Raw genomic sequence first — 71144 nt, 5'->3', positions numbered from 1 at the left:
ATGATAGGTGGGGTTTGTTCATTCCGGGGTGGCGGATTCCTACATTTGTCCAATAACTAGAAACTCTAGTTTTGCTTCCGTTTGGTTATTAAACGGTAAACGTTTTCTGTGGGTGCATTCATTACGCCTATTCTGCAACAGAAACAAGTTTACTCCAAACTATTTAACGTTTTGCAAAAAAACAAAAAAAACTGAGTTTCTATTGAAGAAATTCAGGTAGGACCCTCCCTGTTTTTTGTTCCGTTGTGGTCGATTTGCTTCTATTTGGTTGTTTAAACGGTTTCCGTTTCAAGATGTAATGAATACACTCCTGTTTTCTTTTGTCCTGCTCAGAGAGACGCAGACGAGAGGCTATTGCAGCTGCCACCTGTCTAACAGAAGCCTTGGTGGATCACCTGAATGTTGGGTATGTGAATAAATGGCTAGAAGCTAGCTTGTGGTGTTTACCCTGTAGAGACCTATAAAAAATATCTATTTATGTTTTGTTTTTCCCAAATTCGTTTTTCACCATTTTAGTTTTTCAAGATTTAAGTTTTTGCTCTCATTCACTTAAAAAAAAAGTATTTATATAAAAAATACAATTGGATTTTGTTGTAAGACCACAATAATGTTTAAACTGCATCAGAAGACACACATTTAGGTCTGGGATTTTTTTTTCTTCAAATATGATTTTTGTGTAGTTACCCTTTAATGGAAGTGTGCACCAGGAAGAAACAGTTTGGTTAAGCGGTGTTTCTGCAGCGCTCATGTGATTGCAGAGTTTGCAAAACAAATGGCCACTGGATTGATGCAAATAATCACAATATTATTCTGCCAGGTAGACATATAGGCTACTTTGTAGTTAACATTTTTAATTGATAAGGTTTTTTGGGAAAGCCTTTCTATCTCTACCAGAATAATGTTATCATTAGCATCATAGCTAACGGCTACACAAAGTGTAGACATATGCACCGCACACACCCACTCAGAGGCATTCCTGTGAAACTCAGAGGCATTCCTGTGAAACTCAGAGGCATTCCTGTGAAACTCAGAGGCATTCCTGTGCTGTTTCAGAAAGTCGCATGAAAATACGAATCACTGATGCATTTTCTTTGTCTTATGATTCACTTTGGCAAATTTTAATGACTTTTCTAATAACTTCTAATAACTTTTGTTCAATAGATTTGAGTTCATTTCCAAACAAGTTCAATATATTGTTGAATTACGTTTTTAATGTCTTGATTCCGTCCATAACACAGATTTTTTTATAGGGACCTACCCCTGTTTTTATGTACCCATCTTGTCATTTTGGTTCAAGTCATTCAGCTGTTCAACTCGGCCAAATTCAGATCAAAGTTGTTGACACGTGACAAATTATGCCTGTTTTGTAACCTGCATTGAAAATGTTTAGCTACCATCTTGTATATGAGCTGTAGGTTTATATCATTTTGTCAAATGCACTTGATCTTAGCTAGCTAACGTCTCCATGACAACACCTACAGGTGTGATCTGGGATTTCTATTGGAGAAGCAGTTTCTGCCCATCTTCATACAAAGCAATCTTTGATTTTATAACTGAATAATGCCCCATAGATATTTTTTATTATTATCCTGGACTAAAAAAAGAAAAACCTAACGTTTTCAATGGAGATTCTCAATTGAGTTGTTAGTTCAGGACTAGGCATCATCTGTGCCCAGGAAACCGCACCCTGTCAGTGTGCTTATTAGCCTTCCATCACTGTGTTAACCAATGATAACATGTGACTCCACAGCACAGTGTACATACACACCGGTAATATTTCAATAGTACAAAAGTTAATTAAAATCAAATTGTATTCATCACATGAGCCGAATACAACTGGTGTAGACCTTACCGTGAAATGCTTACTTACAAGCCCTTATTAACCAACAATATCGGTTTTAAGAAAATATCTACTAAATACATATTTTTTTTTAAAGTATAACAATAAAAATAACGAGGCTATATACAGGTGGTGTAGGTAATTTGTACATGTAGGTAGGGGTAAAGTGACTATGCATAGATATAAACAGTGAGTAGCAGCAAAAAAAAGAACAAAAAGTCAATGTAAATAGTCCAGTGGTCATTTGGTTACTTGTTCAGCAGTCTTATGGCTTGGGGATATAAGCTGTTTAAGGAGCCGTTTGGACCTAGAGTCGGCGCTCCGGTACCGCTTGCCGTGCACTAGCAGAGAGAACAGTCTGACCTTCCTCTGACACCGCCTGGGCCTTCCTCAGACACCGCCTGGTATAGAGTTCCTGGATGGCAGGAAGTTTTATCTAGTGGCGACACCAAAGAAAAGCACCATGTGAAAACAGTTGGACTTGACTACCAACAAACAAAGAGTATAAAGTCAAGTGTAGAAACCTACTTTTCATAAGGATTTATTATTATTTTTTTACACTTTCATAATCACTACTTCCTGTCTAATTTCTCTTCAGTATCCAATAGAATGTCTTTGCACATAAGATGTCATCAATTCAACCTTCTATTGATTTGTTAGACGTTGCTTAGGCCTACATCCTTATGTCAAATCTTCTGATCGCCAACATAAAATGTTGTTATTCTCATCTTCCAGTTGCTGTGTGTTTAATTCCAGGGTGGCCCAGGCGTACGTGAACCAGAGGAAGCTGGACCATGAGGTGAAGACGTTACAGGTGCAGGCCAGCCAGTTCTCCAAGCAGACCGCTCAGTGGATCAGTATGGTGGAAGGCTTTAACCAAGCCCTGAAGGTATACAGACTACTGTAGCGTATGGTGGAAGGCTTTAACCAAGCCCTGAAGGTATACAGACTGTACAGTATGGTGGAAGGCTTTAACCAAGCCCTGAAGGTATACAGACTGTACAGTATGGTCTTAGATTAGTAGCTATTTCCCCCCTAAATCCTTTTGTTTGTTGAATGATAGCAGGCCCCAAAATGACCCCCCCTGTAATGAGTGTTTCAAACCTGAAGAGGAGTACAATATAAGTTTCCTTTGGGATCAGAACAAACTGGTGTCTTTTCATCGCCAGAGGCCTAGCTGTTAGTTTACTTTTCACCCCTGTTTTAATGTAAGGTTAACCCTGCCACATTCCCAGCCAGGCAAACATGTTAAATAGGTTCAAGAGCATTTTAGTTAAACACGCGTGATACTTAACATTTAGTAGGCCTCAAGCTCATCAAAGCAATATATATCACTGACTCATCACAGATGGTGAGCTACTGTTTTTCACGTACCAAGGCTCACACTCAGCTTTAAGCCAATCTCTGCCTGTGTTAACATTGACACCAGTAGATGCCTAAGGTATGGAGGGAAATCCAAACCCTTGTTGTTGAACATCAAACACCATATTCCATCTCTCGGTCTGTAATCTTCCAGGAAGCTGTATTAGAGGTGCATAAGGAATGTGTCCTGTACAGTCACATACCTTGGCTTGGTCAGGAAGAACAGAGAGCGAGCGAGAGAGTAAGGTTGATATGTTTTGGTATTAATCCTTAAGTCTTTTGACACTCCCGTGCGTCAATCTAAGTAACATAATAAAAAAATAAATCCCCATCAGAAAATACGTCAGTTTAAGGTAGAGATATCATGGCATCCGCCTATTTCGCCTTCCGGATCTGCGGTGGAAGGTGGCCGAGCTACAGCGGTGTATGTCCGAACATGAGACATCCTGAAAATCCGTCTTCTCACGAAAAGGTAGTTTTGTGGCAGTTTTGTGGTATTGTTCCAAAAAAATATATTTCCTAAACTTTGTTACATCTCCTAGATATAGGACAGACACTTCAAAAACATATTCCTTATGATCTATTTAGATATTTTTTGTTTGTGTTATTCAATGTGTTTGTATGGGCTATAGTAGCAAAAGCCAAATGTCATATTTTATCATTTAAAAAAACTAACTAATTTATACCTAAAGTTCAAAATCAAATAGCTAAATGACTAATGGTCTGACCATCTTAAAACAATTCCATATGTTAGCTTAGTAGAGGTTAAATAGCTCTGAGTCATCTCTGTCACAGCTCACTCATGCTTTGTCAATAATTTACTGTTGGCTTTGTCATTAAGAGGATAACTTTCAGGACTGCCTGACGATTAAATGTCAGGTGCTCACTCATAAAGTTAATAATGCCCCCCTTGTCATAAAGTTGATCATGCCCCCCCTTGTCATAAAGTTGATCATGCCCCCCCTTGTCATAAAGTTGATCATGTCCCCCCTTGTCGTAAAGTTGATCATGCCCCCTCCCGTTGTAAAGTTGATCATGTCCCCGCCTTGTCATAAAGTTGATCATGTCCCCGCCTTGTCATAAAGTTGATCATATCCCCCCTTGTCGTAAAGTTGATCATGTCCCCCCCTTGTCGTAAAGTTAATAATGCCCCCCCCGTCATAAAGTTGATCATGTCCCCCCTTGTCGTAAAGTTAATAATGCCCCCCCCTGTCATAAAGTTGATCATGTCCCCCCTTGTCGTAAAGTTGATCATGTCCCCGCCTTGTCATAAAGTTGATCATGTCCCCGCCTTGTCATAAAGTTGATCATGTTCCCGCCTTGTCAGAAAGTTGATCATGTTCCCGCCTTGTCATAAAGTTGATCATGTCCCCGCCTTGTCATAAAGTTGATCATGTCCCCCCTTGTCGTAAAGTTAATAATGCCCCCCCCTTGTCGTAAACTTAATAATGCCCCCCCTGTCATAAAGTTGATCATGTCCCCCCTTGTCGTAAAGTTAATAATGCCCCCCCTTGTCGTAAAGTCGATCATGTCCCCCCCTCCTTCTCGTAAAGTTGATCATGCCCCCCTTGTCGTAAAGTTGATCATGTCCCCCCCTTGTCATAAAGTTAATAATGCCCCCCCGTCATAAAGTTGATCATGTCCCCCCTTGTCGTAAAGTTAATAATGCCCCCCCTGTCATAAAGTTGATCATGTCCCCTCTTGTCGTAAAGTTAATAATGCCCCCCCCCGTTGTAAAGTTGATCATGTCCCCGCCTTGTCATAAAGTTGATCATGTCCCCGCCTTGTCATAAAGTTGATCATGTCCCCCCTTGTCGTAAAGTTGATCATGTCCCCCCCTTGTCGTAAAGTTAATAATGCCCCCCCCGTCATAAAGTTGATCATATCCCCCCTTGTCGTAAAGTTAATAATGCCCCCCCCTTGTCGTAAACTTAATAATGCCCCCCCTTGTCGTAAACTTAATCATGTCCCCCCCTTTGTCGTAAAGTTGATCATGTCCCCCCCTTGTCGTAAAGTTGATCATGTCCCCCCCTTGTCGTAAACTTAATAATGCCCCCCCTTGTCGTAAAGTTGATCATGTCCCCCCCCTTGTCGTAAAGTTGATCATGTTCCCGCCTTGTCATAAAGTTGATCATGCCCCCCTTTTCGTAAAGTTGATCATGTCCCCCCTTGTCATAAAGTTGATTATGTTCCCCCTTCTCGTAAAGTTGATCATGTCCCCCCCTTGTCGTAAAGTTGATCATGTCCCCCCCCCTTGTCGTAAAGTTGATCATGTCCCCGCCTTGTCATAAAGTTGATAATGTCCCCCCTTGTCATAAAGTTGATAATGCCCCCCTTGTGGTAGGAAATAGCTGCAACACTTGTGTAGTCTTTAACATGAAGGCTACTTATTCATGAACTTCTGACATGTTTAGTTGTACCTCTTCCCATTGTATCCTTAGTATTGACCCCTTAATAAGGCAGCCCTAGCCTTTTAACCTTTTTTATGTTTTTGTTTTGAACAGGAAATAGGTGATGTTGAGAACTGGGCTCGCAGTATTGAGATGGACATGAGAACCATCGCCACAGCTCTGGAGTACGTACACAAGGGTCCGCTCACATCAGCCTCTTCATAGATACGCTGAACCTTAACCTGGAACTGATAACCTGCTGCTACCTTCAGTAGCTGAACGCTTTCACTGTGAAAGAGTGGTGGACTTACCACGGATATCAGGATTCTGGTTTAAAAAAAAAAAAAAAAAAAAAAAAAAGCTGATGAACCATCTGAAAAGTTGATTGGAGGCTTCAGTAATGACTAAGGCTTTAAGGCTTGCTCAGTGTTCATGAGTGACACATTGTGTTGCAGTAGGAACAGTATGCCTGTGGACAAATAAACCTAATTTAACAGAGCGCCTATGGCCCATCTGCAATGTCGTTTTGACCACAACCCTTTAACTGTTAAAGGTCTGTACCGAAATATACTAGCGGTCGTGGAAATATCGGGAACTAATTGTCCACAGACCAGGTATAATGGGCAACAACTTCAGATGGGTCCATGTGAATTTAGCAACACTCATAATAATAATAATGATTTAGCTGTTTGTCCAAACATTGTTTCCTTTTGTGAGTCAATCTGTATGGGAGAGCAAGACAAAGCATATGTATCTAATCCGTTGTATGGGCAATGCAATGTTTTAACAAATCTTCTTCGGAAAAGATCAATAGTTCAGATTGGTTTAGTCTCTCTCTAGGGTACCAGTCAGTCATTCTCTAAAGTTATTCCATTTTCCTATTCCCATGAGGATGAATAGGACTTTGAAAATGTGGATTAGCTAGCGAGGCGTTGGAACAAAGGAGGCCTGTTTGTGAAATAGTACCATGGAGAAATAGGATTTATTGGCTTGTAATTGGTGGCCTGTTTAGAATGAGAGACTTATCTGGTAACTGCCATCTCTCCTGGATGACTAAAACAACCTAGTCTGGTTAAAGCAGACTGAATGATGTGTTCACCAGTGACGTCCGTCTGGGTGAAGCAGGTGGTATCTGTACCCTGTTTTAATAAAAGCCACGTTAAGTCTCTTGCTTCTTGGAAAAACCTTTTGGATCATGTATGTTCAATTAATCGTTCTCTCTCGCGGTGTATTGTAGCCTGAGTGCCTGTCAGTTTCTGCTTTCGTACCTACTCATTGTCACGTCAAACACATTAACCGCAATGGAGTTGACGAGAGCGCAAACGGATCTGGGGGGACCAGGTTATACGTGTCAAGTTCTCGTCTTTTAACTCTGATGTGACGGTTCTCTACTCTTGAATAAAGAAATGAAGTCATGGTGGTCGTTGTTTTATTTTTGGACTGTGGAATCCAGCTGAAAGAACAAAGTAAAACGAGGAAAGTTGTTTCATCACTAGGCCACGGAGCACTAGAGCTCAATCACACTGCTGTTTAGTAACCACTCTCTTTCATAAGTTCTGACAACCTCATGACGTTTGGGTTATTGCATGCACAAATTAATCTAAAATACAACAACAAAAGAATCAAACCCTGTAGGTGATGAACACAGATATAACAGAGATGGTCCACTCGCTGAATAAGTGGGTAAATATTCCATTAAAATCTACTGTTTCCAGCTACAACAGTAATTTACAACATTAACAATGTCTACACTGTATTTCTGATCAATTTGATGTTATTTTAATGGACAAAAAAAATAGCTTTTCTTTCAAAAACAAGGACATTTTTAAGTGACCCCAAACTTTTGAACTGTAGTGTACATGTAACTTTTTCTTATTTGTATTTTTTAAACTGCGTGTTTGGTTAAGGGCTTGTAAGTAAGCATTTTACTGTAAAGTATTGTATTCTGCACATGTGACGAATACGATTTGATTTGAGGGCTCCATAGACCTAAATAGGATTAGTGTGCATTTAGTTAACCCTCTTTTACAGAACGGTATGGCGATGTACAGTAAATGTAACAATATTACATTGCAAGCTGAAACATAAAGTTCCACAAGGTAACATTGAGCAGTTTTAGTATATTTGATTTTTAGACTAAAGACACCAAGACTGACAACTATCTGTATTATTAGAACACTAGATACTGACAGATACAGTTGAAGTCTGAAGTTTACATACACTTAGGTTGGAGTCATTAAAACACGTTTTTCAACCACTCCACAAATTTCTTGTTAACAAACTATAGTTTTGGCAAGTCGGTTAGGACATCTACTTTGTGCATGACACAAGTAATTGTTCCAACAATTGTTTACAGACAGATTATTTCACTTATAATTCACTGTATCACAATTCCAGTGGGTCAGAAGTTTACATACACTAAGTTGACTGTGCATTTAAACAGCTTGGAAAATTCTAGAATATGATGTCATGGCTTTAGAAGCTTCTGATTGACTCATGATGTCAATTAGCCTATTACCTGTGGATGTATTTCAAGGCCTACCTTCAAACTCACTGCCTCTTTGCTTGACATGGGAAAATCAAAAGAAATCAGCCAAGACCTCAGAAAAAATATTGCAGACCTCCAGAAGTCTTGTTCATCCTTGGGAGCAATTTCCAAATGCCTGAAGGTACCACGTTTATCTGTACAAACAATAGTAAGCAAGTATAAACACCATGGGACCACGCAGCCGTCATACCACTCAGGAAGGAGACGAGCTCTGTCTCCTAGAGATGAACGTACTTTAGTGCGAAAAGTGCAAATCAATCCCAGAATAACAGCAAAGTACCTTGAAGATGCTGGAGGAAACAGGTACAAAAGTATCTATTTCCACAGTAAAATGAGTCCTATATCGACATAACCTGAAAGGCCGCTCAGCAAGGAAGAAGCCACTGCTCCAAAACCGCTATAAAAATGCCAGTTTACGGTTTGCAACTGCACATGGGGACAAAGATCATACTTTTTGGAGAAATGTCCTCTTGTCTGATGAAACAAAAATAGTACTGTTTGGCCATAATGACCATCGTTATGTTTGGAGGAAAAAGGGGGACGCTTGCAAGCCGAAGAACACCATCCCAACCGTGAAGCACGTGGGTGGCAGCATCATGTTGTGGGGGTGCATTGCTGCAGGAGGGACTGGTGCACTTCACAAAATAGATGGCATCATGAGGAAGTAAAAGAAGGTGGATATATTAAAGCAACATCTCAAGACATCAGTCAGGAAGTTAAAGCTTGGTCGCAAATGGGACTTACAAATGGACAATGACCCCAAGCATACTTCCAAAGTTGTGGCAAAATGGCTTAAGGACAACAAAGTCAAGGTATTGGAGTGGCCATCACAAAGCCCTGACCTCAATTCTACAGAAAATTTGTGCTTGTGGAAGGCTGCCTGAAAAGTTTGACCCAAGTTAAACAATTTAAAGGCAATGCTACCAAATACTAATTGAGTGTATGTAAACTTCTGACCCACTGGGAATGTGATGAAAGAAAATAAAAGCTGAAATAAATCATTCTTTCTACTATTATTCTGACATTTCACATTCTTAAAATAAAGTGGTGATCCTAACTGACCTAAAACAGGGATTTTTTACTAGGATTAAATGTCAGGAATTGTGATAAAGTGACTTTAAATGTATTTGGCTAAGGTGTATGTAAACTTCCGACTTCAACTGTACAAACTGACATTTTTTAAATAAACTGATATCTATTTCTTTAAGAATCTGAAAGAATTCACTGGTAAGTAAGTTGCTGGTCCGTCCACATAATCCCTCTTATTTACCTGTATTTTACTCGGCAAGTCAATTAAGAACAAATTCTTATGTTCAATGACGGCCTAGGAACAGTGGGTTAACTGCCTTGTTCAGGGGCAGAAAAACAGGTTTTTACCTTGTCAGCTCGGGGATTCGATCTTGCAACCTTTCAGTTACTAGTCCAACGCTCTAACCACTAGGCTGCCCGCCGCTCTAACCACTAGGCTACCCGCCGCTCTAACCACTAGGCTACCCGCCTCTCTAACCACTAGGCTACCCGCCTCTCTAACCACTAGGCTACCCGCCTCTCTAACCACTAGGCTACCCGCCTCTCTAACCACTAGGCTACCCGCCTCTCTAACCACTAGGCTACCCGCCTCTCTAACCACAAGGCTACCCGCCTCTCTAACCAGTAGGCTACCCGCCGCTCTAACCAGTAGGCTACCCGCCTCTCTAACCACTAGGCTACCTGCCTCTCTACCCACTAGGCTACCTGCCTCTCTAACCACTAGACTACCTGCCTCTCTAACCACTAGTCTACCTGCCTCTCTAACCACTAGGCTACCTGCCTCTCTAACCACTAGGCTACCTGCCTCTCTAACCACTAGGCTACCTGCCTCTCTAACCACTAGGCTACCCGCCTCTCTAACCACTAGACTACCCGCCTCTAACCACTAGACTACCTGCCTCTAACCACTAGGCTACCTGCCTCTCTAACCACTAGGCTACCTGCCTCTCTAACCACTAGACTACCTGCCTCTCTAACCACTAGGCTACCCGCCTCTCTAACCACTAGACTACCCACCTCTAACCACTAGACTACCTGCCTCTAACCACTAGACTACCTGCCTCTAACCACTAGGCTACCCGCCTCTCTAACCGCTAGGCTACCCGCCTCTCTAACCACTAGACTACCCGCCTCTCTAACCACTAGACTACCTGCCTCTCTAACCACTAGGCTACCTGCCTCTCTAACCACTAGGCTACCTGCCTCTCTAACCACTAGGCTACCTGCCTCTCTAACCACTAGGCTACCCGCCTCCCCCCTCTAACCACTAGGCTACCTGCCTCTCTAACCACTAGACTACCTGCCTCTCTAACCACTAGGCTACCTGCCTCTCTAACCACTAGGCTACCTGCCGCTCTAACCACTAGGCTACCTGCCGCTCTAACCACTAGGCTACCTGCCGCTCTAACCACTAGGCTACCTGCCTCTCTAACCACTAGGCTACCTGCCTCTCTAACCACTAGGCTACCTGCCTCTCTAACCACTAGGCTACCTGCCTCTCTAACCACTAGACTACCTGCCTCTCTAACCACTAGGCTACCTGCCTCTCTAACCACTAGACTACCTGCCTCTCTAACCACTAGACTACCCACCTCTAACCACTAGACTACCTGCCTCTCTAACCACTAGGCTACCTGCCGCTCTAACCACTAGGCTACCTGCCTCTCTAACCACTAGGCTACCTGCCTCTCTAACCACTAGGCTACCTGCCTCTCTAACCACTAGGCTACCTGCCTCTCTAACCACTAGGCTACCTGCCTCTCTAACCACTAGACTACCTGCCTCTCTAACCACTAGGCTACCTGCCTCTCTAACCACTAGACTACCTGCCTCTCTAACCACTAGACTACCCACCTCTAACCACTAGACTACCTGCCTCTCTAACCACTAGACTACCTGCCTCTCTAACCACTAGACTACCCACCTCTAACCACTAGACTACCTGCCTCTCTAACCACTAGACTACCTGCCTCTCTAACCACTAGACTACCTGCCTCTCTAACCACTAGGCTACCTATCGCTCTAACCACTAGGCTACCTGCCTCTCTAACCACTAGGCTACCCACCTCTCTAACCACTAGACTACCTGCCTCTCTAACCACTAGGCTACCTGCCTCTCTAACCACTAGGCTACCTGCCTCTCTAACCACTAGGCTACCTGCCTCTCTAACCACTAGACTACCTGCCTCTCTAACCACTAGTCTACCTGCCTCTCTAACCACTAGGCTACCTGCCTCTCTAACCACTAGGCTACCTGCCTCTCTAACCACTAGGCTACCTGCCTCTCTAACCACTAGGCTACCTGCCTCTCTAACCACTAGACTACCTGCCTCTCTAACCACTAGTCTACCTGCCTCTCTAACCACTAGGCTACCTGCCTCTCTAACCACTAGGCTACCTGCCGCTCTAACCACTAGGCTACCTGCCGCTCTAACCACTAGGCTACCTGCCTCTCTAACCACTAGGCTACCTGCCGCTCTAACCACTAGTCTACCTGCCGCTCTAACCACTAGGCTACCTGCCTCTCTAACCACTAGACTACCTGCCTCTCTAACCACTAGGCTACCTGCCGCTCTAACCACCAGGCTACCTGCCTCTCTAACCACTAGGCCACCTGCCGCTCTAACCACTAGGCCACCTGCCGCTCTAACCACTAGGCTACCTGCCTCTCTAACCACTAGGCTACCTGCCTCTCTAACCACTAGGCTACCTGCCTCTCTAACCACTAGGCTACCTGCCTCTCTAACCACTAGGCTACCTTCCTCTCTAACCACTAGGCTACCTGCCTCTCTAACCACTAGGCTACCTGCCTCTCTAACCACTAGGCTACCCGCCTCTCTAACCACTAGGCTACCCACTGCCCTTCTTGTCCACCTCCCTTTACTCCCAACCCACACACTCCATGTATACACACTCACAAATAAACCCCCCCACACACACACTCCATGTATACACACTCACAAATAAACCCCCCCCACACACTCCATGTATACACACTCACAAATAAACCCCCACACACACACTCCATGTATACACACTCACAAATAAACCCCCCCACACACACACTCCATGTATACACACTCACAAATAAACCCCCACACACACACACTCCATGTATACACACTCACAAATAAACCCCCACACACACACACTCCATGTATACACACTCACAAATAAACCCCCACACACACACACTCCATGTATACACACTCACAAATAAACCCCCCCACACACACACTCCATGTATACACACTCACAAATAAACCCCCCCACACACACACTCCATGTATACACACTCACAAATAAACCCCCCCCCACACACACTCCATGTATACACACTCACAAATAAACCCCCACACACACACACTCCATATATACACACTCACAAATAACCCCCCCCCCACACACACTCCATGTATACACACTCACAAATAAACCCCCCCACACACACACTCCATGTATACACACTCACAAATACCCCCCCCCCCCCACACACACACACACACTCCCTCGTACACACAGCTTTCAGATTACAAATTGCAGATTGTCTTAAAGGATCAACTAGAGGGATAAAGCCCTTTCTCTGCCAGTCACTCACAGTGACACAATACATGCTACTGGCTGCGGGGACCAAATTGTTACTGTCAGAGAGTGAAGAGGCAGACCGGTGGACCAGTGAACCACCGATACCAGGTAAGTTGGCATTTTAATTACAGGGAAAAGGTAGGTTGGCTTTTTAAGTTGAACAATCATCAGATAATTAAAACTGAATAGTTAAACATAAATATTGTATTGAGTACATTTTTTTTAAGTGATTAATGTAAAGTGGTACCCAGTAATTTAAACTTAAAAATATAATTCGATATTTACTGGGTGGCATAGCTGGTTCTGGTGCATGACATGAAGTCAATTGTGTTTTATTTTTAAATTATTTTTTATAAATGTATTACGTCATATTATACAAAATGCTCCGAGTTTACTAAGCCTTTGTACAGATTTGTATGTTATTATCCCGAGGGGAAAGGATCATGTAGATGAAGGACAAGAGTGAATGAGGACAGTTTCATGTGCTCAGCTTTATGTCCTTTATTTCCCCTTCTAACAAAGAGATGCACATGAGTTACTGTCCTCTAACCACCACACTAGTTACTGTCCTCTCACTAGTTACTGTCCTCTAACTAGTTACTGTCCTCTAACTAGTTACTGTCCTCTAACTAGTTACTGTCCTCTAACTAGTTACTGTCCTCTAACTAGTTACTGTCCTCTAACCACCACACTAGTTACTGTCCTCTAACTAGTTACTGTCCTCTAACTAGTTACTGTCCTCTAACTAGTTACTGTCCTCTAACTAGTTACTGTCCTCTAACTAGTTACTGTCCTCTAACTAGTTACTGTCCTCTAACCACCACACTAGTTACTGTCCTCTCACTAGTTACTGTCCTCTAACCACCACACTAGTTACTGTCCTCTCACTAGTTACTGTCCTCTAACTAGTTACTGTCCTCTAACTAGTTACTGTCCTCTAACCACCACACTAGTTACTGTCCTCTAACTAGTTACTGTCCTCTAACTAGTTACTGTCCTCTAACCACCACACTAGTTACTGTCCTCTCACTAGTTACTGTCCTCTCACTAGTTACTGTCCTCTAACTAGTTACTGTCCTCTAACTAGTTACTGTCCTCTAACCACCACACTAGTTACTGTCCTCTCACTAGTTACTGTCCTCTAACTAGTTACTGTCCTCTAACCACCACACTAGTTACTGTCCTCTAACTAGTTACTGTCCTCTAACTAGTTACTGTCCTCTAACCACCACACTAGTTACTGTCCTCTAACTAGTTACTGTCCTCTAACTAGTTACTGTCCTCTAACTAGTTACTGTCCTCTAACCATCACACTAGTTACTGTCCTCTAACCAGTTACTGTCCTCTAACTAGTTACTGTCCTCTAACCACCACACTAGTTACTGTCCTCTAACTAGTTACTGTCCTCTAACTAGTTACTGTCCTCTAACCATCACACTAGTTACTGTCCTCTAACCAGTTACTGTCCTCTAACCACCACACTAGTTACTGTCCTCTAACTAGTTACTGTCCTCTAACCACCACACTAGTTACTGTCCTCTAACTAGTTACTGTCCTCTAACTAGTTACTGTCCTCTAACCACCACACTAGTTACTGTCCTCTAACCACCACACTAGTTACTGTCCTCTAACTAGTTACTGTCCTCTAACCACCACACTAGTTAATGTCCTCTAACTAGTTACTGTCCTCTAACCACCACACTAGTTACTGTCCTCTAACTAGTTACTGTCCTCTAACCACCACACTAGTTACTGTCCTCTAACTAGTTACTGTCCTCTAACCACCACACTAGTTAATGTCCTCTAACTAGTTACTGTCCTCTAACCACCACACTAGTTACTGTCCTCTAACTAGTTACTGTCCTCTAACCACCACACTAGTTACTGTCCTCTAACCATCACACTAGTTACTGTCCTCTAACTAGTTACTGTCCTCTAACCACCACACTGGTTACTGTCCTCTAACTAGTTACTGTCCTCTAACTAGTTACTGTCCTCTAACCACCACACTAGTTACTGTCCTCTAACTAGTTACTGTCCTCTAACTAGTTACTGTCCTCTAACTAGTTACTGTCCTCTAACTAGTTACTGTCCTCTAACTAGTTACTGTCCTCTAACTAGTTACTGTCCTCTAACCACCACACTAGTTACTGTCCTCTCACTAGTTACTGTCCTCTCACTAGTTACTGTCCTCTAACTAGTTACTGTCCTCTAACTAGTTACTGTCCTCTAACCACCACACTAGTTACTGTCCTCTAACCACCACACTAGTTACTGTCCTCTAACTAGTTACTGTCCTCTAACTAGTTACTGTCCTCTAACCACCACACTAGTTACTGTCCTCTAACTAGTTACTGTCCTCTAACCACCACACTAGTTACTGTCCTCTAACTAGTTACTGTCCTCTAACCATCACACTAGTTACTGTCCTCTAACTAGTTACTGTCCTCTAACTAGTTACTGTCCTCTAACTAGTTACTGTCCTCTAACCACCACACTAGTTACTGTCCTCTAACTAGTTACTGTCCTCTAACTAGTTACTGTCCTCTAACCACCACACTAGTTACTGTCCTCTCACTAGTTACTGTCCTCTAACTAGTTACTGTCCTCTAACCACCACACTAGTTACTGTCCTCTAACTAGTTACTGTCCTCTAACTAGTTACTGTCCTCTAACCACCACACTAGTTACTGTCCTCTAACTAGTTACTGTCCTCTAACTAGTTACTGTCCTCTAACCATCACACTAGTTACTGTCCTCTAACCACCACACTAGTTACTGTCCTCTAACTAGTTACTGTCCTCTAACTAGTTACTGTCCTCTAACCACCACACTAGTTAATGTCCTCTAACTAGTTACTGTCCTCTAACCACCACACTAGTTACTGTCCTCTAACCACCACACTAGTTACTGTCCTCTAACCATCACACTAGTTACTGTCCTCTAACCACCACACTAGTTACTGTCCTCTAACCATCACACTAGTTACTGTCCTCTCACTAGTTACTGTCCTCTAACTAGTTACTGTCCTCTAACCACCACACTAGTTACTGTCCTCTAACCACCACACTAGTTACTGTCCTCTCACTAGTTACTGTCCTCTAACTAGTTACTGTCCTCTAACCACCACACTAGTTACTGTCCTCTAACTAGTTACTGTCCTCTAACTAGTTACTGTCCTCTAACCACCACACTAGTTACTGTCCTCTAACTAGTTACTGTCCTCTAACTAGTTACTGTCCTCTAACCACCACACTAGTTACTGTCCTCTAACTAGTTACTGTCCTCTAACTAGTTACTGTCCTCTAACCACCACACTAGTTACTGTCCTCTAACTAGTTACTGTCCTCTAACTAGTTACTGTCCTCTAACTAGTTACTGTCCTCTAACCATCACACTAGTTACTGTCCTCTAACCATCACACTAGTTACTGTCCTCTAACTAGTTACTGTCCTCTAACCACCACACTAGTTACTGTCCTCTAACTAGTTACTGTCCTCTAACCATCACACTAGTTACTGTCCTCTAACTAGTTACTGTCCTCTAACCACCACACTAGTTAATGTCCTCTAACTAGTTACTGTCCTCTCACTAGTTACTGTCCTCTAACCACCACACTAGTTACTGTCCTCTCACTAGTTACTGTCCTCTAACTAGTTACTGTCCTCTAACTAGTTACTGTCCTCTAACCACCACACTAGTTAATGTCCTCTAACTAGTTACTGTCCTCTCACTAGTTACTGTCCTCTAACCACCACACTAGTTACTGTCCTCTAACCACCACACTAGTTACTGTCCTCTAACTAGTTACTGTCCTCTAACCATCACACTAGTTACTGTCCTCTAACTAGTTACTGTCCTCTAACTAGTTACTGTCCTCTAACCATCACACTAGTTACTGTCCTCTAACTAGTTACTGTCCTCTAACTAGTTACTGTCCTCTAACCACCACACTAGTTACTGTCCTCTAACTAGTTACTGTCCTCTAACCACCACACTAGTTACTGTCCTCTAACCATCACACTAGTTACTGTCCTCTAACTAGTTACTGTCCTCTAACCATCACACTAGTTACTGTCCTCTAACCATCACACTAGTTACTGTCCTCTAACTAGTTACTGTCCTCTAACCACCACACTAGTTACTGTCCTCTAACTAGTTACTGTCCTCTAACCATCACACTAGTTACTGTCCTCTAACCATCACACTAGTTACTGTCCTCTAACTAGTTACTGTCCTCTAACCACCACACTAGTTACTGTCCTCTAACTAGTTACTGTCCTCTAACTAGTTACTGTCCTCTAACCACCACACTAGTTACTGTCCTCTAACTAGTTACTGTCCTCTAACTAGTTACTGTCCTCTAACCACCACACTAGTTACTGTCCTCTCACTAGTTACTGTCCTCTAACTAGTTACTGTCCTCTAACCACCACACTAGTTACTGTCCTCTAACTAGTTACTGTCCTCTAACTAGTTACTGTCCTCTAACCACCACACTAGTTACTGTCCTCTAACTAGTTACTGTCCTCTAACTAGTTACTGTCCTCTAACCATCACACTAGTTACTGTCCTCTAACCACCACACTAGTTACTGTCCTCTAACTAGTTACTGTCCTCTAACTAGTTACTGTCCTCTAACCATCACACTAGTTACTGTCCTCTAACTAGTTACTGTCCTCTAACCACCACACTAGTTAATGTCCTCTAACTAGTTACTGTCCTCTAACTAGTTACTGTCCTCTAACTACCACACTAGTTACTGTCCTCTAACTAGTTACTGTCCTCTAACTAGTTACTGTCCTCTAACTAGTTACTGTCCTCTAACCACCACACTAGTTACTGTCCTCTAACTAGTTACTGTCCTCTAACTAGTTACTGTCCTCTAACCATCACACTAGTTACTGTCCTCTAACTAGTTACTGTCCTCTAACCATCACACTAGTTACTGTCCTCTAACTAGTTACTGTCCTCTAACCACCACACTAGTTACTGTCCTCTAACTAGTTACTGTCCTCTAACCACCACACTAGTTACTGTCCTCTAACCATCACACTAGTTACTGTCCTCTAACTAGTTACTGTCCTCTCACTAGTTACTGTCCTCTAACTAGTTACTGTCCTCTAACCACCACACTAGTTACTGTCCTCTAACCACCACACTAGTTACTGTCCTCTAACCACCACACTAGTTACTGTCCTCTAACTAGTTACTGTCCTCTAACCATCACACTAGTTACTGTCCTCTAACCATCACACTAGTTACTGTCCTCTAACTAGTTACTGTCCTCTAACCACCACACTAGTTACTGTCCTCTAACTAGTTACTGTCCTCTAACCACCACACTAGTTACTGTCCTCTAACCACCACACTAGTTACTGTCCTCTAACTAGTTACTGTCCTCTAACCACCACACTAGTTACTGTCCTCTAACTAGTTACTGTCCTCTAACTAGTTACTGTCCTCTAACCATCACACTAGTTACTGTCCTCTAACCATCACACTAGTTACTGTCCTCTAACTAGTTACTGTCCTCTAACTAGTTACTGTCCTCTAACCACCACACTAGTTACTGTCCTCTAACTAGTTACTGTCCTCTAACTAGTTACTGTCCTCTAACCACCACACTAGTTACTGTCCTCTAACTAGTTACTGTCCTCTAACCACCACACTAGTTACTGTCCTCTAACTAGTTACTGTCCTCTAACCATCACACTAGTTACTGTCCTCTAACCATCACACTAGTTACTGTCCTCTAACTAGTTACTGTCCTCTAACCATCACACTAGTTACTGTCCTCTAACTAGTTACTGTCCTCTAACCACCACACTAGTTACTGTCCTCTAACCATCACACTAGTTACTGTCCTCTAACCACCACACTAGTTACTGTCCTCTAACTAGTTACTGTCCTCTAACTAGTTACTGTCCTTTAACTAGTTACTGTCCTCTAACCACCACACTAGTTACTGTCCTCTAACTAGTTACTGTCCTCTAACTAGTTACTGTCCTCTAACCACCACACTAGTTACTGTCCTCTAACTAGTTACTGTCCTCTAACCATCACACTAGTTACTGTCCTCTAACTAGTTACTGTCCTTTAACTAGTTACTGTCCTCTAACCATCACACTAGTTACTGTCCTCTAACTAGTTACTGTCCTCTAACTAGTTACTGTCCTTTAACTAGTTACTGTCCTCTAACCACCACACTAGTTACTGTCCTCTAACTAGTTACTGTCCTCTAACTAGTTACTGTCCTCTAACCACCACACTAGTTACTGTCCTCTAACTAGTTACTGTCCTCTAACCACCACACTAGTTACTGTCCTCTAACCACCACACTAGTTACTGTCCTCTAACTAGTTACTGTCCTCTAACTAGTTACTGTCCTCTAACCATCACATATAGAGAAGTGAAAAGGAAAGTGATGATTGAAATAGGTTAGTCTATATGATGTACTTTTAATTTGTGATTTTATGGCTAACATAGTTACCGTTGTGCCAGGCAATATCTAGTCCTACAAGTGTTATTCCTACTGGTGTATTAATTTGTTCCTGTTTCCCAACACCATCGTTGGTCCGTGCACCTTGCTTACATACAGTATGTGTCCCTTTCTCCAGTGTGATTTCCAGGATGTCCTAATCTATTCCACCCCAAGCCTAATAAGCCTGCAGGGAAGCTAATACGTTTGGAGCGATGAGAGTCTTACTGAGAGTCTTGAACAGAGACATTGTTTTTTGTTGTTGCTACATACCAAATCAAGGCCCTGCCCTAAACCCCTATCCTCGTCCCAATGCCTCTGTGTTTCATAAGATCTTTAAGAGCTTTATCCCAAGATTCCTCATGTGCTCTGACGAAACCAGCTGCCCACGTTATGCATGTCATTCTCTAAATACCTCACTGGAAATCCCCAAAACACGTGTTTTAAGACTTCAGATTCATTTCATCCTTGTCACAATAGAATACCCTATAAAGTAGACCCCACAGAATTGAGAATTGTTATTTTTGGACTTTCACTGCATGGTGTTTTGAGGTTGAGTCATTTCACTGCGTGGTGTTTTGGGGTTGAGTCCTTTCACTGGATGGTGTTTTGAGGTTGAGTCCTTTCACTGGATGGTGTTTTGAGGTTGAATCTTTTCACTGGGTGGTGTTTTGGGGTTGAGTCATTTCACTGGATGGTGTTTTGAGGTTGAATCTTTTCACTGGATGGTGTTTTGGGGTTGAGTCATTTCACTGGGTGGTGTTTTGGGGTTGAGTCATTTCACTGGGTGGTGTTTTGGGGTTGAGTCATTTCACTGGGTGGTGTTTTGGGGTTGAGTCATTTCACTGGATGGTGTTTTGGGGTTGAGTCATTTCACTGGGTGGTGTTTTGGGGTTGAGTCATTTCACTGGATGGTGTTTTGAGGTTGAATCTTTTCACTGAATGGTGTTTTGAGGTTGAGTCATTTCACTGGGTGGTGTTTTGGGGTTGAGTCCTTTCATTGGGTGGTGTTTTGGGGTTGAGTCTTTTCACTGAGGCCTGTATCTTGCTGTATCTTACAATGAACACTCTACCAACTTTACTTACTTAAAATTCCTTTTTGTCTCATTTACTTTGTCCCGGTGAACTACTTACAAAAATATATACAGAGGTAGCAGCTGATCAGCAGATAAAGTTACAGCAGGACACATACTGCAACATGTTTGCACCGAATAGGTCTTGCTCAGGTAGTGTTGATAACATTTGTAATTTGTGTTTTGTCCAGGCATCACAGGGATACATTTTTCTACACCTCCATAAAATCCCTTCTCGGAACTCATCGTGGATATGGATTCTGTGTACCAGTATTTAGGGTGAGATCTAGTGTGTCCATTTAACTCTTATAATGTTCTTTAGAAATAATCCTATGTGAATCTGCACGAAAACACCCTTTCACTTTTCTATCAATGTCATAATAATGACAAAATATTGGCATGACATTCTGTCAATGTCATATTTCAACATACCTGACATTGAACATCAATGGATTTGTTTTGTTGAATTTGCAACAACAAAAAAAACGTCCGTCGACATGCACAATTTTCTGTCTCGTTCTAACCTAGATATCCAGCACAAGCCAACGACGATTCAGGGACTTCAAGGTTTGGTTTGTTTCAAGTTTGTTGAAAACTCAATTGATGTTAATGTCAGGTCTTTGTCTGGTGGGATAAAAAAATAAATAATCCCATCTGGCAAAAAAACAACAACATTGAACTAAAATTCTATCAGCGTCATATTTCACCCTACCTACCACCCTCACTGTGCTCTCCTTTCCCCCCAGCAGGGATAATCTATGGCTGTACGGCGTGGGTACCTTCGTGGTTCTGTGGACGCTAGGCTGGCTGTACAGAGACAGTCTGGAGATCGAGGATATCAAGGAGAAGTATGTGTTTGTAACGGGGTGTGACTCTGGCTTTGGGAACTTGCTCTGTAAGAGGCTGGACCGGCGGGGGTTCAGGGTGATAGCTGGGTGTCTGACAGAGAAAGGGGCTGATGATCTGAAGAGGGCGACTGGGCCGTACCTGAAGACGGTTCTCCTAGACGTGACGAGCACCGGAAGTATACAGAAAGCCATGGAGTACACCAAGCAGGAAGTTGAAGATAACGGTGAGAGACCATTTGGAGTGGGTTTTTTCCTGACTATGTTCCTGGTTAATAAAAACTCTGGTAACCTATCCTGGCCTGGTCAGAGTCAAGAAAAGCACATGATGGGCCTAGTCTTTACTCAAACAGCGGTTGTGGCAAACAAATCAGAAGCACTTTACTTGAAATACACATTGGAATCAAAGGTACAGAATATCTCTGACTTAATTGCTTGTCCTCTTTCTCTCTCTCTCTCTCTCTCTCTCTCTCTCTCCCTCCACCTCTCTCTCTCTCACTCTGTCTCTGTCTCTCTCTCTCTCCCTCCACATCTCTCTCTCTCTCTCCCTCCACCTCTCTCTCTCTCTTTCTCTCTCCCTCCACCTCTCTCTCTCTCTCTCTCTCCCTCCACCTCTCTCTCTCTCTCCCTCCACATCTCTCTCTCTCCCTCCACCTCTCTCTGTCTCTCTCTCTCTCTCTCTCTCCCTCCACCTCTCTCTTTCTCTCTCTCCCTCCACCTCTCTCTCTCTCCCTCCACCTCTCTCTCTCTCCACCCCTCTCTCTCTCCTCCATCTCTCTCTCTCTCTCTCCCTCCACCTCTCTCTCTCTCCCTCCACCCTCTCTCTCTCTCTCTCTCTCTCTCTGTCTCTCTCTCCCACCAGGACTGTGGGGCATCGTGAACAATGCGGGGCGCTCCCTGCCCATGGGTCCCTCAGAGTGGATGAGGTTGGAGGACTATACCAGTACCCTGAAGGTCAACATGACGGGGGTGATAGAGATGACCCTCACCTTCCTGCCCCTCATCAAAGAGGCCCGGGGGAGGATTGTCAACGTAGCATCAGTACTGGGTAGAGTGGCAGCTAACGGTGGTGGATACTGCATCTCTAAGTTTGCTGTGGAGTCTTTCTCAGACTGCCTCAGGTAGGTTACTGCTGTTAGTCTGTTGTTTTGTATTGCATCCCTTTTAGCCCACATTTAGGGGGCTTATTTTCCAAGAGTCCAATAGTCTTGGGGTGTATTCATTACTGCAATGAAAACATTTTCTTATTGGTCAAGTTCAGGTAGTCCCTCCCTGTTGCGGGCTGTTTGCTTATGTTTGGTTCCTAGTGTAAATACACCAGGTACTGTGACTACAACACATCTACAGTAGGCAAGTCACAAAGTTCAATACAATAAACCCTCATTGTGGTAATGACCTGCCTCTGACTGCATAGAAGTTCCCCAGTATATTTTCATCTACAGTCTTTCACTTTACTGTCATCAAGTCCTTATACTTTAAACTATAGATAGTGTTTCTATTGAGATACATGAACTGAGTGTGTTTTTAGAGAATGCATGTCAGAACTTGCTGTCTACCTTTTTTCATCGACCTTACCCCCATTTGTCAATTGACCTTTTCTTTTAAGGAGGGATATCCACTACTTTGGGATCAAGGTGTGCATCATTGAACCCGGGTTCTTTAAGACAGCTGTAACCAGTCTGGACCCCATCGAGAGTGAGCTGCATCGCCTGTGGAACCAGCTCACACCTGAAGTAAAGGCCAGCTATGGAGACAAATACCTGGATAAGTGTAAGTAATAGCAGTAGTAGTAGTAGTAGCAGCAGTAGTAGTAGTAGTAGCAGTAGAAGTAGTTGTAGCAGTAGTAGTAGTAGTAGCAGTAGAAGTAGTAGTAGCAGTAGTAGTAGTAGTAGCAGTAGCAGTAGTAGTAGTAGTAGCAGTAGTAGTAGTAGTAGTAGCAGTAGTAGTAGTAGCAGTAGCAATAGTAGTAGCAGTAGCAGTAGCAGTAGTAGTAGTAGTAGTAGTAGTAGCAGTAGTAGTAGTAGTAGCAGTAGCAGTAGCAGTAGTAGTAGTAGCAGTAGCAGTAGCAGTAGCAGTAGTAGTAGTAGTAGTAGCAGTAGTAGTAGTAGCAGTAGTAGTAGTAGTAGTAGCAGTAGCAATAGTAGTAGCAGTAGCAGTAGCAGTAGTAGTAGTAGTAGTAGCAGTAGTAGTAGTAGTAGCAGTAGCAGTAGTAGTAGTAGTAGCAGTAGTAGTAGTAGCAGTAGCAGTAGTAGTAGTAGTAGTAGCAGTAGTAGTAGTAGTAGTAGCAGTAGAAGTAGTAGCAGTAGCAGTAGCAGTAGTAGTAGTAGCAATAGTAGTAGCAGTAGCAGTAGCAGTAGAAGTAGTAGTAGTAGTAGTAGCAGTATTAGTAGTAATAGTAGTAGCAGTAGTAGTAGCAGTAGCAGTATTAGTAGTAGTAGTAGTAGTAGTACTAGTAGCAGCAGCATCAGTAGTAGTAGCAGTAGAAGTAGCAGTAGAAGTAGTAGTAGCAGTAGTAGAAGTAGCAGTAGTAGTAGTAGTAGTAGTAGTAGCAGTAGTAGTAGTAGCAGTAGTAGAAGTAGCAGTAGAAGTAGCAGTAGAAGTAGTAGTAGTAGTAGTAGCAGTAGTAGTAGCAGTAGTAGTAGCAGTAGTAGTAGTAGCAGCATCAGTAGTAGTAGTAGTAGCAGTAGTAGTAGCAGTAGAAGTAGTTGTAGTAGTAGCAGTAGAAGTAGTAGTAGTAGTAGCAGTAGAAGTAGTTGTAGTAGTAGCAGTAGTAGAAGTAGCAGTAGTAGAAGTAGCAGTAGCAGTAGTAGTAGCAGTAGTAGTAGTAGTAGCAGTAGTAGTAGTAGTAGAGGCAGTAGTAGTAGCAGTAGAAGTAGTTGTAGCAGTAGCAGTAGTAGTAGTAGTAGCAGTAGTAGTAGCAGTAGAAGTAGTTGTAGTAGTAGCAGTAGTAGAAGTAGCAGTAGTAGAAGTAGCAGTAGCAGTAGTAGTAGCAGTAGTAGTAGTAGTAGAGGCAGTAGTAGTAGCAGTAGAAGTAGTTGTAGCAGTAGCAGTAGTAGTAGTAGTAGCAGTAGTAGTAGCAGTAGAAGTAGTTGCAGTAGTAGTAGTAGTAGCAGTAGTAGTAGTAGCAGTATTAGTAGTAGTAGCAGTATTAGTAGTAGTAGTAGTAGCAGTAGTAGTAGTAGTAGTAGTAGTAGCAGCATCCGTATGTAGTAGTGGTAGTAGTAGTAGTAGTAGCAGCAGTAGCAAGAAGTTATCCATCGGATGAGAATTTAGGTTAAACCAGTGTCCTGTCACACACAGGGTTAAAATCTCTAATCTTGTTTGAGGGGCCAATGAGATGATCTGGTAACTTTCCTAGAAAACCCCTTTCTGTTATCCTGTAGCCTTGTCTGAGCCAGAACAGTCCATTGGGCTGGAGCCTATTGGCTCTTTCTGTAGCATGACACAGCTTGATGTACAAATCCAATTTTATTTGTCACATGCACCAAATACAACAGGTGTAGACTTTACTGTGAAATGCTTATGTATGAAGCCTTTAAAAAGTAGCGAAATTAGCTAAGAACATTTTTTGAATGAAAAAAAAATGAAATAAATAGTAACACAATAAAATAACAATAACGAGGCTTTATACAAGTTCTGGGACAGAACCCTGTGTGTCCATGTTCAACTCCTCTCCTCTCCTGTCCTCTCCTCTACCCTCCTCTTCTCTCCTCTCCTCTCCTCACCTCTCCTTTCCTCACCTCACCTCTCCTTTCCTCACCTCTCCTTTCCTCACCTCTCCTCTCCTGTCCTCTCCTCTACCCTCCTCTTCTCTCCTTTCCTCACCTCACCTCTCCTTTCCTCATCTCTCCTTTCCTCACCTCTCCTCTCCTCCTCTCCTCTCCTCTCCTCTCCTCACCTCTCCTCTCCTCTCCCCTCTCCTCTCCTCTCCTCTCCTCCCCTCTCCTCTCCTCCCCTCTCCTCTCCTCTCCTCCCCTCTCCTCTCCTTTCCTCACCTCTCCTTTCCTCACCTCTCCTCTCCTCCTTTCCTCACCTCTCCTTTCCTCACCTCTCCTTTCCTCTCCTCTCCTCTCCTCTCCTCTCCTCTCCTCTCCTCACCTCACCTCTCCTTTCCTCACCTCTTCTTTCCTCACCTCTCCTCTCCTCTCCTCTCCTCTCCTTTCCTCACCTCACCTCTCCTTTCCTCACCTCACCTCTCCTCATTTCCTCACCTCACCTCTCCTCTCCTCTCCTCCTCTCCTCTCCTCTCCTCTCCTCTCCTCCTTTCCTCACCTCTCCTCTCCCCTCTCCTCTCCTCTCCCCTCTCCTCTCCTCTCCTCTCCTCCTTTCCTCCTTTCCTCACCTCTCCTTTCCTTTCCTCTCCTCTCCTCTCCTCTCCTCTCCTGTCCTCTCCTCTCCTCTCCTCTCCTCTCTTTTCTTCTTTTCTCTTCTTTTCCCCTCCCCTCCCATCACCTTTCCTTTCCTCCCTCCTCCCTCCTCTCTCATCCCCTCTCCTTCAGTCCTATATAATTTCCTGTACAACATCTTAACAGTTTTAACAATATCACATGTTCCCCCCCAACCTATCCAGACATCCAGATCCAACGGTTGATCATGAACGCAGTGTGTGACTCGGACCTGAGTAAAGTGACTAACTGCATGGAGCATGCCTTGACGTCTGCCTACCCCCGTACCCGCTACAGTGCAGGCTGGGATGCTAAATTCGGATGGATCCCCCTCTCTTACATGCCGTCCTGCGTCATCGATATTGGGCTGAAACTGGTGATGCCACGTCCTGCTAAGAGTGTCTAGAGTTAATTAACGTACAATACATTGCAATATAATACAATATAAACCAATACTATACAATACAATACTAAAGAATACAAAATAATATATTGTTTTGAGTTCAAATGTACAGAATGTAGAGTAGCCTACACATCATAACTCTATTTAGAGAAGTGAATTCAATGCATTTCTTTATACTGTCTGTGTTTTAAAGTTAGATGATGTCCTGTATGTTTTGAGAGAGAGAACATGGAATATTTGAATCATTTTGCTGTTTGCCAACCTACTGTGCCTTTTCGTCACCATTATCTATGTTGCTTCATTTTGAGCAATATTCTTAACTTTTTTGGGCAAAATCTTTATTAAACGTACCTACAACAAGCAGTTTTTTTTTATTTATTAAACTGCATTGTTGGTTAAGGGCTCGTCAGTAAGCATTTCACTGAAAGGTCTACTACACCTGTTGTATTCAGCGTATGTGACTAATAAAATTTGATTTGATTCGAATAAACCTCTTAAATTCAATAATGCTGTTCTTATTGAAATAACTGATGTCCATTATAGGAACACAAATAATAAAATGCAACCAATTAATGATTTTGAAAGCATTTTTGTTATATTCATCATTTAATAATTGCACAGAACATGTCTCTGTCTGCTCCTCACCAGCCTATGTAATGACTTCTCCCTACGTACCTCACTTGAGTTGCTCGAAGTGTTTCAAAAACATAGTCTACAGGTTGCAGCCAGCCCATGAGTCGTCTACAGGTTGCAGCCAGCCCATGAGTCGTCTACAGGTTGCAGCCAGCCCATGAGTCGTCTACAGGTTGCAGCCAGCCCATGAGTCGTCTACAGGTTGCAGCCAGCCCATGAGTCGTCTACAGGTTGCAGCCAGCCCCATGAGTCGTCTACAGGTTGCAGCCAGCCCATGAGTCGTCTACAGGTTGCAGCCAGCCCATGAGTCTACAGGTTGCAGCCAGCCCATGAGTCTACAGGTTGCAGCCAGCCCCATGAGTCGTCTACAGGTTGCAGCCAGCCCATGAGTCGTCTACAGGTTGCAGCCAGCCCATGAGTCGTCTACAGGTTGCAGCCAGCCCATGAGTCGTCTACAGGTTGCAGCCAGCCCTTGAGTCTACAGGTTGCAGCCAGCCCATGAGTCGTCTACAGGTTGCAGCCAGCCCATGAGTCGTCTACAGGTTGCAGCCAGCCCATGAGTCTACAGGTTGCAGCCAGCCCATGAGTCGTCTACAGGTTGCAGCCAGCCCATTAGTTGTCTACAGGTTGCAGCCAGCCCATGAGTCGTCTACAGGTTGCAGCCAGCCCATGAGTCGTCTACAGGTTGCAGCCAGCCCATGAGTCGTCTACAGGTTGCAGCCAGCCCATGAGTCTACAGGTTGCAGCCAGCCCATGAGTCGTCTACAGGTTGCAGCCAGCCCTTGAGTTGTCTACAGGTTGCAGCCAGCCCATGAGTCTACAGGTTGCAGCCAGCCCATGAGTCGTCTACAGGTTGCAGCCAGCCCATTAGTTGTCTACAGGTTGCAGCCAGCCCATGAGTCGTCTACAGGTTGCAGCCAGCCCATGAGTCGTCTACAGGTTGCAGCCAGCCCATGAGTCTACAGGTTGCAGCCAGCCCTTGAGTCGTCTACAGGTTGCAGCCAGCCCATGAGTCGTCTACAGGTTGCAGCCAGCCCATGAGTCGTCTACAGGTTGCAGCCAGCCCTTGAGTCATCTACAGGTTGCAGCCAGCCCTTGAGTTGTCTACAGGTTGCAGCCAGCCCTTGAGTCTACAGGTTGCAGCCAGCCTTTGAGTCTACAGGTTGCAGCCAGCCCATGAGTCGTCTACAGGTTGCAGCCAGCCCATTAGTTGTCTACAGGTTGCAGCCAGCCCATGAGTCGTCTACAGGTTGCAGCCAGCCCTTGAGTCGTCTACAGGTTGCAGCCAGCCCATTAGTCGTCTACAGGTTGCAGCCAGCCCATTAGTCGTCTACAGGTTGCAGCCAGCCCTTGAGTGGTCTACAGGTTGCAGCCAGCCCATGAGTCGTCTACAGGTTGCAGCCAGCCCCATGAGTCGTCTACAGGTTGCAGCCAGCCCCATGAGTCTACAGGTTGCAGCCAGCCCATGAGTCGTCTACAGGTTGCAACCAGCCCCTTGAGTCTACAGGTTGCAGCCAGCCCATGAGTCTACAGGTTGCAGCCAGCCCTTGAGTCGTCTACAGGTTGCAGCCAGCCCATGAGTCGTCTACAGGTTGCAGCCAGCCCCATGAGTCGTCTACAGGTTGCAGCCAGCCCATGAGTCGTCTACAGGTTGCAGCCAGCCCCATGATGCGTCTACAGGTTGCAGCCAGCCCCATGAGTCGTCTACAGGTTGCAGCCAGCCCATGAGTCTACAGGTTGCAGCCAGCCCATGAGTCGTCTACAGGTTGCAGCCAGCCCATTAGTTGTCTACAGGTTGCAGCCAGCCCATGAGTCGTCTACAGGTTGCAGCCAGCCCTTGAGTCTACAGGTTGCAGCCAGCCCATGAGTCTACAGGTTGCAGCCAGCCCATGAGTCGTCTACAGGTTGCAGCCAGCCCATGAGTCGTCTACAGGTTGCAGCCAGCCCATGAGTCGTCTACAGGTTGCAGCCAGCCCCATGAGTCGTCTACAGGTTGCAGCCAGCCCATGAGTCTACAGGTTGCAGCCAGCCCTTGAGTTGTCTACAGGTTGCAGCCAGCCCATGAGTCGTCTACAGGTTGCAGCCAGCCCCATGAGTCGTCTACAGGTTGCAGCCAGCCCATGAGTCGTCTACAGGTTGCAGCCAGCCCCATGATGCGTCTACAGGTTGCAGCCAGCCCCATGAGTCGTCTACAGGTTGCAGCCAGCCCATGAGTCTACAGGTTGCAGCCAGCCCATGAGTCGTCTACAGGTTGCAGCCAGCCCATTAGTTGTCTACAGGTTGCAGCCAGCCCATGAGTCGTCTACAGGTTGCAGCCAGCCCTTGAGTCTACAGGTTGCAGCCAGCCCATGAGTCTACAGGTTGCAGCCAGCCCATGAGTCGTCTACAGGTTGCAGCCAGCCCATGAGTCGTCTACAGGTTGCAGCCAGCCCATGAGTCGTCTACAGGTTGCAGCCAGCCCCATGAGTCGTCTACAGGTTGCAGCCAGCCCATGAGTCTACAGGTTGCAGCCAGCCCTTGAGTTGTCTACAGGTTGCAGCCAGCCCATGAGTCGTCTACAGGTTGCAGCCAGCCCCATGAGTCGTCTACAGGTTGCAGCCAGCCCATGAGTCTACAGGTTGCAGCCAGCCCTTGAGTTGTCTACAGGTTGCAGCCAGCCCATGAGTCGTCTACAGGTTGCAGCCAGCCCATGAGTCTACAGGTTGCAGCCAGCCCATGAGTCGTCTACAGGTTGCAGCCAGCCCATTAGTTGTCTACAGGTTGCAGCCAGCCCATGAGTCGTCTACAGGTTGCAGCCAGCCCTTGAGTCATCTACAGGTTGCAGCCAGCCCTTGAGTCTACAGGTTGCAGCCAGCCCATTAGTCGTCTACAGGTTGCAGCCAGCCCATTAGTCGTCTACAGGTTGCAGCCAGCCCATGAGTCGTCTACAGGTTGCAGCCAGCCCTTGAGTCGTCTACAGGTTGCAGCCAGCCCCATGAGTCTACAGGTTGCAGCCAGCCCATGAATCGTCTACAGGTTGCAGCCAGCCCATGAGTCGTCTACAGGTTGCAACCAGCCCTTGAGTCTACAGGTTGCAGCCAGCCCATGAGTCGTCTACAGGTTGCAGCCAGCCCATGAGTCGTCTACAGGTTGCAACCAGCCCTTGAGTCTACAGGTTGCAGCCAGCCCATGAGTCGTCTACAGGTTGCAGCCAGCCCATGAGTCTTCTACAGGTTGCAGCCAGCCCCATGAGTCTACAGGTTGCAGCCAGCCCATGAGTCGTCTACAGGTTGCAACCAGCCCCTTGAGTCTACAGGTTGCAGCCAGCCCCATGAGTCGTCTACAGGTTGCAGCCAGCCCCATGAGTCGTCTACAGGTTGCAGCCAGCCCCATGAGTCGTCTACAGGTTGCAGCCAGCCCCTTGAGTATTTGAATACATTGTATCTTTGGCGCCAGACCTTGTGTTAATCATCTCCTAGAATGTGCTTGATTGTAATTTCTCATTGGTCACTGTGCTGACCAATGCCCGACCTGACAATACTCAGACGTCGTCACCAGAGCTGGCTGCTTTCTGCTCTCACCATGACGAGTTTAGAACGTGACAGCAGGATTGTATCTGTCGCTGCTGTTGCCTACAGTGCACCTGTTGTGGCTTGGCCAAAGCGGAACTATCGGACTGCGGAGAAATAGTGGAAAGTAACGAAAATAACGAAACGGTATCCGAAGGCAGTTATTCTCCTAGTTTGCTCTTATTTGTCTATAAAGTTGTAAAACATGCACTGTTTGAAAATATTACGGGTGACCAACGCAGCGGCTGTGAAAACGTTTGTGACAGACGCCACTAGAAAAGTGATCAAAAAGGGTTGTTATAACTGTTTATTGCCGGGTTGTCATCGTACCGTTAAAGTTGAACCGACACAATGTTTCAACACAAGTTCAGCAGATCAGCACCGCATTGGAACAACCTCAAATATGGATCCTGTGCTTCCCAAACTGTGAGTTTGTGTTTCTCTATTGGTGTGTGTGTGTGTGTGTGTGTGTGTGTGTGTGTGTGACATTACATGCAATTATATCTCTAAAACAACGCTTCTCTCCATTTTCATCAATCATCCATTAGTCTATAAATATGATTTTAATACCATTACCAATAACAATACCAACCATGTGTCTGTGTTGTGTAAAATGTCCTCTTATGTTGCTGTAGGAGCAGTGATGGAAAGGGTCTGTTCTCAGGAGTTGAAGATATGCTCTTCTACACCATCACAGATGGTCAGGAACAAGTCCCTGTCTCACACTTTATCTCTGTGAGTACACGCATCAGTTAACCATCTACAAGAATGGAGATTCAATTATAAACTAAATAGATTACTCTGTAGCCTAATATATCATTTCTCACACAACCCTCCTTGACAACAAACTCTCTCTCCGTTTTAGCACAAATACATTTCAAGACAGGCCAATTAGTTGAGTCATTTTACTTTTTAAAATTAATAATATGTATGTTATCGCATTTTCTAAAATACTGTTAGTAACTCAAACAAAGGATACATTCAACTATTGCAGTTCATTTTCACTTGATTGCAAGACAGTGGGCAACAACAGGGTGAATACACAGAGAGGTGTATCATGGAACAGTATTACATTATGTTATTGTAATGAAATAGTCTCCATACCTCCAGGCCTGATGGAGGACTGGAAGGAATGTGTCTGGGGAAGATCACAACACAACAGTCAAAAGATTACCCTATATAGATACTAAAGACTATATTACCCTGTATAGTTACTACAGACTATATTACCCTGCATAGTTACTACAGAGACTAGATTACCCTGTATAGTTACTAAAGACTATATTACCCTGTATAGTTACTAAAGACTATATTACCCTGTATAGTTACTACAGAGACTAGATTACCCTGCATAGTTACTACAGAGACTATATTACCCTGTATAGTTACTAAAGACTATATTACCCTGTATAGTTACTAAAGAGACTAGATTACCCTGCATAGTTACTACAGAGACTAGATTACCCTGCATAGTTACTAAAGACTATATTACCCTGTATAGTTACTAAAGAGACTAGATTACCCTGCATAGTTACTAAAGAGACTAGATTACCCTGCATAGTTACTACAGAGACTATATTACCCTGCATAGTTACTACAGAGACTATATTACCCTGTATAGTTACTAAAGACTATATTACCCTGTATAGTTACTAAAGAGACTAGATTACCCTGCATAGTTACTACAGAGACTAGATTACCCTGCATAGTTACTACAGAGACTAGATTACCCTGCATAGTTACTACAGAGACTAGATTACCCTGCATAGTTACTAAAGACTATATTACCCTGTATAGTTACTACAGAGACTAGATTACCCTGTATAGTTACTACAGTGATTACCCTGCATAGTTACTAGAGAGACTAGATTACCCTGTATAGCTACTACAGAGACTATATTACCCTGCATAGTTACTACAGAGACTAGATTACTCTGTATAGTTACTACAGAGACTAGATTACCCTGCATAGTTACTACAGAGACTAGATTACCCTGCATAGTTACTACAGAGACTAGATTACCCTGCATAGTTACTAAAGACTATATTACCCTGTATAGTTACTACAGAGACTAGATTACCCTGCATAGTTACTACAGAGCCTAGATTACCCTGCATAGTTACTAAAGACTATATTACCCTGTATAGTTACTACAGAGACTAGATTACCCTGCATAGTTACTAAAGACTATATTACCCTGTATAGTTACTACAGAGACTAGATTACCCTGCATAGTTACTACAGAGCCTAGATTACCCTGCATAGTTACTAAAGACTATATTACCCTGTATAGTTACTACAGAGACTAGATTACCCTGTATAGTTACTACAGTGATTACCCTGCATAGTTACTACAGAGACTAGATTACCCTGCATAGTTACTACAGTGATTACCCTGCATAGTTACTACAGAGACTAGATTACCCTGCATAGTTACTACAGAGATTAGATTACCCTGCATAGTTACTACAGAGACTAGATTACCCTGCATAGTTACTACAGAGACTAGATTACCCTGCATAGTTACTACAGAGACTATATTACCCTGTATAGTTACTACAGAGACTAGATTACCCTGCATAGTTACTACAGAGACTATATTACCCTGCATAGTTACTACAGAGACTAGATTACCCTGTATAGTTACTACAGAGACTAGATTACCCTGTATAGTTACTACAGAGACTAGATTACCCTGCATAGTTACTACAGAGACTAGATTACCCTGCATAGTTACTACAGTGTTTACCCTGCATAGTTACTACAGAGACTAGATTACCCTGTATAGTTACTACAGAGACTAGATTACCCTGTATAGTTACTACAGAGACTAGATTACCCTGCATAGTTACTACAGAGACTAGATTACCCTGCATAGTTACTACAGTGATTACCCTGCATAGATACTATAGAGACTATATTACCCTGCATAGTTACTACAGAGACTAGATTACCCTGCATAGTTACTACAGAGACTAGATTACCCTACATAGTTACTACAGAGACTAGATTACCCTGCATAGTTACTACAGAGACTATATTACCCTGCATAGTTACTACAGAGACTAGATTACCCTGCATAGTTACTACAGAGACTAGATTACCCTGCATAGTTACTACAGAGACTAGATTACCCTGCATAGTTACTACAGAGACTAGATTACCCTGCATAGTTACTAGAGACTAGATTACCCTGCATAGTTACTACAGTGATTACCCTGCATAGTTACTACAGAGACTAGATTACCCTGCGTAGTTACTACAGAGACTAGATTACCCTGTATTGTTACTACAGAGACTAGATTACCCTGCATAGTTACTACAGAGATTAGATTACCCTGCATAGTTACTAGAGACTAGATTACCCTGGATAGTTACTACAGAGACTAGATTACCCTGCATAGTTACTACAGAGACTAGATTACCCTGCATAGTTACTACAGAGACTAGATTACCCTGCATAGTTACTACAGTGATTACCCTGTATAGTTACTACAGAGACTAGATTACCCTGTATAGTTACTACAGAGACTTGATTACCCTGCATAGTTACTACTGAGACTATATTACCCTGCATAGTTACTACAGAGACTAGATTACCCTGTATAGTTACTACAGAGACTATATTACCCTATATAGTTACTACAGAGACTATATTACCCTGTATAGTTACTAGAGACTAGATTACCCTGGATAGTTAGTACTGAGATTTGGTTGTATTATCATTGTCACGTCCTGACCAGTAATAGGGGTTATTTGTTATTGTAGTTTGGTCAGGACGTGGCAGAGGGTATTTGTTTTATGTGGTTCGGGGTGGTGGTTTTTTAGTAGGATATTTTATTTATGTATTCCGGGGGTTTTTGGGCACTGTTCTTTGTTAGTGTATTTCTATGTTCTGTCTAGTCTTTTGTATTTCTATGTTTTGTTAATTGGGGTTGGACTCAGGAGGCAGGTGTTTTCTAGTTGCCTCTGATTGAGAGTCCTATATATAGGTATGTGTTTGTTGAGTACTTTGTGGGAGATTGTTCTGTGTATAGCCTTGTGCCTTACCAGCCTGTGATTAGTCGTTGTGTTTTCTTTGTGTTTATTTTGGTTCTCCTTCTTGTCCGTTTATAAAAAAGAAGATGAGTGCACATTTCCCCGCTGCGTTTTGGTCTAAATCCGACGACAACGTTACAATCATGCAACAATAACATGGATGTTTTTATCTTCCAACGTAATGAAATCGCCACAAATGAACTGTAACTTGTTAAATGAAAGATTCAGTTGTAATAGATAGTGAAGGCTCTGATTTTTCATATTGCACCAACAGTACTGTACTGTTTGAATGAAAACGCTCGCAACAAGTGACTGAAAGCGTACCCAAACGTGCTTCACCAAGCTTAAATAAAAAATGGAATCAGGTGCTCCTCTTGGAACAAGGCTCATCTCTGTCAGTGGATTACAAGATGAGTTAAAGTTAGTTCCTGTGACGTTAGTTCACATCTAAGTGCCTCTCATAACAGTATTAATAACTTGGTGAGGCTGTTTTATTTCCAGTACATTTTTTTGTTTTGCTGATGCCATAATTTCCCATAATGCCTTTCTCCCTAACCGAACCCTATTTATGTTATTTACCATTGGATTGATTTTACTGTATAGTGTCTTGCGATTTTTAAATGCGCTTTAAATAACGTTTGATTTGATTTGATCAGGCCCTGAAGAAAACTGGTCTTAATGCATCAGACCCCAGACTGAAGGACTGTATGGACAAGCTGCAACGCTCCGTAACGGAATCCTTTCATGACGTCATGATGGACCGGGAACTCTTCCACAAGTGAGTCTTCTATCTTGTCGGCTAGCTGGGGATCTAGCCACTCCCAAATCTCTCCATACCCCTACCCCTTAACCCAAGGTATATTGCGGAGCATTGTTGAAGCTCTCATATTGCTTACATCTACAGGTCTGCTAAATCAAAAGGTTAGGGCCAAAGGGGAGGGAGCGATTTGGGACCTGCTTCTAGAGCTACCCCTCGCCATCTCTCTCTTCCTCTCTCCACGTCTCGCAACCTCTCTCTACCCCTTTCTACTAAGGCTGGGAATTGCCAGGGACCTCACAATAAGATATTATCATGATACTTAAAGGTATATCTTTGGGATTTAGGCTTTTACATTTTTTTATTTAACCTTTGTTAGTTAAATAATGCGGCCCTTTATCTGCTTCGCCAGAGTCTGATGATCTCATGGATACCATTTTTATGTCTCTGCGTGCAGTTTGAAGGAAGTTGCTAACTAGCGCTAGCGCAATTGCTAACTAGAGTTAGCATAATGACTGTAAGTCTATGGTATCTGCTATGCTAGCAAATACCCATAGACTTCCAGTCATTGCGCTAACACTGGTTAGCATTGGCTCGCAAATCTACATCTAACTTCCTTCATACTTGACACAGAGACATAAAAATGATATCCATGAGTTCATCTGACTGAGGGAGTAGATAAAAGTCCTCATTGCCAAAATCCTGAAGTATCCCATAAATTCTTGCGATTCAAAATCAAAATTTATTTGTCACTTGTACCAAATACAACAGGTGTAGACTTTACTGTGAAATGCTTACTTGCAAGCCCTTTCCCAACAATGCAGAGTTAAAAAGTAAGTAAATTAGCAAACAAAATTAGAAAATACTAAAAAAATAAATAAGGATTAGATACTGTAATTTTATTGCAATTTGATGTTCCAAACATATTGCTCACTGTTCTTGGTGCATTCGTAAAGTATTCAGACCCCTTGACTTTTTCCACATCTTGTTACGTTACAGCCTTATTCTAAAATGGATTAAATAAAAACATGCCCTCTTCAACCTACACACAATACCCCATAATGACAAAGTGAAAACAGGTTTTTTGAATTTATTGCAAATGTAAAAACAGAAATACCTTATTTGCATAAATATTCAGACCCTTTGCTATGAGACTCGAAATTGAGCTCAGGTGCATCCTGTTTCCATTGATCATACTTGAAGTGTTTATACAACTTGATTGAAGTCCACCTGTGGTAAATTCAATTGATTGGACATGATTTGGAAAGGCACACACCTGTCTATATAAGGTCCCACAGTTGACAGTGCATGTCAGAGCAAAAACCAAGCCATGAGATCGAAGGAATTGTCTGTATAGCGCCGAGACAGGATTGTGTCGAGGCACAGATCTGGGAAAGGGTAGCCCAAAATTTCTGCAGCATTGAAGGTCCCCAAGAACACAGTGGCCTCCATCATTCTTAAATGGAAGATGTTTGGAAACACCAAGACTCTTCCTAGAGCTGGCCGCCCGGCCAAACTGAGCAATCGGGGAGAAGGGCCTTGGTCATAGAGGTGACCCAGAACCCGATGGTCACTCTGACAGAGCTCCAGAGTTCCTCTGTGGAGATGGGAGAACCTTCCAGAAGGACAACCATTTCTGCAGCACTTCACCAATCAGGCCTTTATGGTAGAGTGGCCAGACGGAAGCCACTCCTCAGTAAAAGGCACATGACAGCCCGCTTGGAGTTTGACAAAAGGCACCTAAAGGACAGACCATGAGAAACAAAATTCTCCAAGATTGAACTCTTTGGCCTGAATGCCAAGCAGGAGGAAACTTATCACCATCCCTACAGTGAAGCATGGTGGTGGTAGCATCCTGTTGTGGGGATGTTTTTCAGCGGCAGGGACTGGGAGACTAGTCAGGATCGAGGGAAAGATGAATGGAGCAAAGTACAGAGAGATCCTTGATGAAAACTTTCTCCAGAACGCACAGCCAAAACAACGTAGGAGTGGCCTCGGGACAAGTCTCTGAATGTCCTTGAGTGGTCCAGCCAGAGCCCGGACTTGAACCCGATCGAACATCTCTGGAGAGACCTGAAAATAGCTGTGCAGCAACGCTCCCATCCAACCTGACAGAGCTTGAGAGGATCTACAGAGAAGAATGGGAGAAACTCCCCAAATACAGGTGTGCCAAGCTTCTAGCGTCACACCGAAGAAGACTTAAGGCTGTAATAGCTGCCAAAGTTGCTTCAACAAAGTACTGAGTAAAGGGTCTGAATACTTATGTAAATGTGATATTTCAGGGTTTTTTGTGTTTATAAATTTGCAACAAAAAAAATATATTTTTGCTTTGTAATTATGGGGGAGTGTGTAGATTGATGAGGAAAAAACTATTTAATCAATTTTAGAATAAGGCTGTAAAGTAACAAAATGTGGGAAAAGTGAAGGGGTCTGAATACTTTCTGAATGCACTGTATGTCTGCTGCAGAGAAACAAGACAGGATGAGAACATTTGTTTTGATCAGTCATGGAAATAAAGGTGCTGAAAACATACATTTCATACATTTTTTTTTTTTGCGTACTGGTCCCCTGTGGGAATCGAACCGACAACCCTGGCGTTGCAAACACCGTTGCAAACACCCCTCTCCACCTCTTTCAACCTCTCTCCAACTCTCTCTACCCCTCTCCATCTCTCTCTCCACCTCTCTCTACCCCTCTCTAGCTACCTCCACCTCTCTCTACCCCTCTCTACCTCTCTCTACATCTCTCTACCGCTCTCTACCTCTCTCTACCCCTCTCCACCTCTCTCTACCCCTCTCCATCTCTCTCTCCAACTCTCTCTACCCCTCTCCATCTCTCTCTCCACCTCTCTCTACCCCTCTCTAGCTCTCTCCACCTCTCTCTACCCCTCTACCTCTCTCTACCTCTCTCTACCTCTCTCTACCTCTCTCCACCTCTCTCTACCCCTCTCTAGCTCTCTCCACCTCTCTCTACCCCTCTCTACCCCCCTTTCTCCACCTCTCTCTACCCCTCTCTGCCTCTCTAACACACTGTCATCACATTTCCGTCTCCTCTTACTGCAAAGTACCATGGTAGAGACAGGCTATAAATACCCTGACCCCTTCAGCATTCCACATGATTAATCCAGGGTTTGTTTTAGGCCTACATTATACTGTATTTCTTTCTGTCTCTCTGTCACACACACACACACACACACACACACACACACACACACACACACACACACACACACACACACACACACACACACACACAGACAGACAGACAGACAGACAGACAGACAGACAGACAGACAGACAGACAGACAGACAGACAGACAGACAGACAGACAGACAGACAGACAGACAGACAGACAGACAGACAGACAGACAGACAGACAGACAGACAGACAGACAGACAGACAGACAGACAGACAGACAGACAGACAGACAGATCCTCTCTCTCTGTCATTTAATCCTCAATACAGAGTCATGTTTAAGAGTTAGCTAGAGACAACAGCATGTGCGCTCTCACTCGGTGCACTCGCCTACGTATTATCTGCATGTGTTTGTGGGTGGGTAGTCTTGTCGTGGGCTACAGGGCAGGGAACGACTCGGATTGATAGATGCCAGCTGGCTTGGACCTTGGGGGCACGTATACACACATGCATGCACACACATACACACAGTCAAAATGAGAGACGTTTAATCTTTATCATGCCACACCGTGACTCTGATTTATAACAATGGAGTCAGGAGTCAGTGTATGTTCACTTATTATCTTACTTATTTGATTATAATTAGATTTGTGTACTGTCGCTTTAAGAAAGTGCTATCGGTTGTTTGAAAAGATATGTTCACTTTCCCGATGATTCCTTTGAGGCAGTACTGACTGACACTTCCTGAGGTGCAGTTGGATGGACTGTTATCTGTTGAATGACCGTTATTCTACTTCTTCCCCGTTGTTGTTTCTGTTTCCTAATCTTGGTGCTGATAAGTGGTTTGAATTGCTGTGGAAAATAGGGTTCAGCTGAGCTATGTGAGAATGTGAACGTTATTCTCTGTGACACACACACACACACACAGCTAATTATACTCCCTGATCAATGCCTTATTATTTCCTACCCCAACCCGCCTCTCTGCTCACAACAAAGACATATGATAGGCCTTTTAACTTTTCGCAACCTTTATTTATGAGTAACCTACTGTGTAGAATACTCAGCTAGCATATTTGGTTCATTGGAAGTGGAGGGAAAGTATGTTTTTGGTTTCCTATTGGTTCTGGGAACGAAACCATACGTTTCCGGTAAAACTGAAAGTTTTGTAAACGTTCTGAGAATGGAAGTGAACATTTTGTCTGGTCTGGGAACGTACATTTTTAGGTTACCAGGGAGGTTCTGAGAACGTTTTACTATGCTTCCCTCAAAAGAGTTTTGTTGACGCTGAGAACAGAATGCATGTTCTTAAATAACATTCTTAGAACGTTCTTTGAACATTTCCTTGTTTCCTTGTGGTTTTTATGGAAAGTTTTCTTAATGTTATGAGAACATTAATGTACTAGAACCAAGAGGAAACCTGTAGGAAACGTTATGCTGAAGTACTGAAATTCCCACCTAAGAAACATATGTTTCTCATAACCTTATGTACTTGCTGTGTATCCTGCACGTTTCCCAGAATGCTGTGGGAAAGTTGTATGCAAAATAACCATAGGACAACCACACTCTCACCAAGCTCTAATAAACATATGGTTCTCAGAACGTTATGTGCTAGCTGGGTGTAGACCCTTTCAAATGTACACTATGAGAAGCACTGGTTTCTGTACCGACAATAATTTACTCTGAATGAGAATCCTTTCATAGTTATTAACTCTAATTCATTGCCATAGATGAAACACTCTGCTTAATTTTGAAAAGACAGTTGAGTCTAACAGTGTAATTCAGAATTAATGTTCTAGGGCTCTGGTTCACGGACAAAGGATATTAATTTCCTTATTTCAGTTCTAATAAAACGTTGTTGTACCGATCCTCAGGTGTGTTGGTGGGAACATAGTGCTTCTGATCCAGGCCTTCAGAAAGAAGTTCATCATCCCTGAGTTTGATTCCTTTGTAACAAAGATAGATCAAATCTACGACACCGTCCAGAAAAACCATGATGGACATGTAAGTATATTTGTTTACCGTGTACAGTAGTTTAACGTGTACAGTAGTATCTGTTTAATGTGTACAGTAGTATCTGTTTAACGTGTACAGTAGTATTTGTTTAACGTGTACAGTAGTATCTGTTTAACGTATACAGTAGTATCTGTTTAACATATACAGTAGTATCTGTTTAACGTGTGCAGTATTGGCTTCATGACCTGCTTCCAGACTCTGACATTGTTAATTCTGATCTTTCTTAATATTTTTTTTTTTTTTGGGGGGGGGAATTGCATTTCTAGATATTACTGCACTGTGTTAGAACTGGAAACATGCACCTGTTCTAATGGCCGGTCTGTACTTCCTGGATCCAGGTAGCAGTCTACATTCCCCACCTGGCCAAGTTCAGTCCTGATCTCTGGGGTGTGTCTCTGTGTACTGTGGATGGACAGAGGTAGGTACAACAGTCCTGACCTCTGGGGGTGTGTCTCTGTGTACTGTGGATGGACAGAGGTAGGTACAACAGTCCTGACCTCTGGGGGTGTGTGTCTCTGTGTACTGTGGATGGACAGAGGTAGGTACAACAGTCCTGACCTCTGGGGGTGTGTGTCTCTGTGTACTGTGGATGGACAGAGGTAGGTACAACAGTCCTGATCTCTGGGGGTGTGTCTCTGTGTACTGTGGATGGACAGAGGTAGGTACAACAGTCCTGATCTCTGGGGGTGTGTCTCTGTGTACTGTGGATGGACAGAGGTAGGTACAACAGTCCTGGTCTCTGGGGGTGTGTCTCTGTGTACTGTGGATGGACAGAGGTAGGTACAACAGTTCTGGTCTCTGGGGGTGTGTCTGTGGATGGACAGAGGTAGGTACAACAGTCCTGACCTCTGGGGGTGTGTCTCTGTGTACTGTGGATGGACAGAGGTAGGTACAACAGTCCTGACCTCTGGGGGTGTGTCTCTGTGTACTGTGGATGGACAGAGGTAGGTACAACAGTTCTGGTCTCTGGGGGTGTGTCTCTGTGTACTGTGGATGGACAGAGGTAGGTACAACAGTCCTGATCTCTGGGGGTGTGTCTCTGTGTACTGTGGATGGACAGAGGTAGGTACAACAGTCCTGATCTCTGGGGGTGTGTCTCTGTGTACTGTGGATGGACAGAGGTAGGTACAACAGTCCTGGTCTCTGGGGGTGTGTCTCTGTGTACTGTGGATGGACAGAGGTAGGTACAACAGTCCTGACCTCTGGGGGTTTGTCTCTGTGTACTGTGGATGGACAGAGGTAGGTACAACAGTCCTGACCTCTGGGGGTGTGTCTCTGTGTACTGTGGATGGACAGAGGTAGGTACAACAGTTCTGGTCTCTGGGGGTGTGTCTCTGTGTACTGTGGATGGACAGAGGTAGGTACAACAGTCCTGGTCTCTGGGGGTGTGTCTGTGTACTGTGGATGGACAGAGGATGTCTGGCAGATTAAAAGTTATTTAAAAACATAACTGAATGTGAAATAGTTACTTATGCTGACAACTAGGCCTTCTCTCCCTCTCTTCTTTCTTCCCTGGTTTTTTCCTCTCTTCCTGGCCTCTCTCACTTCCTATCTCTTCCCCTGTTTTCCTCTCTCCTCCTGTCCTATCTTTTTTCCCCTATCTTCTCCTTTCCCTTTCTTCCCCTGTGTTTCCCCGTTCTCCTCCCTCCTCTCCCTCCAGACACTCAGTAGGAGAAAGCAAGCAGCCTTTCTGTCTCCAGTCGTGTGTGAAGCCTCTGGAGTATGCTGTGGCTATTCACGAGGCTGGGACAGAGAAGGTACACCGCTATGTGGGGATGGAGCCCAGCGGACTCAAGTTCAACAAGCTCTACCTGGATGAGGAAGGTGGGTAAGGGAACCCTTGCAATATTGTAGGGGTTTTGTTAGTTTGGTGGAAGAATATGATATGATTTCAGTTGAAGTTAAGGCCACGTGAGTTTAAAGTGACAAGATAGTTCTTCTACTTTCTACCAAGTGGACATGATATCGTCTGTCTTAAGACTTATCGCTCAAAATTCTACTTCTATGAATGTACTGTGTTAACTCTGTATTAACCCTGATACTTGTGTACCTAGACAAACCCCACAACCCCATGGTGAATGCTGGAGCCATTGTCATCAGCTCTCTTATCAAGGTAAGTAGGAAGACAGTCCACAGACCACACGTATACATGGTATGACTATATGATGCCTGACTGAATCTTCCACTGGAACATCCCACCCGCAATGATGTGTCAATAATATACATCACTGTCAGTGGTTTCTGAATCCACGGGGCTGAAACCCACTGAGGGTTCAGTGGTTTATGAATCCACGGGGCTGAAACCCACTGAGGGTTCAGTGGTTTATGAATCCACGGGGCTGAAACCCACTGAGGGTTCAGTGGTTTCTGAATCCACGGGGCTGAAACCCACTGAGGGTTCAGTGGTTTATGAATCCACGGGGCTGAAACACATTGACGGTTCAGTGGTTTCTGAATCCACGGGGCTGAAACACAATGACGGTTCAGTGGTTTCTGAATCCACGTGGTTGAAACCAGTTCAATGTTTGACATGTAAAACAAATACAAACACAGAACTTATGATCCAGGTCGCCTGCCAGCCTTGGACCCAACACTGACCTAATTTGGCTTTGTCCCTGACACATGCATCTATTTGGCACCAGACTTGGGTTAAAATGCTATTGGAAATCTTTAAAACATAAACATTTGCTTTAGGCTGCCTGGAGTGCCAGGTGGGCGGGCTATGCTCGTTGTCTTTTCTATTGGTCCCATTGTAAAGCTCAAGCTCAGTCAAACACAGCAGAAGTATCTGTAATTATTTTCAAACACTATTTGAATCCAGGTATATCTGGCATGGCTGTAGATAGTAGTCACATAGTAGAATAGTGTAGTCAGTAGTGTCGTCAGTAGGGTAGTCAGTAGTGAAGTCAGTAGGGTAGTCAGTAGGGTAGTCAGTAGTGAAGTCAGTAGTGTAGTCAGTAGTGTAGTCAGTAGGGTAGTCAGTAGGGTAGTCAGTAGTGAAGTCAGTAGGGTAGTCAGTAGTGTCATCAGTAGTGTAGTCAGTAGTGTAGTCAGTAGTGTCATCAGTAGTGTAGTCAGTAGGGTAGTCAGTAGTGTCATCAGTAGTGTAGTCAGTAGTTTAGTCAGTAGTGTCGTCAGTAGTGTCGTCAGTAGTGTCGTCAGTAGGGTAGTCAGTAGGGTAGTCAGTAGTGTAGTCAGTAGTGTCGTCAGTAGTGTAGTCAGTAGTGTCGTCAGTAGTGTCGTCAGTAGGGTAGTCAGTAGTGTAGTCAGTAGTGTAGTCAGTAGGGTAGTCAGTAATGTCGTCAGTAGTGTAGTCAGTAGTGTCATCAGTAGGGTAGTCAGTAGGGTAGTCAGTAGGGTAGTCAGTCGTGTCATCAGTAGTGTAGTCAGTAGTGTAGTCAGTAGTGTCGTCAGTAGGGTAGTCAGTAGTGTAGTCAGTAGTGTCGTCAGTAGTGTAGTCAGTAGTGAAGTCAGTAGGGTAGTCAGTAGGGAAGTCAGTAGTGTAGTCAGTAGTGAAGTCAGTAGTGTAGTCAGTAGTGAAGTCAGTAGGGTAGTCAGTACTGTAGTCAGTAGGGTAGTCAGTAGGGTAGTCAGTAGTGAAGTCAGTAGTGTAGTCAGTAGTGTAGTCAGTAGTGTCGTCAGTAGTGTAGTCAGTAGTGTAGTCCGTAGTGAAGTCAGTAGGGTAGTCAGTAGTGAAGTCAGTAGTGTAGTCAGTAGTGAAGTCAGTAGTGTAGTCAGTAGTGAAGTCAGTAGGGTAGTCAGTACTGTAGTCAGTAGGGTAGTCAGTAGGGTAGTCAGTAGTGAAGTCAGTAGTGTAGTCAGTAGTGAAGTCAGTAGGGTGGTCAGTAGTGTGGTCAGTAGTGTAGTCAGTAGTGAAGTCAGTAGTGTAGTCAGTAGGGTAGTCAGTAGGGTAGTCAGTAGTGTAGTCAGTAGTGAAGTCAGTAGGGTAGTCAGCAGTGTAGTCAGTAGTGTAGTCAGTAGTGTAGTCAGTAGTGTAGTTAGTAGGGTAGTCAGTAGTGTCATCAGTAGTGTAGTCAGTAGTTTAGTCAGTAGTGTCGTCAGTAGTGTCGTCAGTAGTGTCGTCAGTAGGGTAGTCAGTAGGGTAGTCAGTAGTGTAGTCAGTAGTGTCGTCAGTAGTGTAGTCAGTAGTGTCGTCAGTAGGGTATTCAGTAGTGTAGTCAGTAGTGTAGTCAGTAGGGTAGTCAGTAATGTCGTCAGTAGTGTAGTCAGTAGTGTCGTCAGTAGGGTAGTCAGTAGGGTAGTCAGTCGTGTCATCAGTAGTGTAGTCAGTAGTGTAGTCAGTAGTGTCGTCAGTAGGGTAGTCAGTAGTGTCGTCAGTAGGGTAGTCAGTAGGGTAGTCAGTAGTGTAGTCAGTAGTGTCGTCAGTAGTGTAGTCAGTAGTGAAGTCAGTAGTGAAGTCAGTAGTGTAGTCAGTAGTGTCGTCAGTAGTGTAGTCAGTAGTCAGTAGTGTCGTCAGTAGTGTAGTCAGTAGGGTCGTCAGTAGTGTCGTCAGTAGTGTCGTCAGTAGTGTAGTCAGTAGTGTCGTCAGTAGTGTAGTCAGTAATGTCGTCAGTAGTGTAGTCAGTAGTGTCGGCAGTAGTGTCGGCAGTAGTGTCGGAAGTAGGGTAGTCAGTAGGGTCGTCAGTAGTGTAGTCAGTAGGGTAGTCAGTAGGGTAGTCAGTAGGGTAGTCAGTAGTGTCGTCAATAGTGTCATCAGTAGTGTAGTCAGTAGTGTAGGCAGTAGTGTCATCAGTAGTGTAGTCAGTAGTGTAGTCAGTAGCGTCGTCAGTAGTGTAGTCAGTAGTGTAGTCAGCAGGGTAGTCAGCAGTGTAGTCAGCAGTGTCGTCAGTAGTGTAGTCAGTAGTGTCGTCAGTGGTGAAGTCAGTAGTGTAGTCAGTAGTGTAGTCAGTAGTGTCATCAGTAGTGTAGTCAGTAGTGTAGTCAGTAGGGTAGTCAGTAGTGTCATCAGTAGTGTAGTCAGTAGTTTAGTCAGTAGTGTCGTCAGTAGTGTCGTCAGTAGTGTCGTCAGTAGGGTAGTCAGTAGTGTAGTCAGTAGTGTCGTCAGTAGTGTAGTCAGTAGTGTCATCAGTAGTGTCGTCAGTAGGGTAGTCAGTAGTGTAGTCAGTAGTGTAGTCAGTAATGTAGTCAGTAGTGTAGTCAGTAGTGTAGTCAGTAATGTCGTCAGTAGTGTAGTCAGTAGTGTCGTCAGTAGGGTAGTCAGTAGGGTAGTCAGTCGTGTCATCAGTAGTGTAGTCAGTAGTGTAGTCAGTAGTGTCATCAGTAGGGTAGTCAGTAGGGTAGTCAGTAGTGTCGTCAGTAGGGTAGTCAGTAGGGTAGTCAGTAGTGTAGTCAGTAGTGTAGTCAGCAGTGTAGTCAGTAGTGTCGTCAGTAGTGTAGTCAGTAGTGTCGTCAGTGGTGAAGTCAGTAGTGTAGTCAGTAGGGTCGTCAGTAGTGTCGTCAGTAGTGTCGTCAGTAGTGTAGTCAGTAGGGTCGTCAGTAGTGTCGTCAGTAGGGTAGTCAGTAGTGTCGTCAGTAGGGTAGTCAGTAGTGTTGTCAGTAGTGTAGTCAGTAGTGTCGTCAGTAATGTCGTCAGTAGTGTCGTCAGTAGTGTCGTCAGTAGTGTAGTCAGTAGGGTCATCAGTAGTGTCGTTAGTAGTGTAGTCAGTAGTGTCGTCAGTAGTGTAGTCAGTAGGGTCGTTAGTAGTGTCGTCAGTAGTGTCGTCAGTAGTGTAGTCAGTAGTGTAGTCAGTAGTGTCGTCAGTAGTGTAGTCAGTAATGTCGTCAGTAGTGTAGTCAGTAGTGTCGTCAGTAGTGTCGGCAGTAGTGTCGGAAGTAGTGTAGTCAGTAGGGTCGTCAGTAGTGTAGTCAGTAGGGTAGTCAGTAGGGTAGTCAGTAGGGTAGTCAGTAGTGTCGTCAATAGTGTCATCAGTAGTGTAGTCAGTAGTGTAGGCAGTAGTGTCGTCAGTAGTGTAGTCAGTAGTGTAGTCAGTAGCGTCGTCAGTAGCGTAGTCAGTAGTGTAGTCAGTAGTGTAGTCAGCAGGGTAGTCAGCAGTGTAGTCAGCAGTGTCGTCAGTAGTGTAGTCAGTAGTGTCGTCAGTGGTGAAGTCAGTAGTGTAGTCAGTAGTGTAGTCAGTAGTGTAGTCAGTAGTGTCGTCAGTAGTGTAGTCAGTAGGGTCGTCAGTAGTGTCGTCAGTAGGGTAGTCAGTAGGGTAGTCAGTAGGGTAGTCAGTAGTGTCGTCAGTAGGGTAGTCAGTAGTGTTGTCAGTAGTGTAGTCAGTAGTGTCGTCAGTAATGTCGTCAGTAGTGTCGTCAGTAGTGTAGTCAGTAGTGTAGTCAGTAGGGTCATCAGTAGTGTCGTTAGTAGTGTAGTCAGTAGTGTCGTCAGTAGTGTCGTCAGTAGTGTAGTCAGTAGTCAGTAGTGTCGTCAGTAGTGTAGTCAGTAGGGTCGTCAGTAGTGTTGTCAGTAGTGTCGTCAGTAGTGTAGTCAGTAGTGTAGTCAGTAGTGTCGTCAGTAGTGTCGGCAGTAGTGTCGGAAGTAGTGTAGTCAGTAGGGTCGTCAGTAGTGTAGTCAGTAGGGTAGTCAGTAGGGTAGTCAGTAGGGTAGTCAGTAGTGTCGTCAATAGTGTCATCAGTAGTGTAGTCAGTAGTGTAGGCAGTAGTGTCGTCAGTAGTGTAGTCAGTAGTGTAGTCAGTAGTGTCGTCAGTAATGTCGTCAGTAGTGTAGTCAGTAGTGTAGTCAGTAGTGTAGTCAGTAGTGTCGTCAGTAGTGTCGTCAGTAGTGTCGTCAGTAGGGTAGTCAGTGGTGTCGTCAGTAGTGTCGTCAGTAGGGTAGTCAGTGGTGTCGTCAGTAGTGTCGTCAGTAGGGTAGTCAGTGGTGTCGTCAGTAGGGTAGTCAGTGGTGTCGTCAGTAGTGTCGTCAGTAGGGTAGTCAGTGGTGTCGTCAGTAGGGTAGTCAGTAGGGTAGTCAGTAGTGTTGTGTGTTCTTAACTCTTTGAACCTGATTGTGCCGGCTTTATTGCTCTCCTCATCCTCTCACCATGCTGGGGGACTCTCCTCTCATCCTCACCATGCTGGGGGACTCTCCTCTCATCCTCACCATGCTGGGGGACTCTCCTCTCATCCTCTCACCATGCTGGGGGACTCTCCTCTCATCCTCACCATGCTGGGGGACTCTCCTCTCATCCTCACCATGCTGGGGGACTCTCCTCTCATCCTCACCATGCTGGGGGACTCTCCTCTCATCCTCTCACCATGCTGGGGGACTCTCCTCTCACCATGCTGGGGGACTCTCCTCTCACCATGCTGGGGGACTCTCCTCTCACCATGCTGGGGGACTCTCCTCTCACCATGCTGGGGGACTCTCCTCTCACCATGCTGGGGGAGGGAGCCTGAGATGGGTGGGAGCATCAGTTTAGACAATTAATGTGGCTCTTTGGAGGTGTGTGTGTGTGTGTGTGTGTGTGTGTGTGTGTGTGTGTGTGTGTGTGTGTGTGTGTGTGTGTGTGTGTGTGTGTATGTGTGCGTGTGCGTGTGTGTCGCTATCTCCGGCAGACAGAGAGAAAGGCAGATAGACAGCAGACAAGGTTAACTGATAGGATGTATTATATATAAAGACGGACGGGGCTCCAAGTGGAAGTTAGATAAAGAAGACCAAGATAACCTGAAGGAATAAAGTCTGGATTTCTGCTTACCTGTTCAGAATTCATCTTCAATTGAATCGATATACTGAAATGGAAATTGTTACTGTGTAATACATCTTTGTGAAGTAAACTATCTTATTTATACCCCAATACAGGACATGCATTGACATATGAGATTCAGGGTCACTTGGGCCATCACTGCAATGCTATTGAATTTGTATACCGTAAAATAATGTTATTTCACAAGCAAATCCACCCTATCAATGCTTGATCAGTGATATCTAATGTACTTGTTTCAGACCAGGTTGCTGTTGATTTGAAACAGGTGTACTGTTGAAAGTGTCTGTAAACAGCTGAGACTTCATGAAAATCGTTACCAGTATATTTAAAAGCTGCTATATACAGTAAACACTGTGATAACTGCTTTCTTTTGTCACCGTGTACAATATTAGTAGGTTATCATCATTAATAATCATTAATAATACTATAGTAAAGTTTTCAGCTTCCTGTATTGTATTATAAAGTCCTGGATATTGGGACATCATTAACAATACTATAGTAAAGTTTTCAGCTTCCTGTATCCTAAAGTCCTTAATGAGACTGCTACCCTGTGGTTGACTAAGCTAAAGGCCTTTTAATGTGATTGTCTTTTATGTTGCTTTTACGGTACAGGTATGTTGTTCATGTCTGTTTTCCCTCCTTCTCTGTGTCACTAGCCTGGCTCAAACAAGGCAGAGAAGTTTGACTATGTAAGTACTATACTGTACATGTCATTCCATACATCTCACCTGACATTGACACATATACAATACCGTTTAGTAGAACACACAATACAAGCTTGACACAATACCACGCCACCCCACGCCTGCAATTACCTTGTCTTTGCCATGGAATAATAACTATATATCCGTCGTCCTTTCTCCTCAGGTGATGGATTTTATCAAGAAGATGGCTGGTCAAGAGTACGTGGGGTTCAGCAATGCCACGTGAGTTTTTGCTAATGTCTTAATTTGCCAGAAAAAATTTTCTAAAACAGTTTGTCTTTGTTGCATTATTGATGTGATGTTGTGATGGACTCTTTTGGTCTCTGTGTCTCTCAGGTTCCAGTCTGAAAAAGAAACGGGCGACAGAAATTTTGCAATTGGATACTACCTCAAAGAAAAGAAGGTCAGTAAGGTAGAGAGTGTGGTGCTTGTTTTATCGATTTGAATGAAAATAAAAACCAAAGGGGGACAGTACGGTGCATTCGGAAAGTATTCAGACCCCAGTACTTTTTCCACATTTTGTTACTGTTATGGAGTGAGGGGGTGGGTGTGTGAAGGCCAGTATCATCCTGTTTGTTGTCTACATCAGCCTAATGACACACATCTGAATCTAATTAGCTTGGAGCTTGGTCAGTGGTTGTTTTAACCTGGCTTTGGCACATATACTCCGCGATATGTCACGCCTAAGAACAGCCTTTTGCTGCCGTATGCCACACCCCATCGGGCCTTATTGCTATTATGAACTGGTTTCCATCTGCAGTGTTTTCCACCGTGGGGCAGAAATTATATTATAAACTGGTTTCCATCTGCAGTGTTTTCCACCGTGGGGCAGAAATTATATTATAAACTGGTTTCCATCTGCAGTGTTTCCCACGTGGGGCAGAAATTATATTATAAACTGGTTTCCATCTGCAGTGTTTTCCACGTGGGGCAGAAATTATATTATAAACTGGTTTCCATCTGCAGTGTTTTCCACGTGGGGCAGAAATGATCGATGCACTGGACTTCTACTTCCAGGTAAACGATACATCCTCAAGATAGCACTTTACCACACTGTGATACTGTGATGCTATGTATATGTTGAATATTTCTACTACTATGCATCATGATGATTTATTACTGGAAAATGGCATAGAGCATCACCTCTATACAGTATGTATGAGGAGTCACAGACACTGCAGACACAGGCACCGAGTCACAGACACCGAGTCACAGGCACTGAGTCACAGGCACCGAGTCACAGACACCGAGTCACAGACACTGCAGACACAGGCACTGAGTCACAGGCACTGAGTCACAGGCACTGAGTCACAGGCACTGAGTCACAGGCACTGAGTCACAGGCACCGTAGACACAGACACTGAGTCACAGACACTGAGTCACAGGCACCGTAGACACAGACACTGAGTCACAGACACTGAGTCACAGACACTGCAGACACAGGCACTGAGTCACAGACACCGAGTCACAGACACTGCAGACACAGGCACTGAGTCACAGACACTGAGTCACAGGCACCGAGTCACAGGCACCGAGTCACAGGCACCGTAGACACAGACACTGAGTCACAGACACTGTAGACACAGGCACTGAGTCACAGGCACTGAGTCACAGGCACCGTAGACACAGACACTGAGTCACAGACACTGTAGACACAGGCACCGAGTCACAGACACTGCAGACACAGGCACCGAGTCACAGACACCGAGTCACAGGCACTGAGTCACAGGCACCGAGTCACAGACACCGAGTCACAGACACTGCAGACACAGGCACTGAGTCACAGGCACTGAGTCACATGCACTGAGTCACAGGCACTGAGTCACAGACACTGAGTCACAGGCACCGTAGACACAGACACTGAGTCACAGACACTGAGTCACAGGCACCGTAGACACAGACACTGAGTCACAGACACTGAGTCACAGACACTGCAGACACAGGCACTGAGTCACAGGCACTGAGTCACAGGCACTGAGTCACAGACACCGAGTCACAGACACTGCAGACACAGGCACTGAGTCACAGACACTGAGTCACAGGCACCGAGTCACAGGCACCGAGTCACAGGCACCGTAGACACAGACACTGAGTCACAGACACTGTAGACACAGGCACTGAGTCACAGGCACTGAGTCACAGGCACCGTAGACACAGACACTGAGTCACAGACACTGTAGACACAGGCACCGAGTCACAGGCACTGTAGACACAGGCACTGAGTCACAGGCACTGAGTCACAGGCACCGAGTCACAGGCACTGAGTCACAGGCACTGAGTCACAGACACTGAGTCACAGGCACCGAGTCACAGGCACCGAGTCACAGGCACTGAGTCACAGGCACTGAGTCACAGGCACCGAGTCACAGGCACCGAGTCACAGACACTGTAGACACAGGCACTGAGTCACAGGCACTGAGTCACAGACAATGAGTCACAGGCAATGAGTCACAGACACTGAGTCACAGACACTGTAGACACAGACACTGTAGACACTCTCTATGTTTTAGTAAATAAATGATTTCCTTTCAGCTGTGTTCCATAGAGGTGACCTGTGAGTCTGGGAGTGTCATGGCCGCCACGCTGGCCCATGGGGGCATCTGCCCAATCACAGGCGAGCGGGTGCTGAGTGCCGAGGCCGTACGGAATACCCTGAGTCTCATGCATTCCTGCGGCATGTACGACTTCTCTGGGCAGATGGCCTTCCATGTAAGTCAAACTGTAGTCATATAGTAGTTATACAGTAGTCATATAGTAGTCATACAGTAGTCATATAGTAGTCATATAGCAGTCATATAGTAGTTATACAGTAGTTATATAGTAGTCATATAGTAGTCATATAGTAGTTATACAGTAGTCATATAGTAGTCATATAGTAGTCATATAGTAGTCATATAGTAGTTATACAGTAGTTATATAGTAGTCACAGTAGTCATATAGTAGTTATACAGTAGTCATATAGTAGTCATATAGTAGTTATACAGTAGTCATATAGTAGTCATATAGTAGTTATACAGTAGTCATATAGTAGTTATACAGTAGTCATATAGTAGTCATACAATAGTCATATAGTAGTTATACAGTAGTTAATCAGTAGTTATATAGTAGTTATACAGTAGTCATATAGTAGTCATATAGTAGTTATACAGTAGTTATACAGTAGTTATATAGTAGTCATACAGTAGTCATATAGTAGTCATATAGTAGTTATATAGTAGTTATATAGTAGTTATATAGTAGTCATACAGTAGTTATACAGTAGTTATATAGTAGTCATATAGTAGTTATACAGTAGTCATATAGTAGTCATATAGTAGTCATACAGTAGTCATATAGTAGTCATATAGTAGTTATATAGTAGTTATATAGTAGTTATATAGTAGTCATACAGTAGTCATATAGTAGTCATACAGTAGTTATACAGTAGTTATATAGTAGTCAAACAGTAGTCATATAGTTATATAGTAGTCATATAGTAGTTATATAGTAGTTATATTGTAGTAACAGTAGTCACAGTAGTTATATAGTAGTCATACAGTAGTTATATAGTAGTTATATAGTAGTTATATAGTAGTCATATAGTAGTTATATAGTTGTTATACAGTAGTTATATAGTAGTCATACAGTAGTCATATAGTAGTTATATAGTAGTTATACAGTAGTTATATAGTAGTTATATAGTAGTCACAGTAGTCATATAGTAGTTATATAGTTGTTATACAGTAGTTATATAGTAGTCATACAGTAGTCATATAGTAGTTATATAGTAGTCATATAGTAGTTATATAGTTGTTATACAGTAGTTATACAGTAGTCCTATGATACAGTAGGGAAAGGTATGCTACTACCTATGTAGTATATGAATTTAATGTATTTAAACATGTACTGTACATGTTTTGCATTCTATGTTATGTGTCTTGAATGTAGCAATCCATCACCACATAAAGTTCCCTCTCAGGAAATAAAATATATTTTAATGTCATTGAATTCATTGTGTAATAGCTTAAACTTTTAAAAATGCCATGTATTTATAGTCTTGGTAACGTATAGTTTTGGTAATGTAAACTTTTTAAACATGTATTGGTCAAATTAAGGCCACTTTTTCTTTTGGAGGAGGAGGAGGAGGATTCAACTGACAGTTTTATCATAACTATGTATGGTCCCTGTATGGTTCTTTCTCAGGTGGGCTTGCCTGCAAAGTCCGGGGTGTCTGGAGCGGTTCTGTTGGTGGTTCCTAACGTCATGGGAGTGATGTGTTGGTCTCCTCCTTTAGACAAGGTCGGAAACAGTGTCCGGGGAATTCACTTCTGCCAGGTAACGTTACCAGCTTTATTTCCAGGTGTTATAAATGATAAAATGACTGAATTGCGTGTACAGAGTGAAAAATGCTTAGGTACTCCCTATGTACAGGTTATGAATGTGTTATAAAGTCTATACGTAGGCACCCGTCGATAGTGTTATCACATACATAATGTTTCTGCCTCCCGATGCTGTACCGGAGACTGAACTTTTTGACATGTCTTTTTGACATGTCTTTTTTGACATGTCTTTTTGACATGTCTTTTTTGACATGTCTTTTTGGACATGTCTTTTTGGACATGTCTTTTTGACATGTCTTTTTGACATGCTTTGGTTTTCAGGAGCTGGTGTCTTCGTTTAACTTCCACAACTATGACAACCTGAGACACTTTGTCAAGAAGCAGGACCCTCGAAGGCAGGACGGGGATGATAGGGTAAGGGATTTTGTGACTTAAGTTATAAGGTAAACATAACAAAAAATGTAACATATTTGCTAAAACATACAGTGAGGGAAAAAAGTATTTGATCCTCTGCTGATTTTGTACATTTGCCCACTGACAAAGAAATGATCAGTCTATAATTTTAATGGTATGTTTATTTGAACAGTGAGAGAATAACAACAACAAAAGAAAGAATAAATAGATTAGCATTTTAATGAGGGAAACAAGTATTTGACCCCCTCTCAATCAGAAAGATTACTGTCTCCCAGGTGTCTTTTATACAGGTAACGAGCTGAGATGAGGAGAACACTCTTAAAGGGAGTGCTCCTAATCTCAGCTTGTTACCTGTATAAAAGACACCTGTCCACAGAAGCAATCAATCAATCAGATTCCAAACTCTCCACCATGGCCAAGACCAAAGAGCTCTCCAAGGATGTCAGGGACAAGATTGTAGACCTACACAAGGCTGGAATGGGCTACAAGACCATCGCCAAGCAGCTTGGTGAGAAGGTGACAACAGTTGGTGCGATTATTCGCAAATGGAAGAAACACAAAAGAACTGTCAATCTCCCTCGACCTGGGGCTCCATGCGAGATCTCACCTCGTGGAGTTGCAATGATCATGAGAACGGTGAGGAATCAGCCCAGAACTACACGGGAGGATCTTGTCAATGATCTCAAGGCAGCTGGGACCATAGTCACCAAGAAAACAATTGGTAACACACTACGCTGTGAAGGACTGAAATCCTGCTGCGCCCACAAGGTCCCCCTGCTCAAGAAAGCACATATACATGCCTGTCTGAAGTTTGCCAATGAACATCTGAATGACTCAGAGGACAACTGGGTGAAAGTGTTGTGGTCAGATGAGACCAAAATGGAGCTCTTTGGCATCAACTCAACTCGCCGTGTTTGGAGGAATGCTGCCCATGACCCCAAGAACACCATCCCCACAGTCAAACATGGAGGTGGAAACATTATGCTTTGGGGGTGTTTTTCTGCTAAGGGGACAGGACAACTTCACCGCATCAAAGGGACGATGGACGGGGCCATGTACCGTCAAATCTTGGGTGAGAATCTCCTTCCCTCAGCCAGGGCATTGAAAATGGGTCGTGGATGGGTATTCCAGCATGACAATGACCCAAACACATGGCCAAGGTAACAAAGGAGTGGCTCAAGAAGAAGCACATTAAGGTCCTGGAGTGGCCTAGCCAGTCTCCAGACCTTAATCCCATAGAAAATCTGTGCAGGGAGCTGAAGGTTCGAGTTGCCAAACGTCAGCCACGAAACCTTAATGACTTGGAGAAGATCTGCAAAGAGGAGGGGGACAATATCCCTCCTGAGATGTGTGCAAACCTGGTGGCCAACTACAAGAAACGTCTGACCTCCGTGATTGCCAACAAGGGTTTTGCCACCAAGTACTAAGTCATGTTTTGCAGAGGCGTCAAATACTTATTTCCGTCATTAAAATGCAAATCAATTTATAACATTTTTGACATGCATTTTTCTGGATTTTGTTGTTGTTATTCTGTCTCTCACTGTTCAAATAAACCTACCATTAAAATTATAGACTGATCATTTCTTTGTCAGTGGGCAAACGTAGAAAATCAGCAGGGGATCAAATACTTTTTTCGCTCACTGTAAAGTGAGGTTTAAGTTTGCTTTTGTTATGATGTGTCCTATGAATGGTTATGTAGCTGTGTCCTATTAATGGTTATGTATCTGTGTACCATGAATGGTTATGTAGCTGTGTCCTATTAATGGTTATGTATCTGTGTACTATGAATGGTTATGTATCTGTGTCCTATGAATGGTTATGTAGCTTTGTCCTGTGAATGGTTATGTATCTGTGTCCTATGAATGGTTATGTATCTGTGTCTTATGCATGGTTATGTAGCTGTGTACTATTAATGGTTATGTATCTGTGTCTTATGCATGGTTATGTAGCTGTGTGCTATGAATGGTTATGTATCTGTGTACTATGAATGGTTATGTACTTGTGTTCCATGAATGGTTATGTACATTTTACATTACATTTAAGTCATTTAGCAGACGCTCTTATCCAGAGCGACTTACAAATTGGTGCATTCACCTATAATATCCAGTTGAACAAACACTTTACAATAGTGCATCTAAATCCTTTAAAGGGGGGGGGTTAGAAGGATTACTTTATCCTATCCCAGGTATTCCTTAAAGAGGTGGGGTTTCAGGTGTCTCCGGAAGGTGGTGATTGACTCCGCTGTCCTGGCATCGTGAGGGAGATTGTTCCACCATTGGGGTGCCAGAGCGGCGAACAGTTTTGACTGGGCTGAGCGGGAACTGTGCTTCCTCAGAGGTAGGGAGGCGAGCAGGCCAGAGGTGGATGAACGCAGTGCCCTTGTTTGGGTGTAGGGCCTGATCATAGCCTGAAGGTACGGAGGTGCCGTTCCCCTCACAGCTCCGTAGGCAAGCACCATGGTCTTGTAGCGGAACTGTGTCCTATGAATGGTTATGTAGCTGTGTCCTATGAATGGTTATGTAGCTGTGTCCTATGAATGGTTATGTAGCTGTGTACTATGAATGGTTATGTACTTGTGTTCCATGAATGGTTATGTAGCTGTGTCCTATGAATGGTTATGTAGCTGTGTCCTATGAATGGTTATGTATCTGTGTAATTTGAATGGTTATGTATCTGTGTCCTATGAATGGCTCCCAAGTGGCGCAGCGGTCTAAGCCACTGCATCTCAGTGCAAGAGGCGTCACTACAGTCCCTGGTCCGATTCCAGGCTGTATCACATCCGGCCGTGATTGGGAGTCCCATAGGGCGGCGCACAATTGGCCCAGCGTCGTCTGTGTTTGGCCGGGGTAGGCCGTCATTGTAAATAAGAATTTGTTCTTAACTGACTTGCCTAGTTCAATAAAGGTTAAATAAAAAAAAAAATGTTTTTAAATGTATCTGTGTACTATGAATGGTTATGTATCTATGTCCTATGAATGGTTATGTATCTGTGTCCTATGAATGATTATGTATCTGTGTCCTATGAATGATTATGTATCTGTGTCCTATGCATGGTTATGTAGCTGTGTACTATGAATGGTTATGTATCTGTGTCCTATGTAGGGTTGCAAATTTTGGGGAATATTCAGAGGTGGAAACTTTCCCTGGGAATTAACAGGAATATATGGGAATTAACGGGAATGTATGGGAATTAACGGGAATATATGGGAATTAACGGGAACATATGGGAATTAACGGAAATATATGCAAATTAATATTAATACCATTTAAATGTAGATGGTTTTTGCATTGGATATATTTACCATATCATATGGAGACAGAAACATAAACCTTTTACCTTATCATAAGTAGACATCATTGCAAATTATTAAATCCTTCCAATAGAAATAAAAAATGTATTTACGAATTGAACTTTAATTAAATGAGTTGACTCTTCACATGGGATGATTTCACTGAACAACAAAAGAAAGGGAATATTGAATGATCCCCAATGATCCATCGCATCTCCCAAAAAACGTTTTCAACATTCATCTGTAAAATGACAGACTAGAAACTCAAGCTTTGGTTGTCTTCCTCTCAGGCTTCCATGTCTTCTCCCTGGACCTCCTCAATGTCCACCTCTTGAACATCAGAGGCCTCATCTTCACTGTCACTTTCCAACCTTGTTGAGGATAGCATGTTGTCAGTCTCAAAAAGACCCATTTACCCAGATGGCCACCAATTTTTCAGCCCTTGTATTGGTCAGCCCGTTGCGTGCGTTGGTGTGTGTGTTCCCAAACAAGGACCAGTTGCGCTCTGAGGCGGCTGATGTTGGTGGGATTTGGAGGATGATGGAGGCAACAGGGGAAAGAGCTTCAGATCCACAAAGTCCCTTCCACCAGGTGGCTGAGGAGATATGTTGGCAAGACTGCCATATTGCATCTCCATCCCAAAGCCCTTGCTTGGAAGTGTACATCGCCAGACTGCCAAGAACCTTGCCCTCATCCAGGCCAAGGTGGCGAGACACGGTAGTGATGACACCATAGGCCTTGTTGATCTCTGCACCAGACAGGATGCTCTTGCCAGCGTACTTGGGGTCCAACATGTACACTGCAGCGTGTATGGGCTTCAGGCAGAAGTCTTCACGCTTATTTATGTATTTCAGAACTGCAGTTTCCTCTGCTTGGAGCAACAGTGAAGTAGGCAGGGCAGTACGGATTTCTTCTCTTACATTTGCAAGCAGAGTTTGAACATCAGACAGGATGGCATTGTCTCCCTCAATCCGTGCAATGGCTACTGCTATAGGTTTCAGGAGTTTCAGGGTGCTTACCACTCTCCTAAAATACATCATCCAGGAGGATCCTCCTCCACTTTAGACCAAGCAGCTGTCATGTTTTCAGCATTGTCTGTCACCAGTGCAAATACCTTATGTGGTCCAAGGTCATTGATGACTTCCTTCGGCTCATCTGTAATGTAGAGACCGGTCTGTCTGTTGTCCCTTGTGTCTGTGCTCTTGTAGAATACTGGTTGAGGGGTGGAGATTATGTAGTTAATTATTCCTTGCCCACGAACATTCGACCACCCATCAGAGATGATTGCAATACAGTCTGCTTTCTCTATGATTTGCTTGACCTTCACTTGAACTCTGTTGAACTCTGCATCCAGCAAATGAGTAGATAAAGCAAAGTTGGAGGGGTGTATGCTGGGTGAAAAACATTCAGAAATCTCTTCCAGTACACATTGCCTGTGAGCATCAGAGGTGAACTAGTTGCATACACACCTCGAGCAAGACGTTCATCAGCATTTCTCTGACTACGTTCCTCCATTGAGTCAAAAAAAACTTCTGATTCCAAGAGGACCATGAGCTGTTGCTATCGATAAGGTGTCTGATTCATCATTTTCACCTCCAATAGAAGTAGAGGGACTTTAGTCAGAGGTTGCTTGTTGTGAGTGCTGAGGGAACTTTATGCACTTGGTCAGATGATTCTGCATCTTTGTTGCTTTCTTCTCATATGATTTGGCACAGTATTTGCAAATGTACACAGCTTTTCCTTCTACATTAGCTGCAGTGAAATGTCTCCACATATCAGATAGTGCCGTGGCATTTTCCTGTAAAGATTAGAAGAAATAAAAAAAAATAAAAAACAACAAATACAATTCCATGTACTGATAAATAGTTAGATTAACTCCTTTGTAAGATAAATATTTTAAAATGAAACATGTATGGAAACAGGTGAATTAACACTCCTCAGTTAGCCGGCTCAAGCAAGCTAAAAACCCACATGGTAGCAAAAACTAACTAGCAGAAATTGTTAACAAGTTGGAAATGATTTAAACACACTTTGCTGTAGGCTACTATTTACTAGTTAACCAAAAATCATGTATGTCATATAAAATATATTCACCCCACCCAGTATTGTAAATAAAACTTACTAGAAAGCATGTAGTCCTTGGCTCAGACAGTGTAGTAGTGTGGGCTCAATAGCATCTCATTAGTGTGCAAGATCTTGAGAATCAGCTGTACATGCGATGGAAGAGTGCACTGCACGCGCGATGGAAGAGTGCAGTGCACGCGCGATGGAAGAGTGCACTGCACGCGCGATGGAAGAGTGCACTGCACGCGCGATGGAAGAGTGCACTGCACGCGCGATGGAAGAGTGCAGTGCACGCGCGATGGAAGAGTGCACTGCACGCGCGATGGAAGAGTGCACTGCACGCGCGATGGAAGAGTGCACTGCACGCGCGATGGAAGAGTGCACTGCACGCGCGATGGAAGAGTGCACTGCACGCGCGATGGAAGAGTGCACTGCACGCGTGATGGAAGAGTGCACTGCACGCGTGATGGAAGAATCCACTGTGCATGCAGAGGGTTGCAATTCCATTGAATTGGGGATAGTTTAACCAAAATATGCCACAAGACCTAGAATTGCCTTATGTGTATCACACAAAAATGGTTCACTGTTATAAGCAAACCTCTTTGATGAATTTAAGCAAAATTCCCAAAATTCCAGTGCTTAACTTCCCATGGAAAATTGCCTGAAAGATTCCGAAAATTTACCGGAAAGTTTCGGACTCTTTGCAACCCTAGTCCTATAAATGGTTATGTAGCTGTGTTCTATGAATGGTTATGTAGTTGTGTCTTATGAATGGTAATGTATATGTGTCCTATGAATGGTTATGTAGCTCTGTTCTATGAATGGTTATATATCTGTGTTGTGTCCTATGAATGGTTATGTCGCTGTGTCCTATGAATGGTTATGTAGCTGTGTCCTATGAATGGTTATGTAGTTGTGTCCTATGAATGGTTATGTCGCTGTGTCCTATGAATGGTTATGTAGCTGTGTCCTATGAATGGTTATGTACTTGTGTTCCATGAATGGTTGTGTAGCTGTGTCCTATGAATGGTTATGTAGCTGTGTCCTATGAATGGTTGTGTAGCTGTGTCCTATGAATGGTTATGTAGCTGTGTCCTATGAATGGTTGTGTAGCTGTGTCCTATGAATGGTTATGTAGCTGTGTCCTATGAATGGTTATGTATCTGTCTCCCAGTGTCCCATCCAGTCTAAGTTGTATTTATCTCTGCTATATCTGTAGAACAAGTCTGTGGTGAACTTGATGTTTGCGGCCTACAGTGGAGATGTGTCAGCACTCAGAAGGTAAAAGAACCATCATCCTAGTTATTCAATTGCTGCAAAGTAAATGTATTGTTCGTTTTACTACTTGTCACGTGTTGTAGATGGCACTCTCTCCTAGCAAGAAGTCCTTCACAGTAAACCTCTTGGAAATGAGGAATAATATGTAGAATATTGCTCCTCTCGTCTCCTATCCTGTCCTCTCAGGTTTGCTCTGTCATCGATGGATATGGAGCTGAAAGACTATGACTCTAGGACAGCTCTACACGTGGCTGCCGCAGAGGGTGAGCTACAATCCATTGGTGGCTCCTAATTGCTATTATGTCTTATAATGCATCATAGTGATGTTACAATATTTAAAATGTAATAAAATGTATGCACTCTACTGTAAGTCGCTCTGGATAAGAGCGTCTGCTAAATGACTAAAATGTAAAAATGTTACACCTACCTAGTTGTTATGACAGCTTCTAGCAAGTGTTATAATGCACTAGAAGTGTATCATAAGGCATTATGTGTGTGTGTTACCCCTAAGATACATAGTGTTTTGTCCTCAGGTCATGTGGATGTGGTACGGTTCCTAACAGACACCTGCAAAGTGAACCCCTTTGTGAAAGATAGGTACTGTAGCATTCATTCATCCACTCCTCCATTCATTCATCCACTCCTCAATTCATTCATCCACCCCTCTATTCATTCATCCACCCCTCATTCATTCATCCACCCCTCCATTCATTCATCCACCCCTCCATTCATTCATCCACCCCTCCATTCATTCATCCACCCCTCCATTCATTCATCCACCCCTCCATTAATTCATCCACTCCTCCATTCATTCATCCACCCCTCCATTCATTCATCCACTCCTCCATTCATTCATCCACCCCTCCATTCATTCATCCACTCCTCCATTGATTCATCCACCCCTGCATTCATTCATCCACCCCTCCATTCATTCATCCACCCCTCCATTCATTCATCCACTCCTCCATTAATTCATCCACCCCTCCATTCATTCATCCACCCCTCCATTCATTCATCCACCCCTCCATTCATTCATCCACCCCTCCATTCATTCATCCACCCCTCCATTCATTCATCCACCCCTCCATTAATTCATCCACTCCTCCATTCATTCATCCACCCCTCCATTCATTCATCCACTCCTCCATTCATTCATCCACCCCTCCATTCATTCATCCACTCCTCCATTGATTCATCCACCCCTGCATTCATTCATCCACCCCTCCATTGATTCATCCACCCCTGCATTCATTCATCCACCCCTCCATTCATTCATCCACCCATCCATCCAGCTATATCAGTCTCTGTTGACTTAGCTTCCAACCTACAGTCGTGGCCAAAAGTTTTGAGAATGACACAAATATTAATTTCCACAAAGTCTGCTGCTTCAGTGTCTTTAGATATTTTTGTCAGATGTTACTATGGAATACTGAAGTATAATTACAAACATTTCCTAAGTATCAAAGGCTTTTATTGACAATTACATGAAGTTGATGCAAAGAGTCAATATTTGCAGTGTTGACCCTTCTTTTTCAAGACCTCTGCAATCCGCCCTGGCATGCTGTTAATTAACTTCTGGGCAACATCCTGAATGATGGCAGCCCATTCTTGCATAATCAATGCTTGGAGTTTGTCAGAATTTGTGGGTTTTTGTTTGTCCACCCGCCTCTTGAGGATTGACCACAAGTTCTCAATGGGATTAAGGTCTGGGGAGTTTCTTGGCCATTGACCCAAAATATCTATGTTTTGTTCCCCGAGCCACTTAGTTATCACTTTTGCCTCATGGCAAGGTGCTCCATCATGCTGGAAAAGGCATTGTTCATCACCAAACTATTCCCGAATGGTTGGGAGAAGTTGCTCTCGGAGGATGTGTTGGTACCATTCTTTATTCATGGCTGTGTTCTTAGGCAAAATTGTGAGTGAGCCCACTCCCTTGGGTGAGAAGCAACCCCACGCATGAATGGTCTCTGATGCTTTACTGTTGGCATGACACAGGACTGATGGTAGCGCTCACCTTGTCTTCTCCAGACAAGCTTTTTTCCGGATGCCCCAAACAATCGGAAAGGGATTCATCAGAGAAAATGACTTTACCCCAGTCCTCAACAGTCCAATCCCTGTACCTTTTGCAGAATATCAGTCTGTCCCTGATGTTTTTCCCGGAGAGAAGTGGCTTCTTTGCTGCCCTTCTTGACACCAGGCCATCCTCCAAAATTCTTTGCCTCACTGTGTGTGCAGATACACTCACACCTGCCTGCTGCCATTCCTGAGCAAGCTCTGTACTGGTGGTGCCCCGATCCCGCAGCTGAATCAACTTTAGGAGACGGTCCTGGCGCTTTCTGGACTTTCTTGGGCGCCCTGAAGCCTTCTTCACAACAATTCAACCGCTCTCCTTGAAGTTCTTGATAATCCAATAAATGGTTGATTCAGGTGCAATCTTACTGGCAGCAATATCCTTGCCTGTGAAGCCCTTTTTGTGCAAAGCAATGATGACGGCACGTGCAGGTAACCATGGTTGACAGAGGAAGAACAATGATTCCAAGCACCACCCTCCTTTTGAAGCTTCCAGTCTGTTATTCGAATTCAATCAGCATGACAGCGTGATCTCCAGCCTTGTCCTCGTCAACACTCACACCTGTGTTAACAAGAGAATCACTGACATGATGTCAGCTGGTCCTTTTGTGGCAGGGTTGAAATGCAGTGGAAAGGTTTTTTGGGTGGATTGAGTTCATTTGCATGGCAAAGAGGGACTTTGCGATTAATTGCAATTCATCTGATCACTCTTCATAACATTTTGCAGTATATGCAAATTGCCATCATACAAACTGAGGCAGCAGACTTTGAAAATTAATTTTTGTGTCATTCTCAAAACCTTTGGCCACGACTGTACAGTAACAACATCTCTTAGCTGCTGTGCTATCTAGACTCACTATATATCCCCAGCCTCATACCTTATTTCTCCATCTCATTCTGTCCTCTGTGGCTGTTATCTTTACTCAAAGGTAAGTGCATTGAGTAACATCTGACATTGTTCTGTCTCATCTCTACCACCTCCCTCCAGGTGGAGCAGCATTCCCCTGGATGATGCCCTGCAGTTTGGCCACGGTGCCGTGGTGAATGTCTTACAGGAGTACCAGGTGGCCTGCCAGGAACAGGACAGACTACCAGTGGCTGAGATCATACCCATCCCCCCCAAACTAGAGACTGTAGAAGGCATGGTGTGATCAGGGACCGTATGGATCAAGCTCCCACATTAGGAGTGCTGATCTACCATCAATTTTGCGTAATGAAATAGATAATTATAGACATCGAGTACCTGATCCTAGATCAGCACAACTTCTTGATAAATCATTAGGCCCCAAACGGAAGAAAACGTTCTGAAACATGGAGGGACTTCAAGTCCAATAAGAAACACTCATTTTAGTTTTCAGTTGCAAATGGTAGTGTCCGAAGTGGCACTCTATTTTATATAGGCCTTTATTGCATTCATTTTGGTTAGTAGTGTGTATAAGTAATAGGGGATGCCATTGGGGATGCAACCTTACATGCTTAGAAAAGGTGTCTAGAACCTAAAAGGGTTCTTCGGATGTCCCTATTAGAGAACCCTTTGAAGAACCCTTTTTGGTTCCAAGTAGAACTCTTTTGGGGTTCCATGTAGAACCCTTTGCACAGAGTGTTCTACAAGGCACCCAAAAGGGTTCTACTTGGAACCAAAAAGGGTTCTACTTGGAATCAAATATTTTTATACCTGGAACCAAAAATAACCCTTTTGGAACCTTTTTTTCTATGAGTGTAGTGTTATTCCTTCCACCACTTGTCTCTCTGACATCTCTTGAGTCCCTGGGTGTGTCCCAATAATATCTCCTTCCTCCTGAAGTGTACACTTGTTCACTACGTCCCACAAATCTAAAAGCATTGGATTGGTGGAGGCTATTGTTACTTCCACAATAGCAATTTTGCCAGCTACGTTATTGGACGGTATACACACTATACTAGTAAGCCTAGTTGGACAAGGCTGAATATGCACATGATCAAAGTTAGAAGGAGCCTAAATATTAGTTATTTAGTGGGAAATGCATTGATTAAAATATGACTAAAACTACACAAAAATGATCCAGTTTTAGTCGACTGATAGTTTCTAAAAGGATGAAATGGCAAAAATTTGACTAAGACTAAAAGCTATTTTAGTCAAAACACAAAAAATTTGAAAAAATTAAATAGCTGGCAAAATGAACACTGCTGGTTACCAGTCTGTGTGCCATCAAGGCATAACACGTTTGGCACGACCAGGAGTGGACATGATAGCACAAACACATCTGGGACCAGGCTACATATAAACAGGCGAGTTGCCTTGGTAGTGTTTTCTTTAGCGAGTGGGCCTTTTTGCTAATTAACAACACACAGCTGGCCTGTCAAGAAACAGCTTTGTCGTTCTCGTCTGTGCACTTGTTGTTTACGTGTATGCTGCATCAGAGAGTGCCTTTGGCTTTGTGGTTTACCGGTGAAGATTAGCACGTTGTTGATACATTAGCTGAGGTTGTGCTACAAGGGCGCAACAGACAGACACTTCTAAGATCCAGTAATAATGAAGGGGTTCAGATATCACGGTGTCTGTTGTTTCAGTAGTAATGGAGTTCAGATATCATGGTGTCTGTTGTTTCAGTAATAATGAACGGGTTCAGATATCATGGTGTCTGTTGTTTCAGTAATAATGGAGTTCAGATATCACGGTGTCTGTTGTTTCAGTAATAATGAAGGGGTTCAGATATCACGGTGTCTGTTGTTTCAGTAATAATGGAGTTCAGATATCACGGTGTCTGTTGTTTCAGTAATAATGAAGGGGTTCAGATATCACTGTGTCTGTTGTTTCAGTAATAATGGAGTTCAGATATCACGGTGTCTGTTGTTTCAGTAATAATGAAGTTCAGATATCACGGTGTCTGTTGTTTCAGTAATAATGAAGGGGTTCAGATATCATGGTGTCTGTTGTTTCAGTAATAATGGAATTCAGATATCACAGTGTCTGTTGTTTCAGTAATAATGGAGTTCAGATATCATTGTGTCTGTTGTTTCAGTAATAATGAAGGGGCTCAGATATCACGGTGTCTGTTGTTTCAGTAATAATGAAGTTCAGATATCACAGTGTCTGTTGTTTCAGTAATAATGGAGTTCAGATATCATTGTGTCTGTTGTTTCAGTAATAATGAAGGGGCTCAGATATCACGGTGTCTGTTGTTTCAGTAATAATGAAGGGGCTCAGATATCACGGTGTCTGTTGTTTCAGTAATAATGAAGGGGTTCAGATATCACTGTGTCTGTTGTTTCAGTAATAATGAAGGGGCTCAGATATCACGGTGTCTGTTGTTTCAGTCATAATGGAGTTCAGATATCACAGTGTCTGTTGTTTCAGTAATAATGGAGTTCAGATATCATGGTGTCTGTTGTTTCAGTAATAATGGAGTTCAGATATCACGGTGTCTGTTGTTTCAGTAATAATGGAGTTCAGATATCACGGTGTCTGTTGTTTCAGTAATAATGGAGTTCAGATATCATGGTGTCTGTTGTTTCAGTAATAATGGGGTTCAGATATCACGGTGTCTGTTGTTTCTGTAATAATGGAGTTCAGATATCATGGTGTCTGTTGTTTCAGTAATAATGGAGTTCAGATATCATGGTGTCTGTTGTTTCAGTAATAATGGAGTTCAGATATCACGGTGTCTGTTGTTTCAGTAATAATGAAGGGGTTCAGATATCACAGTGTCTGTTGTTTCAGTAATAATGGAGTTCAGATATCATGGTGTCTATTGTTTCAGTAATAATGAAGGGGTTCAGATATCATGGTGTCTGTTGTTTCAGTAATAATGGAGTTCAGATATCATGGTGTCTATTGTTTCAGTAATAATGAAGGGGTTCAGATATCATGGTGTCTGTTGTTTCAGTAATAATGGAGTTCAGATATCATGGTGTCTGTTGTTTCAGTCATGTCTTTGGCTTCATTGAGTACCTGGGGCTCAGTTCCAAAATCCAAACTAAAATATAACTTATTAACATATAACTTAGAGTGACGCAATGTGTTGGGCATGCATTCTAGGTGGTGTGCTAGAATGGACATTGAGGATATAACTGGGTTTTATTATATTCAGTTACTTATTTCTAAAAGTATGTGCCTTACTTTATTTACCTTTATACCTTTTGTAGTTTATTAGAGATCAACTGTACGTCCGTGGATGTTATACATGGATCAATAAATGTAGTCTGTCAACAAATGTGGAATGTTGAAACAGAGATATGAGAGAAACTGTGACGTACAGCATGTCTCTGACGTGAAATCGAGCACGTCTGCAAACACTGAATTGGACTTTGTCTAAATACTGTATTTCTCAAACGTAAATAAGAAAGTGTATTTCCTAATACCTTTTAACTTGTTCTTCACCTGAATTCATCACCATTTTTATGTCATGGTTATTAAAATGTATGCAATATGAAAGAGATTACCTATTAAACATTTTCATGTTTTCACCCCCATGGGTAATGTTATGGAAATATACACAAGGGGATTTCCTATGTAGGGAAAAATATACTTGTTGACAATAAAATTTGTTTTCAATAGATCATTGCTCTCAGACTTTGTGTTTTGATACAGATGTTTATTTTCATTCAGTATACAGTAGGACATTTAGCAGATGGAGAGGTGGAGATGTTGAGTTCTGAGGCGACGTGACCAGGCCAGTGGCCAGCTCTGTTCACCGTTGTCTTGGTCTCATTGCCACATTTCCAAGTCTTGTGTTATTGTGTTGGAACAAATATGAGAAAGCCGGAAATCGAGGTCCCTGCTGTATATGACTGTTCTCAACCTCAATCTATGATCTCTAGGAGGAAAAGAACTACAGTTAGCTATATAAGCGTTTCTAAGTGCCAGTCGGTGGATTGTGACTTATTGAGCGTTGTGTTTTAAGTTTACGAATCATACTGCATATTTTGGAATTCTACGAGTACACATTTACACAATATTGGCACTTATCTGCTAAGGAAAACAGTGGTCATGGGAGCTATGGTTCCTACCTGATCTACAGGCCATATCATATACAGTGTATTTCGGAAAGTATTCAGTCCCTTTGACCTTTTCCACATTATTCTGAAATGGATCAAATATTTTTTTTACCTTCAGCAATCTACACACAATACCCCATAATGACAAAGCAAAACCAGTTATCATTTTTTTTTTGCAAATAAATAAAAAATGTCATCAAATAGAAATATTACATTTATTTAACTATTTAGACCATTTACTCAGTACTTTGTTGAAGCACCTTTGGCAGCGATTACAGCCTCGAGTCTTGGGTATGACGCTACAAGCTTCGGCACACCTGTATTTGGGGAGTTTCTCCCATTCTTCTCTGCAGATCCTCTCAAGCTCTATCAGGTTGTTTGGGGAGCGTTGCTGCACAGCTACTTTCTGGTCTCTCCACAGATGTTTGACCGCGATCAAGTCTGGGCTCTGGCTGGGCCACTCAAGGACATTCACAGACTTGTCCTGAAGCCACTCCTGCGTTGTCTTGGCTGTGTGCTCAGGGTTGTTGTCCTGATGGAAGGTGAACCTTCACCCCAGTATGAGGTCCTGAGCGCTTTGGAGCAGGTTTTCATCGATCTCTCTGTACTTTTCTCCGTTCATCTTTCCAGACGTGACACCAAAGAGTTCAATCTTAGTTTCATCAGACCAGAGAATCTTGTTTCTCATGGTCTGACAGTCCTTTATGTGCCTTTTGGCAAACTCCAAGCGGGCTGTCATGTGCCTTTTACTGAGGAGTGGCATTAGTCTGGCCACTCTACCATAAAGGCCTGATTGGTGGAGTGCTGCATAGATGGTTGTCCTTCTAGAAGGTTCTTTCATCTCCACAGAGGAACTCTGGAGCTCTGTCAGAGTAACCATCGGGTTCTTGGTCACCTCCCTGACCAAGGCCCTTCTCCCCCGATTGCTCAGTTTGGCCAGGCGGCCAGCTCTAGGAAGAGTCTTGGTGGTTCCAAACTTCTTCCATTTAAGAATGATGGAGGCCACTGTGTTCTTGGGGACCTTCAATGCTGCAGAAATGTTTTGGTACCCTTCCCCAGATCTGTGCCTCAACACAATCCTGTCTCGGAGCTCTACGGACAATTCCTTCGACCTCATGGCTTGGTTTTTGCTCTGACATGCACTATCAACTGTGGGACCTTATATAGACAGGTGTGTGCCTTTCCAAATCATGTCCAATCGGCTGTATTTACCACAGGTGGACTCCAATCAAGTTGTAGAAACATCTCAAGGATGATCCCGAGTGGCGCAGCAGTCTAAGGCACTGTATCTCAGTGCAAGAGGCAGTGCAAGACTCGTCACTACAGTCCCTGGTTCGAATCCAGGCTCTATCACATCCGGCCGTGATTGGGAGTCCCATAGGGCAGCGCACAATTGGCCCAACATTGTCCAGGTTTGGCCGGGGTAGGCCATCATTGTAAATAAGAATTTGTTCTTAACTGACTTGCTTAGTTAAATAAAGGGTATATTAAAAAACGAATCATTTAAAAAATGATCAATGGAAACAGGATGCACCTAAGCTCAATTTTGAGTCTCATAGCAATGGGTCTGAATAGTTATATAAATAAGGTATTTTTTTAATATATATTTTTTAATAAAATAAAAATGCCAACATTTCGAAAAACCTGTTTCCGTTTTGTCATTATGGGGTGTTGTGATGTCATTATGGGGTGTTGTGATGTCATTATGGGGTGTTGTGATGTCATTATGGGGCATTGTGATGTCATTATGGGGTATTGTGTGTAGATTGTTGAGGAAAAACATTCATTTAATCCATTTTAGAATAAGTCTGTAACGTAACAAAATGTGGAAAAAGTAAAGGGGTCTGAATACTTTCCGAAGGCACTGTACTGTGATATATTTTAAACATGAATATCTATGGTAAATACTCCGTCCATTCAGCTGATGTAGGCAGACATGTCGGTGAAGATGGTGGGCTTTCCCTGGGCGTTGCAGCTTTGGGTGGTCACGAAGCTGGTCACACCATGGCACGTAGTTCTTCCCACTCACTTGGCAGTTCAGGGGGCCGCCAGAGTCTCCCTATAGGGGGCCGCCAGAGTCTCCCTATAGGGGGCCGCCAGAGTCTCCCTATAGGGGGCCGCCAGAGTTTCCCTATAGGGGGCCCCCAGAGTCTCCCTATAGGGGGCCGCCAGAGTCTCCCTACAGGGGGCCGCCAGAGTCTCCCTACAGGGGGCCGCCAGTCTCCCTATAGGGGGCCGCCAGAGTCTCCCTATAGGGGGCCGCCAGAGTCTCCTTATAGGGGGCCGCCAGAGTCTCCCTACAGGGGGCCGCCAGAGTCTCCCTATAGGGGGCCGCCAGAGTCTCCCTACAGGGGGCCGCCAGAGTCTCCCTACAGGGGGCCGCCAGAGTCTCCCTACAGGGGGCCGCCAGAGTCTCCCTACAGGGGGCCACCAGAGTCTCCCTATAGGAAAGAGAGAGAGAGAGGGAGGACACAGGTGAGTACTACATTCACTGTGATGATTCTACTTAAAAAGTCAAATACCATTAAACTCTAGCAGGGGGTGATACTGGGTTGATACCGCAATGCAAAGGGGGAGTTTAACTTGTATCTTTATTGACCTTTTATTTCAGTCTCTATGCACACTCACAGGGCCCTACACACTCACAGGGCCCTACACACTCACACGCACTGTCACTCCAACACACAAACACTCACTCCATCATTTGTTCACTCACGCATAATATGCACTTACATTTATACTGACTCTACACACCCGCACGCACACCCACTCACATGCAAGGTGCTGCTACTCTGTTTATATTATATCCTGTTGCCTAGTCCCCTTCCCCCTATACTGTACATATCTACCTCCGTCATTCCAGTGTCCCTGACAATGTGTACATTTGGTATTGGAACTGACTTTTTAAATATTTCCTATAAAAAGTATACTTACTTTATTGTGTATTTCATATTTCTTATGTTTTTTTTTCTAGCAATACATTGCTGTTTTTTCAATTCTCTCTCTACCGCACCTGCTGTCTCTAACTCTGAATGATCGGTTATGAAAAGCCAACTGACATTTACTCCTGAGGTGCTGACCTGTTCACAGGACGTGCTACCTGTCCCAGACCTGCTGTTTTCAACTCTCTCTCTACCGCACCTGCTGTCTCCAACTCTGAATGATCGGCTATGAAAAGCCAACTGACATTTACTCCTGAGGTGCTGACCTGTTACACCCTCTACAACCACTGTGATTATTATTATCTGACCCTGCTGGTCATCTATGAACATTTGAACATCTTGGCCATGTTCTGTTATAATCTCCACCCGGCACAGCCAGAAGAGGACTGGCCACCCAGTCCTCTTCTGGGGAGTTTTTCCTAGCCTGGGGAGTTTTTCCTAGCCACCGTGCTTCTGCACCTGCATTGCTTGCTGTTTGGGGTTTTTGGCTGGGTTTCTGTACAGCACTTTGTGACATCGGCTGATGTAAAAAGGGTTTTATGAATACATTTGATTGATTATTAATTATTGCTGTCACGTCCTGACCATAGTAAGTTGTTATTTTCTATGGTAGAGTAGGTCAGGGCGTGACAGGGGGTGTTTGTCTGTTTTTCTATTTCTATGTTCAGTTTCTAGTTTGGTGTTTCTATGTTGGTTTTGTTTGGCATGACCTCCAATTAGAGGCAGCCGGTTGTCGTTGTCTCTAATTGGAGGTCATATTTAAGTTGATGTTTGTCCCACCTGTCTTTGTGGGTGATTATATTTTGTGAGTAGTGTTTGTTTCTCCTGCGTCACGGTTTGTTGTTTTGTCCTTCAGTTTATTTTCGTATTGCATTAAGTTTCACAGTCTAAATAAATATGTGGACCTATGAACACGCTGCATTTTGGTCCGATCCTTCCGACAGCCGTGACAATTGCATTCTTGGGTTTTGAGTTTGCAAGAAAGGCATTTCACTGTACTTGAAACTTGAAACTCGGGCAAGAACTAGTCACTCTGCTGTTTTTCATTCAGACTTTCAGTACTACCCTTCAGCCTCCACCAGAGGGTTGAGATTGGATAAATTGAACCAACTTGCATCAACAAGTGAATTTACTTCATCAATGATAGATTTAATCGTAATATTTTCATGAAGCTGACTTAATAGCTATGACATACTATATTAATGGTATGATGTTATCTATTGTCTCTCCCCGTTAAAACTCAAGGACTGTTTTCACAACAGACCTGTGTTGGGGACCATGTATCAACAGGCACCCAGAGAGAGAGATCCATCTCCTGC

At 43.6% G+C, this 71144-nt stretch overlaps 3 protein-coding genes across 10 annotated transcripts in view; all 3 read left to right on the top strand.

Moving 5' to 3' along the window:
• Nucleotides 1-7010, top strand: part of LOC115207308 (biogenesis of lysosome-related organelles complex 1 subunit 1) — a 7779-nt gene extending 769 nt beyond the window's left edge. Inside the window, exons 2-4 of the mRNA XM_029774300.1 lie at nucleotides 334-406; nucleotides 2597-2729; nucleotides 5707-7010. Coding sequence (XP_029630160.1) covers nucleotides 334-406; nucleotides 2597-2729; nucleotides 5707-5817 — 317 coding nt within the window. The 3' untranslated portion in view covers nucleotides 5818-7010. The remainder of the gene's footprint in view (nucleotides 1-333; nucleotides 407-2596; nucleotides 2730-5706) is intronic.
• A 5673-nt stretch (nucleotides 7011-12683) lies between these two features.
• LOC115207307 (retinol dehydrogenase 7-like) lies at nucleotides 12684-26511 on the top strand. Of its 4 annotated transcripts, none has more exons than XM_029774297.1 (7): nucleotides 12684-12862; nucleotides 20500-20587; nucleotides 20837-20875; nucleotides 21058-21380; nucleotides 22016-22274; nucleotides 22760-22923; nucleotides 25724-26511. In XM_029774297.1, the coding sequence occupies exons 2-7, from the start codon at nucleotides 20562-20564 to the stop codon at nucleotides 25942-25944; spliced, it is 1032 nt and encodes a 343-aa protein (XP_029630157.1). In that variant the 5' UTR covers nucleotides 12684-12862; nucleotides 20500-20561; the 3' UTR covers nucleotides 25945-26511. The 4 variants fall into 4 exon arrangements, with proteins under 4 accessions (XP_029630157.1, XP_029630156.1, XP_029630158.1 ...); XM_029774296.1 differs by having other exon boundaries at nucleotides 21055-21380; XM_029774298.1 differs by lacking the exon at nucleotides 20837-20875 and having other exon boundaries at nucleotides 21055-21380.
• A 3616-nt stretch (nucleotides 26512-30127) lies between these two features.
• Nucleotides 30128-66445, top strand: LOC115207306 (glutaminase kidney isoform, mitochondrial). 5 transcript variants are annotated; one of them, XM_029774291.1, is made up of 18 exons: nucleotides 30128-30548; nucleotides 30764-30857; nucleotides 34818-34939; nucleotides 39926-40055; nucleotides 40406-40485; nucleotides 41728-41891; nucleotides 42122-42180; nucleotides 48424-48456; nucleotides 48635-48693; nucleotides 48808-48874; nucleotides 49438-49488; nucleotides 51004-51180; nucleotides 52654-52785; nucleotides 53112-53204; nucleotides 59778-59839; nucleotides 60023-60099; nucleotides 60370-60433; nucleotides 62895-66445. In XM_029774291.1, the coding sequence occupies exons 1-18, from the start codon at nucleotides 30328-30330 to the stop codon at nucleotides 63055-63057; spliced, it is 1848 nt and encodes a 615-aa protein (XP_029630151.1). In that variant the 5' UTR covers nucleotides 30128-30327; the 3' UTR covers nucleotides 63058-66445. The 5 variants fall into 5 exon arrangements, with proteins under 5 accessions (XP_029630151.1, XP_029630150.1, XP_029630152.1 ...); XM_029774290.1 differs by having other exon boundaries at nucleotides 30758-30857; XM_029774292.1 differs by lacking the exons at nucleotides 30128-30548; nucleotides 30764-30857; nucleotides 34818-34939; nucleotides 39926-40055; nucleotides 40406-40485 and adding an exon at nucleotides 41076-41306.
• The last annotated feature ends 4699 nt before the right edge of the window (nucleotides 66446-71144 follow it).

The sequence above is a fragment of the Salmo trutta genome, chromosome 14, assembly GCF_901001165.1.
Source record: "Salmo trutta chromosome 14, fSalTru1.1, whole genome shotgun sequence".
NCBI classification, from domain to species: Eukaryota; Metazoa; Chordata; class Actinopteri; order Salmoniformes; family Salmonidae; genus Salmo; species Salmo trutta.
The sequence above is the reverse complement of the archived record's forward strand: the minus strand, read 5'-3'. Positions and strand labels throughout refer to the sequence as shown.

Coding starts and splice junctions, on each gene's coding strand:
- LOC115207307 (XM_029774296.1), top strand. CDS start 20,562: ATGGATTCTGTGTACCAGTATTTAGG. Junction 21,381..22,015: donor GCAGGAAGTTGAAGATAACG/GTGAGAGACCAT, acceptor CTCTCCCACCAG/GACTGTGGGGCATCGTGAAC. Junction 22,924..25,723: donor AGACAAATACCTGGATAAGT/GTAAGTAATAGC, acceptor CAACCTATCCAG/ACATCCAGATCCAACGGTTG.
- LOC115207306 (XM_029774290.1), top strand. CDS start 30,328: ATGCACTGTTTGAAAATATTACGGGTGACCAACGCAGCGGCTGTGAAA. Junction 42,181..48,423: donor TCATCAGCTCTCTTATCAAG/GTAAGTAGGAAG, acceptor CTGTGTCACTAG/CCTGGCTCAAACAAGGCAGA. Junction 52,786..53,111: donor GGGGAATTCACTTCTGCCAG/GTAACGTTACCA, acceptor TTTGGTTTTCAG/GAGCTGGTGTCTTCGTTTAA.